The following is a 72,089-nucleotide window of genomic DNA, read 5'->3' on the forward strand; positions in this document are numbered from 1 at the left end:
GATAAAAAAATGTTCAGAGCCGTATCTACGCAAGCGCTGATACAAAATCAACTAAAAAATGGATAAAAGTTGCAACATAGATAATTACTTGAAACACTTACTAACAGCCTTACTTATAAACCTTGTTTAAACAACGCTGTGTCTTTTTTTATAGAATTATAGAATAGGAAGGCGGACGAGCATATGGGCCACCTGATGGTAAGTGGTCGACAACGCCCATAGACATTGGCATTGTAAGAAATGTTAACTATCGCTTACATTACCAATGCGCCACCAACCTTGAAAACTAAGATGTTATGTCCCTTGTGCCTGTAATTACACTGGCTTACTCACCCTTCAAACTGGAACACAACAATAACAAGTACTGCTGTTTTGCGGTAGAATATCTGATGAGTGGGTAGTACCTACCCAGACGAGCTTGCAAAGCTCTACCACCAGTAAATAGTGTCTTCTTTTATCAAATGTCAAATCAATAATGTCAGAAAGAGCGAAATCACAGTTTTACTTATAAATGTTTAAACTAAACAGTCAACATTGATTTATCTCTTTCTGTCATTATTGATTTGAGATTCAAAAGAAGAAGACGTATCATTGCATAAATAATCACTCACTTAAGAACGATTATAAAATGGCTGTCAGGTGCCCAATTCTACTAATCTGTAAAGATTACGATGCGTTCCCGATTCAATTACAATTCAACTTTGATTATTCTATATTTATTCGAATCGGTAACGAACCGATACAATTTTAACATATATTGTTATGTCAAAACCACAATTAATTGTTAACCTTCGTGCCAATAGTCGAAAATTAAATTAAGTAATATGAAAACGCATAAACGGCAACGCTTACGCTTCGATTCGATTGCGATAAAGTGACATTTTGTTAGCAGAATTATCCCCTGTGTTTAACTGAACAACCGTTAAGCAACGTTTTTAAAGCCGAAAGTGATTAGCAGAACACGTTCAATTAAGATACCATTTTTAGCGTAGATAAATTCCAAATTTTATACACAACACGACAATATGCAAATTGATAATCGAAGTTATTGGGTAAATAAGACGGTATCTTGTGTAATTATCAACTTCTAATTAGTACGTACTCGCATCAAAGGTGCAAATAACTTAAGATCATATTACGCTAATTTAAATTTAAAATATATGTTAATCATTATTTAAATATGGAATGCAATGTTCGAACCCTTTTACCCTTTACAGACCGTAATTATACGTTGATACAAAACACGAGTAAAAAAACGAAGGCTTTTTACACGAATGCAGTATATCCTAGCAAATGTTTTTGATTCGAAAGAGTTTGTTTGTTTTTTATCTTTCACGTCTTAATTACTCAAACAATCATTATGAAATTTTAGATTATAGATAAAGGGTACCTAATTCTGGCAAGCCTCCCCTTGAAGCCGCAGACCTATACTAGAATATAATAAAAATATATATATATAATATAATAAAAAATACTTTGTTTTTATTAAAAAAAAAGCTTTTAAAAAATAATATTTAAAAGATTAAAATGTAAAATCGTTACTAATATTATAAATGCGAAAATAAGTTTGTTTGATCGTTACGATTTAACGCTGTAACTTCATTACTGGTCATCACGAAATTTTGCTTAACTTTTTTTCTATATAGAACAAGTAGGCGGACGAGCATATGGGCCACCTGATGGTAAGTGGTCACCAACGCTCATAAACATTGGCATTGTAAGAAATGTTTACCATCGCTTACATCGCCAATGCGCCACCAACCTTGATAACTAAGATGTCTCTTGTGCCTGTAATTACACTGACACACTCAAGCCGCAATATAACACTACCAAGTACTGCTCTTTTGCGGTATAATATCTGATGAGTGGTTGGTACCTACCCAGACGAGCTTGCACAAAGCCCTACCACCAGCAAATTACAACATTGTAAGGGTTACAGCAAAGTGCCTACATAGCTAGAGTTTATGTAAATGTTATATATTATATTTAAGAGGAAAGTACATACTTATATGTATTATTTTAATCTATTTTTTAAAACATTGCATGCAAGGAAAGTTATTAAAGTTCCAGAGACGTTTGGCAAGAGCAGTAAATTATTTACCAAAGAAAAAAGTATTATAAAAGGCACCTCAAGCGATTTCAATTACACGCATGAACTTATTGGAGAACCCTCTGGCTGAGGAGACAGGCGTGCATGTAGCTAGACATGTTAGAAGAAATACGCTTAAGACTATTAGGTTTGACCGTGTATTTATAAAATGCATTTGTAAATGAATTATTATAATAACTTAACAAAATATATTATATAATTAGGAAATTATGAAAGCAAATATTTTAAATATAATTTTTAATTTATTGCAATAACGCATAATTACTTAATGTATGTATAAAACTTTCTTTATCTGTAATATTAAAAAAAAACTTTTAATATTTAAGAGACATAGGAAAAAATATGTATATCATTCACAGCACTTCCCTGGTAATATTGCAAAGTCACACTAAGCTTTTTTTATTTTTAAAATAAATGGACATGGCTATTGAGAAAAACATTTTTATATGATATTCATGTCATTTTATATTGCAGAGATAATAAAATATACAGAGTACATTATTACTTTAGTAACTTTTAACGTTTTAAATAAAAAACTCAATAGAAAAAATCAAGGCTAACAGATAAAAAAAGTATAAATGCACAAAGTCACAATGTTATTTCTAAGGAAACATCCATTTAACGCAGGAATTAAACACTTATGTCTAGATTATTCGACTTGTCTAGACATTTTAAGTGGCCTGTTCCAAAGATCTCACCGCGCAAATGTGGTTTAATGGACGGTGAAAAAGAGCGCGAAAATACCTTCGGTTCGCCTTTTTTACTTTTTTTACGATCAATGATTCAGTATGAATACAGATAAGTAATTCCATTAAGCAACTACAAAAATAAAAGAAGTATTGTAGATATATAGATTAAAAATAAAATATAAAATCTAACAATTTCTCTTTATTTAACAAAGCATTGTTGATAAGTCATTTAAAAGTATTAACAAATTGTTTTTTTTTTATAATACATAGATTTTACACACATTATATATTTAGTGAAAAATAAAAACAAAAGTTTCAACTTTTTAGCTTCGTCGCCACTTAAAAGTTTCGCATCATAATAAATTTAATTCCTTTAACGTCCATTATCTGCACGTAAATTGTCTGTATCTAATTAAAAGTTAGTCACAAGGGATGAGACGCATGAACCAAAGACGCCATCGAATGTACTTATTTTCATCAGAAAACAGTAAATAAAAAATAAAAAAGAGTTTAATTAAAATATACATTGGACGTAGTGACAGTTTTTTTTTACTATTAAGCCTCTGAAAATACGTGAAACAATGATAGAAGACAAATCTATGTAGTGGTGGATTTATTTTCATGTCATGCAAATATAGATATATATATTTTATCTATATCCTCTCTAGAAAAATATGCTTTATACGTTTTATTATATTTTGTAGGAACTGTACATAGTTTATACGATTTTAAAACGATGTACAAATATCTTCGAATCAATAAACAACCTACCGATTGTAGAAATGTAAGGAAAAAAAGAAAAAATAGCGGGAGGTCCCTCATCGTTGATAGGATAAACAATTTTATTATTCCACACGCAAAGCTCCAAGGTTCCGCTCTGACAGGTATTATTTTAATTTCAACTGCTAGTCTTATTTTTTTAATCGCAACAGGTGTCAAGTGTTTTATGCGTCCTGACAACGCGTGCCTGTGAGAAAAATTCTTGCATGCGAATGGTAGACCAAAGACGTATTATAACATCGAATAAGTACTAGTAAATAACTTTTTATTTGGTTTAAATTAACACATGCATTATTGCTTATTATTGTAAGCAATAGGCACGCATTTTAGATCACACTAATCTGTATAATTTTTTGATATACCTAAGTAGTGTGAAGAGGAAGGAAAGTTTCAGAATTAAATATACCAATATTGTATGTAATTACCGATTTTACGCATATAGAAATTAAAATATCTGAATAAAAACGGTATTTTCGTATAACGGATAGAGACGAGCGTTTAAACGACAAGCATTTAATGTAAGTGTTTTTAAAAGCTTTTATTTAACTTGCAAAGAGCGTTTGTTATTTGTTCAAGTCAAACCTTGCAAGCTTAGTTTATTAAATTTTTGTTTATTGTTTTCTGTAACTTGAATTTTTTGTCTTAATTTAGTTTTTTTTTATGCTATAATGTACTAAAATGTTACCTCATTGTTCATGTAGTTATCACCTGTAATTGAGGTAACACTTCTTTCTTTATTTTATCAACTTTGTTCTATCATGTATCTGTGCGTACTTTGTTGGTGATCTAATAAAAAAAATAAAGCAGAATAAGAGCCACTTCCGCTCATCCTACGGAACTCAAATTTTATATGTTGGTTTAGTTCCGAATATGATGCATTTTTATATTAACCATATAGTAATTCTATACCCAGGATTGGCTCCAGCCGATTTCCACAACGGTCAATAATGCAAAAACTAAATTTTGTAAACGTAAAATTGTAATAGCTCGTTATAAGTGCTTCCATAATATACTTAATATTAATATTTTAAGCTGCAGTGCAGTGCATTTTGACTGTGTCCTGACAACGAAACTATTTCGCGGTCTACGTCAGACACGAATTTTTTTATACGCTTTCAATTGTGATAGCTCATTATAAATGCTACCTTAACATAGCTACTGCAGTCACGGCTGGCTCCTGATGAGCGAACTGCTCAACGGTCAACAGACTCGAAATTTTGCATACGTATTTAATTGTGATAGCTCGTTCTAAGTCTGTTAGTTAATAAGATGTCGTTCGCCTTATTGTATAAATCTGTACAATGATCGGAAATATAAAGTCATAAACAATGTTGTAGACTGTTGCAAATTATATGAAAACACTGCTGTACGTAGAATGTTGCAAATTATATTTTGCGTGGCTGGCACAGTACTCAAAATTCAGAGTAGTATTGTCGATCATGCCTTGTCTAATAAGATCAAAGTTCTTGGGTATTGAATAAGTATAAGTTGCCTTTTGTAGAGTCAAGTTATTAGCAGGTCACCGTGGTATGCGTAGAGAATTCCGCATCTACGGCGACGGAAACCTACCGCCAGAGCTCCTCCTGCGCCTGGATCTATTTTCCCACCCAGACGAGGGACGTACCCTCCAAGAATGATTGTATAAATTGTGGTTCCACCACAAATCACGGAACGAGAGATGGAGATGGCCCTCAAACGTCAAGGCCAGAACCACAGCGCCGGATCCAGGGCGTATCTGCGCGATGCTCTAAAATACCTTGTTGGGAGGCTTCGGATCCTGTTCAACGAATGTCTGCGCAGCTGGCAGTTCACGCTGCCTTGGGAGGAGCTAAAATTGGTCCTGTAGCCGATGGAGTAGGTGAGGCCGGGTCTTTTAGAGACTCAGTACGGGTTCAGGGTAGGATTGCGTTGCAAGTTTTAACTTCTTAAACTATTAATATCTATGGATAACAGTGTAATTTACATCATATTATATTAATTATAACTAAATTCTATCATTGTCATTTCTATTTATTTTAGAAAGCCAGACGAGTATTTAACAGGTGGGCCACCTCATGGTAAATGGTCACCGCCGCTCATAAACATTGGCATTAAGTAATATTACCCGACCCTTACATCGTATATATGTAACGAATCTCGGGAACTGAGACTATGTTCCTTGTGCCAGTGTGTCTATAATTAAGCAAGCTCACCCACACTTCAAACCGAAAAAGTGTAAACAATACTTACTGACGCCGTTTGACAGTAGAATAAGTGATGAATGATTGATGCCTATACAACCGGAAGTGCACAAAGCCCTACCGCCAAGTTTTGGGTAACAAAAATATTATTTTCATTTAAATTGCAACGTTTTCATTTTGCCTCTAGCATATCGTAAATATCATGGGCGATGCAATTTCAATACTAGAGCAAAAAAGCAAAATTCCGAACGGACTTTTAATCTTTTTCGCGATAAAAGAACTTTTAAAACACATTAAAGTCATTAGCTTCCTCTTTATTTCAATCGTATTCATAGAAAAATAAAAACAATACAATGATAATTCCACGCATTGATGCAATCCGTGGCAATAACTCACGCCGCGTTCTGTGCTGTCATCGATCGTAATTTTACTATTGTTATTATTTATGCACACGAGTAAACATAAAATCTTCAACATTAAATTTAATATTATAACAAAAAATATATTTTAAATATAGTTTCACGTACCTTATCTTTCGGATAGTATTATTGTATTAATAATGTTTATTTACTTCGTGATAGACGATAATAATTGCTGAGGATTGGTTTAATATTAATTACAAAAAAAAAATAATTGTGTAATTATTATTATCATAACATTTACTTAATGATATTTTGCAAGACGATTAAGTTATCCTTTTTTTTCTTTTCTTTTCCGGCGTGTATCTACCGAAAAATTTTTTGCCAATGTCAGGTATGAAATAGATGACACGTGAATAAGTTATCCTTGCTTAGTTTGATCCGAATATTTTTTTATTTTGACTTACGACACAATATTAGGTATTTATAGATTGAAAGTACCATTTTTAAAATTTTACTAATAAAATTTTCTTATAAAATTCCTTATGCAAAAGTAAATATTATGATTATTATTATATTATATCATTAAATATGTATTTTTTTATTGTACTATCTCTGTAAAAGACATTTGTTAAAATAATAATTTAGTACAATAAATAATAAGTTTGATGTTTAAAACAATCAAGACATTTGTATTACCTACATGTAGTGACATCTCTGGGCATTTTTTAAAATGGTATTCCTCACACAGTTCAAGGTAAGAAACTTTACGATGTAGTAATTTCATTCATGTAAATTTATGCAAAATGACATAACAACATAAATGTAAGAAGCATTCAAATTAATATTAAATAATCCCATTTATTATCAAAGAAATAACAATAAACCCTATTTTTAAACTATAATCAAATAATCAATACAAATATTTGAAGTGTAGAAATAATTCACTCGTCTTTGGCAATTCGTTTGACGGCTGACGTTGAGTGGTGACAGCTGACACGAATAGGCATGAAATGTTGACGTTTCTCTTTATCAATTTACATTTATGTAGCCGCAATTAATGAGTTAATACAAATTACAATACAAAACTGGAAACTATTAGGCTCACATTTTATAAATTAATATTCTAAAAACTGGTTTTCGTGGATAAGATTTCATAAAGGTTGGTATGTAATTTCGCAACATAATTCGTCGTTTCTTTGTGAATAATGTTATTGAAGTGATTCATCAAATAATACCAACAAAATATATCTACGCCTTTATTACTGTTGTTAATAAGTGTATCAGTGGAAGAAAATAAATCTATGTACATTAGCTGTACGAAATTGTTAAAAAATTAACAATTAGGTTTTTAAATATGATCTGATAATTTAAGTAATTATTTTTCAGAGTAACATAAATTTAATTTATTGTCCCTGTGGCTTAAGTTTCAAACATAAGATAGTTTTTATTTTGGTAAGTGGATTTAGAAATAAATATGGCTGAAAGGGAGCCAATCAGTGGATCAAGCCGAGACTATGGGGCAATTGCAGCACCTCCCACAGTTGCCTTCGCCGACTTTAGTCCTACAGAACTATATAACCTCAGTGAAGGCATAGCTGATAATGTGAATACCATTAATAATGGATTGAGAGCATTAGAAAAGATGATGAAACAAATTGGTGGACCTAATGACAGTATTCAGCTCAGAGATAAAATGTAAGTACATTTACCTCACTTTATATATTTTGTTTACAAATATAAATATAAATTTACTTGGTGGTAGGACTTTGTGCAAGCCCATTTGGGGGAGTACCACTTAACACATGTTCTAACACCTTACATCAATACTTAGTATTGTTGTGTTCAAGTTTGAAAGATGAGTGAACTAGTGTAACTAACATAAGGGACACGTCTTAGTTGCAAGAAAATTTTCCAATCTGCCTACCTATTATAATAAAATTTATATATATACTATATATATATATATATATATATACATATTAACTTTATAAAGAAACATTATATAAACCTGTAATTTTTAGCACTTTAGGTTTGATTATTTTTATCTTTCATAACTTTTTTAATATTAATTTGTACAAATTTATTATATATTATTTAATTTTTAATATATTCTCAATACAAGTTTTCTCAAATGATACATAATATTTTCAATTACATACAATTATAATCTATTTAACAATGTATACTTTCCAGCCATGATACTCAACAGAACGTGAACAGCTCTGTATCAGCGACAGCAAGAGATATACAGAGACTAGGTGTGGTTGTTCGTAGAGGAGATAAACCACAGAAGTTACAAGTAGAGAGACTAACACAAGCTTTTAGGGATGCTCTTGCAAAATATTCTTCTGTGCAAAAGGTATATTAAGAATTATTCCACATTTTCTTTTTAGAATAGGATGGCGGACGAGAATATGGGACACCTAAAAGTAAGTGATCACCATCGCCCATAGACATTGGCATTGTAAGAAATGTAAACCTTCGCTTACATCACCAATGCGCCACCAACCTTGGGAACTAAGATACTACTACAACTGCTGTAGTACTGCTGTTTTGCGGTAGAATATCTGATGAGTGGGTGGTACCTACCCAGACGAGCTTGCACAAAGTTGTATTCCCAACAATAAACACAACACGTATGATGATATCATTTTATTATGTAAAGTCTAACAACAATGCTTTTTAAGAAGTTTCTTTTACTTCCAAATTACAGACAGTTCAAGATACTAAATATAATTTAATCTTCAATTTTAATATGCTTTCCTTTAAGTAATTTTATGATCTGGTGCTTGATTATTGCAAAGGACTTTCATTTAGTTTATAAGAATTAAAAATCAAAAAAAGTAATATTTAAGTAGCCACTTTTGAATCTCCATTTTAATTAATTTATAAATAATACAGTTAAACATATACACATTCTACTGTAAAAATTGGCAAGAATTATTAATTATTAAAAATTAATAGTTTTTTTTCTTTTTACTATTGAAATAAATATGTATATAATAATGATATCCTGGGACATTTTTCACTCACGGCCGTCTGATCCCAAATTAAGCTTGTATAGAGCTATGGAAACCAGACAACTCATACACTACATATACTATTTTCTTTTGTAAGCACATACTTATATAGATAATTACACCCAGACTCAGGACAAACAGACATGTTCATGTATACAAATATCTGTCCTGGGTGGTATTGAACCCACGACCTTCCGCGTGAAAGACAAGCATCCACCAAATTTAAATATTAATTAAATTAAATTTATTAAATTATTACTACATACTACATACTGATATTCCATATGAAAATAAAAAAAAAAAACATTTCTCTTTTAATAATCTTAATAATCTTTGATAGAATCAAAATGATAATGGTGATAGCGACAATGTTAAGCTATTGTGTGTTATTGTTATGCTTTGTTTTTGCTTCATTTATCTCATATTACATTTTAAATTTAGAATAAAGTCATATTATATACAATATATAATACATATTATATATAATATTCTTGTAACATTTCAAACTGTATAATTCCTTTGTATATACTTTCTTAACATAGTATTAGGGCGCACAACCATATTAGATATACATATATCACATATTTGTCTATATATACAAAAATACCAACAATATCAGACATATTAGACAGAATATTTTATTTATATTTTTCAATAACCTCGTTAATTTGTAAGCAAAGTAAAAAACTAAATGAATAAAATTAAATTTTCAGCAAGTCTCAGAAAAAATGGCAGCTCATATGCCAACTCAAGGACGTTCTAGGAACGACCCTCAAGCTCTAGAAAGACAGGCCATTGCAGATGATGAAGAAGCCTCACTATTGTCTAATCAGCAGGCTCAGGTAAGAAAAATATAATATGTTCTATGGATTTCACTATAAAAAAATGATCTGAAAAACAACACACAAATCGTCCTCGGTCGTTATAGCCGACCAGCAAGTATTTCATTATATTCAGTAGCTAATAGCCCCCAAACAACGCTCTTATGACGTCAGTTTGATGAGCTATAATTCTCCGCCCCTTCACATAGGAACCTCATCTTTTATTACGATTAATATTATCTGGAAAATAAAAAAATAACGCCTCTTTTTGGGTATATTTATTTCTAAATCTTGTTTATTAGCGACTTACATATTGCGTGACTGTCTCGTTGGTCTAGTGGTTAGATATATAAGGCCGCAGATCCAGAGGTGCTAGGTTCAAAACCCAAGTCGGGCCGATTCTAGTGTGTGTGCACTCCCGTGCCTCCGAAAGCACGTAAAGCCGTTGGTCCTGCGCCTGAATCTTTTCATTCGGATCAGATTTCTTTTCCATCGCATTATGAGAATGACATAATAGAGAGAGAACCTATGCTTGTACACACACTTGCATATACTATATTATATCCTGGCCGCCGTGGCTGAAATCAGGAGTGTGGCAGCATCATTACGAAAGACCGTATTTATTGCCGTATATACATATAATAAATATGTATATAAGCCTGTATATAAAGTTAATAAATTTTCAGGCTCGTCTCGTACAATTCGAAACGAGTATGCTCATAGAGAAGGAAGCTTACATGAATAAGATAGAGGCCGATGTCCTCGACGTCAATCAGATCATGCAGGAACTGGCCGACATGGTGAATGCGCAAGCGCAATCCGTTGGTAAGAATTTGACAATTCACTTATACACATACACTAAAAAATTACATCATCTTACATGATTTATTTAAATTATCCATAAAATTACTTAAACCGTTTGTAAGATACATCTCATATGAATACAATTCATAGCTAACATAAGTTACGGGTGTATCATTTTACTTTTTGTATTATTATAACTATTAGTTTTATATATAATTACTGTAATTTTATCTGGCATAGACCGTTCTAGATCTCGATCTAATCAAAGGTATGGGAGCATCATAATATGATGAGTAATTGTCTACGGGATCATCATATTATGATGCTCCCATAGACACTGACTACTACAAACAATTACTACTTTTTACCTACTAGTTAATCATATTAACAGTTTTATACTCTTTATACATAAGCCTTTTTTTTTTATTGCGTCCCCTCGGATTATAAGTGAGGGAATGGATGGTGTAGCTTTGTTTACTTATATATATATAGGTACACAAATATAATACAATCAAGACGTACATTAAAATTATGAACTGATAGAAGTTCTGTTAGAGATCGCTATAAGCGATAAGACCGCCTTTGCACACCATTTTTTTTATTTTCTTTTTCTTTGATTGTGTCCTACTTTTCTCATTTTATGTATATGTTGTGCAAAAAGTGTTAAATAAATAAATAAGTTTAATCTAGATTAATTCCTGAATATGTGTACACGGTACGCCCATTAAAATATTAATATAATAATATAATATTAATTTTTTCCACACTATAAAACCTTCATCACACTTGACGAGCCGTTGTTATCGAAATTCTTTAACGACTATGATCGCTGAACACAAGATATCTTCCTTCTTCTCAAAGGAGGACCTTAGTCCGGCTGCCTTGTCTGTCTGTATGTGTATTAATAATAATATTACAGATACTGTTGAAAGTCACATTGAAGCTGCGAGCGCCAGCGTTGAAGCGGGAGTCGATGAGTTAGCCAAAGCAGCTGAATACAAACGTAGATATAGAAGGAAAATGATGATCTTCATTTTAATCGGAACTATTCTCGCTATCATATTTATCATATGGGTGGTAAAAGCATTTAAATAATCACATAACCAAATTATATTAATACAACTTGCATATGGCAATCATTATATTTTTTATTATACGCCATATTTTTTTCTGGTCATGTTCTTTCTCCACTAATGAAAAAAAATAAAGAAAACGTTTTTGATTGTGTATATATATATTTAGTAACAAACTCAAACGAAGGTATGATTTAATTCCTTTGTCTAACTTTTAAATTTCATCTTGAAAAAAAAACAATATATATAACAACAATATAAAAGGTAGAAAGGAAGGCTTAAACATTGTTTACTTCGTGTTATGATAATGTTAAGGAACAAAAACTTTTCAGCGAAAACTGATCAAAATTTTCTTACAATGATAATTATTTGGTTTATATTTATAACTTATTGTGTCGATTTACACTCAGATATATTAATACTAGAGAGACAACAATATTTTAAGATGTTCCAGCATTCAAATGTCAAAGTGACATTGGCAAGAATATTAAAATTTTGTCACTACAATGTATTTAAAAAAAAGAATACGATTAATTAGATGTTATATAATCTACATATAATAGATTTTATGCTATAAAATGTTTTTAATTTAGTAAAAGATTTATTGTACCTTAATCGAGAATTACTGATATGTTTATGTGCTCGAGTAGATTTAAAAATAAAATGTAAAAAATGTTTAATTTACAATAATTGTTACTGGTCTATAATATAAAGAGATTGATATAAAAAGGTGTTTAAAAAAGAAGCGAAACAAGCTTTGCAATTAGAATTTTCATTTATATATTTAATTTAAAAAACGAATTTTATATATACGTATACTTATCACTCTTAATTTAAACGAACAAATTTTTTAATAAAAAATAATTTAATTTAAATATTTATTTTTTTAACATTGCGTTCTTGTCTGCTTAGTTTTAAAAACCAATGAAATAAGCATATACTTTCAATATTTTTATTTATAACTTAAAAGTTTTTGATTGTTTATTTTTCAATCAACATCATAAATCTCGATAAATACGTCAGCAATTAATAACAGTTACCTGTGAATAACCATTTTCATTAATAAAATGCTAAGATTCAAAGATATCAAGTTGCTATAAATTAATGCAAACAGCAGTGAGCAAAAAAAGTAGCAACACTTTAATTCGTTCTTCTAAATGTAATTATTGTAACCTTTAATTTATAAAATACAAGTGTTTGCTTAACAACATCAAATTATTATTTTAAAGTGATAAACAGATTGCTTATCATAAAAACCAAAAAAATATATACATTATTAAAAAAAGAAAAAACATTTTGTCCATAATAATTGTTATATTTTTTATATATATCGTCTATTAACCCTTTTTAATATAAAAACTGGCAATAATAAGCATATGGGTTATAACTAATGGTAAAGATTTCAAAACAATCACCAATTTGTTTTTACTTGTATTTGTATTTTTGAAGTAGAATATTGTAATGTAACGTGTATGTCTAAAAAGAAATTTGAAGACTTATGTTCGCTAACGCAGGAGAACAGTGATGCAAAAAAAACAGTATTCGTCTTCAGAGCAGAAATGTATACGAAACAAACTCATCATACTTGCATGCTTTAAAAATCTACTTTTGTCTATGATTATTTTACTATGAAATTGCATGATTTTAAAACACTATACCTTTGTATGTTACTAAAGAAAATCTGAATTCTAAATTTTAATGCAAATGCAAAAAATATGATTGTTTTTATTTAGATAAATAGATAAAATTTCGTTATTCGTTTTTTACGCTTAGCTTTAATTTATAGTTATATAGGTGGTTTAAAAAAAAATAGACATGATAATTTGATGATGAAAATTACTGATATTATTTTTAACTATATTCTAAAAACGTCAATATTATTCATAAGTTTTATTACCAACTTTTGATAATGGTAACAATTTTTTTTTTCTTTTCTGGCAACAACAAAATTTTGGTGTTACAAAATATACTTGGGGTGCTATCTTGATATATGAGTGACAGTTGCCTAAATATGCATGAAGTCAATGTTACCATTATCAAATAGGAAAACACTTAATTTATTTTAATATAAACAGTATTTATTTTGTTATTCTTATTTATTTATTCCATTAAAACAAAATATAGATAAATCGTAATATAAAAACTGTAACCCTTCAAGTATTTACCAATATATATTATAAATAAATCATTCTTCAAAGTTATGTTTTTTTATTTTAGTCTGTTTATTACTAATTAATACTTTTTCATGCCCCGCTTTCGTTGTCATTTTTTTTTTTATATTAACGGTAGGTGAACGTGCAGATGGACCTATTGATGGTAAGTGGTCACCACCGCTCATAGACTTTGGCGCCGGAAGAAATATTAACCATTCCTTACATCACCAATGCGGCACCAACCCCTGTCCCTGTCATGTCATGTCATGTCATGTCATGTCCCTTATTCCAGTAGCAGCCCTGGCTCCTACTGGAATAAGGGATATCCTTCAAACATAACAATACTAAGTATTGCTTATTGACTGTAGAATATGTGATAAGTGAGTGGTGCTGCAAGCCCGTCGTATAATTATAATTTGAATATTTTATCCTCATTAAATATAATCCTAAAACGTGAATCGTAATGTTGTCTTTTCTGTTAATATAAATTAATTCTGTTCATACTTCTCTCATACAACAGTAAAAACTCACAGCATTAAGAGGCGGATATCAAACCCCCTGTGCCCTAAGTTTGCGGAGAAGTGTCACAGGTCAGCACAGTGTAGCACAATGTCTCATCCCACACTGATTTATTAAACGGCTGAGGGGTTGCATCAAGATTTCACTTGGTATTTTTTATATATTTAAGGAGCGATATTTTTTGTAAAAGTTTGGTTCGTTTAAAATAAAGTTTGTGTCGTTTAATATATTGACGTCAATAATTTTTTTTGTGATATATTGCTTCGGAGCAAAAGGAGAACAAGTACAAAAACAGTTAGTATTTTGCATTTTTCTTTAATTTCTAATAGTTAAAAAAATAAAAAAAGAGGAAATGCTACAAATTATGTAAATTATTATATATTTAAGGAGAGATATTTTTTGTAAAAGTTTGGGTCGTTTAAAATTAAAAAACATTAATAAAAATACTGTTTATTTATTTACATTTTATTCCATTAGTATTGAGAGACTGCGTTCATCAAACAGAATATTGTGATAAGAATTAAAAAAATAAATAGACTAATAATACAACTAACCAACCAAGATATTAAGGCATCGGGACAAAGTTTTACTTTCTTTATTTAACAATGTATGAAAATTATTAACTTGTCGCCGTAAACGTAGAGCTACAACGGCTCTGTGATCTTAAGCCTCTACAGCACCTTATATTTTAATAACATTTTTTTATTATTATATATTGAATATGATGAATTATATAACCAAAAGAATTATAGAATTTAAAAAAGTATTTATGTACATTCAATAAAACCTTTTTATTTCGTGATATAAAAATAAAAGATATTTATTTATTTAAACTTCGAATGTGAGATGCAAAATAAACTTAAATATTTCATATATTTTTTATAAAAATATTTCAAAAAACATTTTAGAATTATTATTGTTTTATTTTTTCATGGAATATCCTGGTTGGTTTTACAGTAAATATTAAAACTAAACAATTGATTTCAGAAATCAATTTTACAACTGAAATAAGACAGTCATTACTTAACAGACAATTAATTAAAAAAAATTAACCCACATGGTAACATGAAATTTTGACTCCCACTTATATATTAAAAAGGTTATTGTCGATATAAATCATTTATTGTTATAAAGGAACATCGTACAAAATAATCTTTAAAATTAATGGTTTCTAAATGCCCCTTTCACAGAAATCGTGACCCAGACCCTAGATCAGAGTGGACACGACCTTCAACAATGAAGGAAACGACCGAGAGAGAAATGCCCCTTAATAAACTTAGCATATACGTATTAATGTTTAATGAAAAAAAGTTTTTTTTTCAATATACAACAACTAACCCGACTAAAGAAAATCATTCAGCTTGCATTAAATTCAACATTCTATTGAGATTTGATATTATGTACTAAACATACATATTGCGATTAATAAATTGTAGAAAAGGTAAGACATAAATGCTTATTAATTCTTCGTTTACAAATATATACTCTTCAATAACAATACTTCGACAACAGTTCACTGACTCCCATGAAATTGACTCATAAATATATTCATTGGAGTTATTTACCTATTCATTTGGTCATAGCTCACCACTAGATGGCGTTACACCACAAATTCTATATAAATAGATCAACCGTTGCCGTGACAATTGGGTATGTTTATAAGCAAGACATTTGTCATGTTTTACTAGAACTTTGTGTAGTAGTGTCTAAAAACATCAAACCCCAATATTACGTGATATATTACAAAATGTGTGAGAAATACAAATATACATACATCAGTGTGAAATATTTCATTAAATCTAAACCCTGTTGAATCGGAAGCCTAATGTCAAACTCACTAGCAATCACAATCGTAAAAATAAACAAACTGTATAAGCTCTACAGGTCTTGATTATTATATATTTATTTATACTTCAACACTATTCCATCTAAATATTTAAAGACACATATATTACTTAGTTCAGATAACAGCTTCGCCGAGATTCTAAAAGCTATTTTATTACAAATCCATAGTGAATACCATAGACTATATTTAATGTCACATCAATTCAAGGTCATAGTTGTTTATTTATACTCCTGGAATTGGCTTTACGATTTTTTAAAAGGATCATCGGTTACAATTATTTGAAAACCACTGTGTTACCAGTTGTTTGACAAATAGACTGAAACCACATTGTTAATTTTAAAATAGTCATAAGTCGGGATAGTTTTTCTTGTGTATTAATTTTAATAATATGAGCAATTATTTGACTAAATTTATTGACATGATTTTAGACATGTTTACTAGTATTTTTTACATGTTAGCACATATTCATATATTTGGTTCCATCAAAATGCTCTTTGCTTCATATACAATAGATTATACGAAAAATGGAAAAAATTACAATTACGAAAACTAAATTCGAAATTTAAATTTAAAAATCGAAGCGCTTGTCATACGCGGTCACAATAAATCGCCTTTATGTTATGCTTTTTGTGGTATTAAGAATAATACCATTGTGATAAAAAACATTCATCAATAAAACATTTTTAAAAAAACATTTTTTTTAATAATAGTTACTTTGATATAAGTTAGGTAGAAATTTTGTTTGTTTATTTTGTTTATACTTCGTATACAACCTATTGACATGGACTATACATATTTATATTTTGTGTCTACAAATAATAAAGAGCTATACAATTCAATTTCCTATACATTTTTACATTTTTTAATTTAAAATTTTATTGAAAGAAAAAATCATCTATAATTTTGATTGATTTATATTTTTTATATGTTATTTATTATAATATATATAAACAAATAATATATAACAGTATGATGATATGTAATGGAAAGTATTATTTAAATATATTATGTTTTTCAAAATTGAAAACAAAACATGTTTAATTATTTATCATTAAATATTTTTTTATTTTTATTGTCTCATTAATTCAAAATATACTTTCAATATGGACAAGGTTTAAAAGAGATAGCATATAGAAATTCCTTACGAAAGACAGAGACGGAAATAATTTAAACACTTTCGTTTTGTGATTTATTTTAATTTAAACTGTGTTAATTTTTTTCATTTTTACATACAAATATGCTAGGAATTAACGAATACTTTAATTATTGCTTTTCACAGTATTACTGTATTTGATATAACTGAGGCAGTTTATTTTAACAGTCAAATATATACTTTAATTCTATGAGAATAAGGTATAAAAGAACATTCTCTTTTTTGGAAAATTTTATTCGAATATAAGGATATAGAGAGCCGGTTTTAGTTTGGCGATCCTTTCATTGCTTTATGAACTAACAGTATTAAGAATTCCTTTCAAATTAAACTTATACAATTTATAAAACCATTGAAAAAACTATTATTATAACAATTACACAGTGACAGAAAATTATCATTTTGCATGTACTAAATATAATTTAGATATTATCTCGTTATTATTTTGAGTATTAAAAAAAAAAAATAATCGTCTATAATTTCCATAGATAATATTACAATAGTTCCACCAGAGTTTTATAAATCATTGAATCTATGGAACTCATAATACATTTCAGTCATAACGAACCCAAAAAGCCGTCTCTAATCCCCATTATAACAATTGAAGGCACTAAAACCGGCCCTAAACCAGATATAACCAGTATTTGCCACTACTACCGCAACTTGGCCTGTCTCTGTTGCCACAGCGCGTACTTCGCGCAAGCTGTGTCGATCATTTGGTTCATGTGTCTGGTGAGAGATGTCGCTAGTGGGGTGAGGTCGCGTAGCATTTTTTCCTGAGGATAAAATATCGATTAGTTATAAACGAAATATATTTCACTATAGGCACGCATAAGTTATCCAACTGACAAGAATCAATGCTTTGTATTACCCAACCCATAGGGCACCATCAAAAGTGTTCCGACAATGAAAAATTAAATGAAATTATGAAATGTTGAAATGAGGAACTAAATAATGAATAAGAAAATAGATTTAATCACTATTATTAGTTGTTAATTGAAAATATTGAAACCAATTGTTTTCTAAATAGATTTAGGTTATTGTTGAAAATGTCAATACCATCATTCGCGTCTTTTTCGAGAAAAATTTTGTTATATGCGCGACACATACGACCGATAGGATTATGATATGATATGTTGTTATTGTATGCGTCCAGGGTAAATATTCTAGGGTGTCGGTATTTAAAGTTAGTGTTGTTGATGTTGATGGATCTTAAAAGCAAGGGTGAATCAATAACACCGTGTATTATTTTATGCAAATATACTAAGTTATTGCAATCACGACGCATTTCTAGTGTTTGCAATTTAAAATGACTAAGCCTTCACAAATTCACCGCTAGCCATTGTATTTAATATATTAAGTCCCTTTTCATTGTAATTACACTGGTTCATTCATTCTTGGAACACAGTTATATACTACTCCACCTTAATTACACTAATATAATATAAAAAAAGTCTATCTTTACAAGAATACTAAATAAAAAATAAAAACATGATAGCGCGATACAATCTACACACAGAGCCATCTATGGACAAAACTAAGAACTACGAATATATGTAGACACAGCAATAGATATTATTGCTGTTCAGCGGATTAACTATAATTGATGAAAACGATTTATCTCTCATTTTGTTATATGTATATTGTATGTACGTTTCTACGTCGGCTAAGCACTCCGAAACGTAAAGGAAAAATACGAAACACCAGTGATCCCAAGGTCCTATCCGTTAACTAGTTATAACCTTCCCATAGACAATGTCACCGTATGCAATATTAACATGCCTTACACCGTCAGTGCGCCACAGACGTTAGGAACTAAGATGGTAGATTTATGACAATCAATAAGCAAGTGTAACGCTTCTATATTGATTAAAGATTTTTGACTTTGACTTTGATGTTATATCCCATGTGCCTGTCGTTCACTGGCTCATTCACCCTTCAAACCGTAACACAACAATACTAAGTATAGCCGCTTGGAGATAGAATATGTGTTGAGTGGGTGGTACCTGCATATATAAACAAACATATAAGGTCCCCCAGACCTATTTTGGCCACGGCGGTCAATCTCATGAGAGATTAGCCAAATGCGCAGGACATATTGTAGTGCACAAGTGTGTGCGCACACAGGTGTACTCTCTCCCTAGCTGTCATAATCCGATGGGAAGGCAATCCGACACGACTGGAAAGAGTTCAGGCGCAGGACCAACGTGCTTTCTGAGGCACAGGAATGTACACACTTCCAACTTCCAGACTCAGGGCTGCTATTGAGAATTTTTTGACAGAAAACTTTTTATTGGTCCTACCTGGGAATTAAACCCAGAACCTCCGAGTCAGCGGCCTTATATCTAGCCACTAGAACACCGACGCAATCAAACAAACATACATATATATATACACTCACCTCAAAGGGCCTCAATTTAACATTCCTAAACCTAAGCAAAGCCTCGTAGAACTTCTCCGCCCTCGCAGGCGTGTCCTCGGCGTCGTTGCTGGCTCCTGGCTGCGGGAAGCATCTCCACAGCTCCCGCAGCAGTTCGCCGCCCGAAAGGTATAAACGGTTTAGTTCGCTTTTAACGTCTTGAGGAACTAGTTCTGTAAAGAGAAATATACGTTTGTATGAATTAGTTGAATGAAAGTTACTGAATCGAGGTGCCATAATGTTTCTGCTGTTTAGTCTTGGCACAGGAAGTATTTTTTTTTGCAATATATAACTTTAACTAAATGTAAACAGATTACAGAGGCAGTGTTACTCACTGGTTAAACATATGAAATTGATATCTTTTCAAATGGTTTACAACAAATTAGGAAGAATATTATGGTGGGTAAATTAAATAAATATGATGCTAATCCTTCTCTAAAAAGTATTCGCTATTTTATGAACTATTGCTTGCATCGCCAATGTAAGAACCCTGCTGCGAATGTTACCTTGCCACTACCTTTGCTTCCTCCCTTTCCTCATTTTTACTTCTTCTCATCAACTTTATACCAGTCTTGCCATTCCCACCGATCTAATCAATTATCACTTTTACTTGCTCTTTCACTTCTAATCACTCTTATCATCACCTCTGCATATCTTCACTTCTCACCATATGTATCACCTCCACCCACTCTATCACTTCTCACCATTTTCATCACTTCTATCCACCCACTCTAGCATTTCTCACCATTTTCATCACTTCTAGCCCCTCTATCACTTCTCACCATTTTCATCACTTCTACCCACCCACTCTATCACTTCTCACAATTTTCATCACTTCTACCCCCTCTATCACTTCTCACCATTTTCATCACTTCTACTCACCCACTCTATCACTTCTCACAATTTTCATCACTTCTACCCCCTCTATCACTTCTCACCATTTTCATCACTTCTAACAACTCTACCACTTCTCACCACTTTCATCACTTCTACCCACTCTATCACTTTTCACTACTGTCATTACATCTATCCACTCTACACACTCTCATCACTTCGGCACACTCTCACGCTGTCACCACGTAGTAGAGTAGTGCAGTGTACTCACGCGCCATGCAGGCGGCGTGGTGCTGCCGCATGAGCGCCCCGCCGGGGCTGAGCTCGCCCAGCGCGCCCACGGCGGCGGCCGCGCTCACCCGCACGGGGCGCTGGCACTGCTGCCCGCTCGACCACGCCTGCAACGAACACCACTATCTGTTACCATCGGATATATACAACTTGCGGCCGAATGCTCAAACGTCACTTAAATATTTAAATACAACTCAATTATTTGAGACTTAAAAATTCGCACCCACAAACGTCAATTATGACCATCGCTTAAATTTAAGAGCGACTCAAAATAAGTAGCCTAGTGGACACAAAATAAGTAGACTCAAAGTAAATAGCAATAGTCTTAGTTTCTAAGGTTGGGGATGCAGTCACGGTAGCATGCGAAAGCGATCCTGTGGCGCTCCTCGTTAAGACGGAAAGGGTACCGCTAGTTTTTTCGTGGGTATTCCGATGTTCAGGCCGCATTCGGCGGTGTCCTAGGACCGGTAAGCCCCACATACCCCCTCCCCCACACTGTTCCCGTGGGGGAAACGCGTAACGCATTTATCCAACGCTAAAAAAAAAGAAAAGCTTGGGGGCGCATTGACAATGTAAGAGATTGCTTACAGTGCCAATTTCTATAGGCGGTGGTGATAACTTAACCAAGTCGGCCCATTTGTCTACCTACCTACATTAAGCAAAAAATATATGTATACCTCTACTAAGAATTTAAAAAAAAACACCTTAAAATAAATTATCATTATTGCCCACTCACCTGACAGACAGACGCTAGAGCTGATAATGGGGGTGGGTTGTTTGTGCTTGTACTTGACTGGCTTACTTGCGAGGCAGGACCTAATAAATATCTTTCTACCTATAAAAAATATAAAAATGTTCAAAATTTCTAATTTAAAATATTCCATTACATAATGTAATGTTTTCTATATATTAATATATATATATATAATCAATAATAACACATTCAAAACGAATATAAGTGGAAAATCAAACATAATAAATAGCTGACTGCTGGGCTAAGACATTCTCCCCTCTTAAGAAGTTTAGGAGCTTATGCCACCACACAACTCTGATATGGGAAACTAATTATAATCGCAAATTAAACACATTAATCTTAATCTTTGGTTGTCTTATGTTCTTTAACCATTATTTATTATTATTATTATTTATTAATCAAATATTTATCATTGAGTTCATTGCTCTCTATCAATTTACAAACCTCACCTTTGACAATTTCAACTCCTGCGCATCCTGTCTACTACTTATACTATCAAGATCTTCATAATGTAACTTTTCCATTATTCTCTTTTTTTTATCAACGGGTTCCGTTGGATCTTTATCGCTTGTCGGCCTCTTTTCGACACCATTTGTTTCTTTCATACCGTTTTCGACTTTGTTGTTATTTGTTGTTTTACTACTGTTATTACTACTACTATTACTGGAGTTTGTTTTATGACTAGCTTTGAGCACCTGAAAATAAAAAAATAAAATATTTACTTTTATATAATTTGTTTTGTCAACCCTACTTAATGCTTTGTATATTACTATTCCAAGCCTTTACGTATTGGCTGTATGTTGCAATGTCATTTTATTATTCTTTATGACAACATCAATATGAGTTGCATGTCACCCATTGACAACACTTGCTACTTAATCAACAATAAGAATTAACTTTAATACATAGGATGTTCTTATAATTGTTGATAATTTGTTTACTATTACGTTATACATGACATTATAATCAACTTACCATTTAAATTAATATGTAATTTTAATAAAATACTGCTTAAAAGATCAATATTCACCATTATGGAGTGTTGGTTGAATCGTTTTATCATGCTGCGGTGTATTGATGTGCCGTCCTTTTCTTTCTCACCAGAATCTTCCTCGGGCAGGAGTGGGAGAGGTTCCGTGAATTGAGGTAAATCGACCTTGAAAATATTTCAACCAATTTCAAAGTTTATTTAAATAAAGAATTGTAATATTTATTAGTTTAGATAATTATTATAGCGTTACGACTTTTTACACACACAGAAGTTATTCAAAAATATTTAATTGACAACGTATCTTGGCCTACACGATATCATGATTCTGGGGAAGCAAAGTTTTTAGTAGGCAGAGAAATGGTTTTACTATTATGTGATACTAATTTCCGCCCGCGTGTGTGTGTGTGGGGGGGGGGGGGTTATTTAACCTATATCCTTTTCTGTACCCCTGACAATGTATATAAAAAAAATTCATGATGATCGGTCGTAGTTAAGACGTGAAAGCGTAATCATTTTTTTATTAATTTATAATCTTAGTTAGGACTAGTTTGCAACTGGCATGAGTTGCAATGCGCTTTAAATTTGTACGAAAGCTATTCCCATACGAATTACGCTAAAATCCGCGCTCAAATATATACCGATTGTCATAGCGATCGCTTGAACGGTATAGAAGTTAATATGCTACAGCGCCATCTAGTAGCGAGTTACGACAAAGTGAACAGTATAAGAACCTTCACTATGGAAAAATTCATATTATATATGTTCCAACTTTAGTAACCGGTCCAACAGCGTCGAAGTCTATTAATCTTTAACAGACATACCAACATTCACATTATATATTTCACTATGTCGAAAAAACATCGTCAATATATGACGAAATCGGACTCAAAAATCAATGTAAAATTTTTATTGGACAGATGCAACTGAAATCAAAAATATTATATACACACTAACATCACACGTCGTGGATTCGCCGTGGATAATATCCGAAGATGGCCCATTGGTTAAAACGCGTGAATCTTAACCGATGATCGTGGGTTCAAGCCCGGGCAAGCACCACTGAATATTCATGTGCTGTATTTGTGTTTATAATTTATCTCGTGCTTGATTCTCGTGCTTGGTGAAGGAAAACATCGAGAGGAAACCTGCATGTGTTAATTTCATTGAAATTATGCCACATGTGTATTCTACCAACCCACAATGGAGCAGCATGGTGGAATAAGCTCCAAACCTCAAAAGGGAGAGGAGGCCTTAGCCCAGCAGTGGGACATTAACAGGCTGTTACTGAATATCGGAGTTAATTCGGATTGGTTAATAACAGCGATAGACGACTCCAATAGGAGTAAAGACAATTAAACAACTTTGGCCTTCAATTGACGTGACGTCATTGGTGGAGATCTAATGTAGTCTATCATATATGAATTAGTAATGAATTCGTAAAAAAAATACGTTTTAAATTGTTATCAGAAATTTAAATAAAATTTAAAGTGGATATAACTTATATCCAGTGGAATATATTTTATTAAAATTACGCTTTTGACTTTCACACATATATACGAGCCGATTGGCGTGGTTGGTGGATGCTTGCCTTTCACGCCGAAGGTTATAGGTTCGATTCCCACCCAGGACAGACATTTGTGTGCATAAACATGTCTGTTTGTCCTGAGTCTGGGTGTAATTATCTATATAAGTTTGTATTTACAAATGAAAAGTATGTAGTATATCAGTTGTCTGGTTTCCATAGCACAAGCTTTGTACAAGCTTAATTTGGGATCAGATGACCGTGTGTAAAAATGTCCCAGGATATTATTATTATTATATTCTGCTCTTGAAATATAGTATATTTACTTACTGTTAGATCCAATGTGGTATGTTTCATAGCGGACGCGATAGCTTGATCATCCATTTTGGCACATTCACCGAATAAATCTTTACTGGACGATGATGCTATACGATCTCTGTGAAATAAATAAAAAAACTGAATAAAATTTACCTCGAGCTTTATTATATAGTATATCTAGTAACTAAGAAATGTGGGAAACTGAACTGTCTAATGTAAAAATAAAGGCTGCGTAAAATACAATGTCATTTATGCCTTATAATATGTAATAATTTAATTTTGTTATATGAATATAAACAAAAAAAAATATGTTTTCACATATTCTTTGTATAAAAAAATATATTTAAAAATAAACAAAAAAATATATAAGAAAAAAAAAATCTATGCCTCCAGAGAGATTTGAACTCTCGACCCCTGGTTTACAAGACCAGTGCTCTAACCCCTGAGCTATGGAGGCTCCAGTAGTTGTACCGAAAATGTGAATTTATTTTTAAAAACAACTGTACAACTGTTTTTATATTCATATAAATATTTTAAAAAACCCAAATAATTAATTATCTCCCTAAGTGAAAATAAAAAAGTGAAAAATATTGATCTCCAAAAAAGTTACGTTAACTTAAGATATTTTTGTAGTTTGCAATTAAAATTAACCTTTGAATAAAAAATCCAATCGAGTTATTTCAAATTTTAAGAACATTTTATGTTTTTTTTTTTTTCGCTGATATATAATTAGAAATTTGACTTTTGCTGAAGCAATTTTTAGAGCAAATTTGAAGTGGTACACCTCAACATTCTTATCGATGCCCTGTGATGACAACACACTGATACAAGTTTCACAATGCCATTGACGAGTCAATGCAACTTACTTTGAACATATTACACGAATATATTTTCAACATATATAAGGGAATTATAACAAAAAAAAAATTTAATATATAAAAATACCTGTGAAAATAATGTGATTGAAAAAACTTGGTCCAGAACTCAGCTTCTGTCATTTTATTGGGTACATAGTCTATATGTTTCTTCCTAACAGCAGGATATGTTTTGAATATTGCATCTATGATGTCCTGTGTTAGATTATATTTTAGGCCATTGCATCCGTCTGTCTGCGGTTGTATATCTGCTAAGAATGCTCCGGAGACACCTGTAAAATAACCAAATATGGGACATTATTATCCTATTTTGTTAAAAAAAGGAGGTATCACCAACACAAACTCATGCACACATATAAAAAGAAAGAATAACATGCACATACCATACACATACAAGCAACATAATGGGCATTACACACATTAGCAGTGAATTTATTTATTTATTTTTGAGAAACAGAAAATTTTAGTTTTAATCATATATAATACAATATTGAATTGCATATACCAGTTCAGTTTTCTTTAAAAAAATTTATAACCATATAAAGTATAAAATCTAAATAAATGTTATTTATGAATAATCATTTAAGTAAAATCGCAGTTGTTTTTTTATATGAAATTACGTAATAACATAAATACATCAATATCTTTAGGTACTTTTTATAAGTGAAGCAAGAATGTTGTAATATTGTCGTTACAAGCATATTTAGTTTCTACAAAGAGGACATGAAATGAGTATTTCATATGCATTAACTATGCAGCAGGGATTTTTAATTTTGTCTATTATTTAATATAAACCATTGAGATATATTTCAGAAATGAGATATTTAAAAAAGCATATATTTAGTATATATGTTAAAAGTATAATTATTAATAGAAATACTAATTGACTTTTCACAAAAATTGAATACCTATTTCATACTTGAAGTTGATTTTACTTACCGGCCTCTTGTTTCATATTAGTTGATTCAGTATAATGTTTCAAAGTGGGTGTATTCCAGTATTCCTCACTATTTATTACTTTCGATATCACTAAGTCTTCATATAAATGCTTTAAGGTTGGATGAAGTGACAGCAGTCTATGATAAATAAAACATGAAATATTAGATTCTGGAAATTCAGTTCATTCTATCTAAGTTTGAATATATAATAATAGTATGAAGTATGATTAAATTTATATGAAGTGCCTATATAATATGATATGGGAATAGAAGGCATAGACAAACATATTTGATTTGCAATAAATTTTACCATCTTTATTTAATCATGTGATATGCAATGAATGCTATGATGGATTACAAGTTGGCACTGAATTAGACTCTGGTCATCAGGATATCCAGAAATCTAATTTGAATATGAAAATTTTCCTTACAATTATTTCTAAAAAAAAATTATAATGTTCCTCTGACCAATTTTGGCTAAATTAAATTTACCTAGATTTCATCTCTAATTCTCCATCTATCTGTCTCTTGAATTTAGGTAAGAGGTTTTGAAGTAGCATTTTAACTTGGTCCCTATCTTTCGCCTGAGCATCGGCTCCAGCTGGGTTAACAAAATGAAATGTTGAACATGTTCCGTCATGAAGGACTACTTGCAGCTGCACCTTTGGCTTGCCAGCAGGAGAGATTTTTTGAGCTGCAAAAAGAAAATATAATAATAAATATAATTTCAAAATCAAATTCGGTTACCTTTTATTAACACAATAAAATTTACTATAGTTTCTTACTTGCATACATTAAAAACTATGTTTTATATTCAATATATTTTAGTAAAGAATGATATTATGATCAGACCTTGTATGATCGATCGACAAATCCATAATTTCAAATTAAATTTTATCGAGCTATTTTCTACTTACTTTTAATATCTGCATACTTATGTGATACAGCGACTGTGTCGCGATTTTCCATCATCCAAGCCAATCTTTGATTCATCACATATAAAGTACCATCTCCTTTTTTATACCTAACATGACCCACACTTAATAATACATCTTCTGACGACGTAGTCATTTTGATGATGTGATAAAAGTTTTCTCACAAATAATTTACCAAACAACTTGGAAATGTACTGAGTCCTGTAATGCCTAGGTATAAATCTTCATTTTCTTTAAAATCACTTATTAGCATTGATAAATGCTTTTTTCTACAGATTTCAATTTGTTTCCTATGTCTAAGAATATAAAAACAGTGTTCGGTGTACAAAAATGTTAAATTATTTACGAAATTGTATCTATGAAAAGCACATCGTCAGAAAACCATTTGCGGTTTTGTTTGACGTACTGTCAAATCAGCCCGAAGAAGTGTTCGGTGTTGCTACAAAATTGTAACTAATTACCGTTACATTGAAAAATATTTTGTCAGTTAAGTTATTATTTAATTATTTTTTTAAACGGCTAAAATTAGGGATTCAATTATGTATCGGCTAACCGATTATATTTGTCACAATATCGATAGTTATATCAAGTTATTCGAGGTACTTTTAGTGTACACAAACATATCCCACATACCAAATCAAAAGATTTTCACTTCTAATTATTTTATGATATGATATTTATGCAAGGAGCTTTCTTAAATTTATATATAGTGACAATAATAATCTGCCGGACCGATTTTGGCGCAGTTGGCTAATTTCAAGTGAGACTAACCAACTGCATGGGACATATTATAGTGCGCAAACACAGTGCACCCTCTATTCCCTCACTAAAATAGAACGGCAATCCGACACGACTGGAAAGATTTCAGGCGCAGGACTAACGGCTTAACGTACTTTCCAAGGCACGGGAGTGTGAGTGACACACTTTCAATTTCCAGACTCCGAGCTGCTATTGAAAATTTGCGACAGAATAACCTAATAACTTTTTATTGCTCCGACCCGGAATTTGAATCCAAGAATCTCGGGGTATGGGGCCTTATATCTAGTATCTAGTACTAGACCAACGAAGCAGTCAAAATGACATCCATATCTAAATATTGCATATGTAACTTTCAGAGCTCAGTTTTTAATTCTTTGTTTTTGTTAATAATCTGCAAGAACTCTTGTTCATTGTCATCTTTTTCTTTTACAATTGATCACACTATGTTCTAGAGGCCTTTAGTTCCTGGAGTGTCAGCTGGAATTGTTACTACGCCTGACACGCCTTGGTATTGCGGCTATTTGTTAATAAGAGGTTAAATAAGGGAACTTTTCAAAATTGAATTCGTTACCTGCGTAATGTCAGACGACGAACACAACACTAGAAAAAAACACCATAAGCACTACTTATTAATTAATTACAATTAATTTTAATTATTTTTAAATTGATCGGGTGAAGTAACTCAAACCGCATCTTCATCCGTATGAAATTCATTTGACAAAAGTCCTTGTTCGACTTTTTTATGAAAAAAGATTAAGTGATTGTAAATTATAGATAAACAGTAATTCCATTATTAAGAAGTGGCGAAAATCTTTTGACCGACCGTTTTGGAGACCGTTGGCTTGCAATGCAAAAGTTCGATCTCACGACACAAATTTCTGAAAAGGCTCTGTCTGTTTTAATTAGTAAAAACCCATAAACCTTGAAATCGCTATTTGTTTTCAATTTTATACTTGAAAATACTAACATTTTCAAGTTTTGAATTGAAGGTTTTGCACAGAAACTTTCATCCACGAATGTAATAAAGTGAATTATATTTACACATTAGGATAGGAATTATTAAAAACAATTAAAATCGTCACTTAATAATTTTTGAATATATTTTACAAATTTATTCTTAATTCAACAATTTATTTCTTTAAAGTCAACAAATGTATTTAAACAAATATCTTATTTTGTATTATGTATTAAAACCGTTAAATAATAAGCCAGATATGAGACAGGAATAGGGTAAATAAATATTAACTTGTTGTCTCTAATTACCTTTGCCCCCTTTAATAGCTCATTTACACAGGCGTGCTCTTGATTTGCCTCAGCACCCGGCGATTTGTTCAGGAGTAAATATGGTATCGTATAATTATTTAGTTAACCTTCACGATAAATGATTCACTTAAAATTGTTAAATATTTATTTATCAAAAGAATATAAATCAATAAATCATGAATTTATTCGTTTATATAAAGTTCTAAAGTAGATCTTTATATAAACGAACTTTTTAGATTTTAAATATTATTATAAATAATATTTGATATCTAAAAATATAAACAAAAGTGCATGATATTTTTATGCATGAACGCATCGTTATTAGACCGCCATTTTATTTATTATTGCCTTGCAACACCTAACATTGACAACCCAAAATGCAATCATGGCGCACGGGGCACTGTGTTTGTAGAATGCTGAGAAGTTTTTACGTAAACACTTCGCTATTTTGCATTGTAATCCTTAAAACTGTTATAATAAATTACCCGTGACTTTTGAATATTGTAGCAAAGCATACATGTGTGTTCTAAACTTGAAGTTTCCACCTGTTTGCGATATCGTCTCTGTACTACTAGACACTTGCAGGTATGAAAATCATGAGATTTGCTGTTTTAGCTATCCCGTCGTATGTACAGATATCGGGACGTAAAGTGGATCTGTTTATTGTGGTCAGCAAATTGCACATACTTTATTTGAACGTTGTTTTGCCGTATTCATTTATATACTCATTTGTTCCAGATAAATTTGTTGGTGTCATAATGTCAGAGGCGTACGCCCGTGAGATATTACGAAGGAATGTTGCGCAAATATGTCAAACTATAGGATGGAATGGTATAAACTCAACTCCACTCGATATTCTAGTTCATGTTCTGGAAAAATACATTTGCACATTGGGAACACAAGCCAACAGATACGCCGAACAATTCAATAGGACTGAACCAAATTTACATGACTTAGGGTTAGTGTTTCGTGATCTTCATATCCAATTACCAGACCTAGCAGAGTATACTCGCAGTGTACCACCTGTACCGCCACCTGTCAAAACAGAAAAGTTTCCCAAACCAAAAGAGTCTAATTTAAATTTTTTGAAGCCTGGCAGTCATGAGGTTGTTACAAGGCCTATGCATGTCCATGAACACTTACCTCCTATGTACCCTGAAAAAGAACGGGATACACCAGTTGTTGCAGGTACTGTTGAAATCCGTCAAAATGGCATTGACCACATTGACAGTAATGCAACATGTACAAGTCCCGAAATATCAGTCACAGATAGTCCAGAGAAGCCGAAAGACATATTTAAAAGACCAATTGATCCAGTCTCATTACCAAATAGTAAAAGGCCGAGGTTACGATTGGAAGAAGAAGAAAGAACTAGGGAAATTAGTAGTGTCATGATGACAATGTCTGGTTTTCTTTCCCCAGCAAGGGAAGGTAAACTGCCTGAAGCTCGACCTCCCACAATTGTTTCTGAGAAACATCACGACAAACACAAAGCAAACTCTCACCACTCCAATGCATCGAAAGTACCTATATTAGAAAAAGGCGATAAAAAATCTAAGAAAAATAAATTATTGAATGGTAAGATAATGAAAAGTAAACGAAAAGATAAAAGTCATAAGGGTGAAAGTAGTAAATCTAGGGATAGTAATAAATTGGAGAGGTTTCCACCAGGATATCCAATTAAAACTAAAGATGTACATCCAACTCATCATAATCATGTTACAATGCCAGCGCCAAGGCCATTGCCACAACCAGCAAAGCCTTCCATGCCACCACCACCATCAGTACCAACATCTGTTATTTCAGAACCTTTAAGGCCTGTTATCAAACAAGAACCTGTAGATTCACCTTCACCTGCACCTCGATCTTCAACTATTCTTGGTGAGGATGCAATACCTGTTCCAAGAAAAATACCTATTTCAAAATCTCCACTTGTATCTAATTCTTTACCTGTAAATAAACATTCAACTTCCACAAATTCACTAATTCCAGAAGTAGAAATAAAGAAAGAAGTTATTGAGGAAGAAGAAAAGTTGGCTTCACAGCCAGATAGATCAAAAATAAATATATTTAAAAGAATATCGAACAAATCTAAAGAAGATAAGAGTATTTCAGAGGTTGTCCCTGACAAACTGTTAACACAATCTGATCCAATGATCTCAAGATTGCATAATTCAGCTCCTGTAAGTGAAAACATTAGAGTAAAGAGTGAAGAATTCATTATGAACAATAACAATAGTCCTGTAGATTTGTCAAAAGAAATAGATATAAGATCACATGAAATCATAAATATTGATGATGACTCAATGGACACACACCCTATTCCACAGTCTAGAGCCCTGCCTACCGAATCTAGACCAGCTGGCTTATCGATCAATAAGTCGCTACAATTACCATATTCCAAAGAAGTAGCTAGTGTCAGTCCAAAAATGAAAAAAGAAAAGAAACATAAAGACAAAAAAGAGAAAGCAGCAAAATTAGAAGCAAAACTTAAGAAACAGCAACAACAGTTAGCTTTTGAAATGGTACAAATGGCTGAGAAAAAGAAGATGAAATTGACAAACGAAAAGTCACCTAAATCAAGTAGGCCAAAGAATGAATCAAAACTACCACAAATGCCACCTGGATTTCCATTCTTTCCTACAATACCACCAGGACGCTTAATGCCAGGTCCAGGTTTAATTCCCGGGAGTGACTTTCTTGCAGGCCTAGCGAATAATCCAGCATTAAGAGGTTTACAATCACCAAATTTATTAAGTAATCCATTTGCTTTGGGAGCAGGAGGCCCAGGACTTATTCCAGGTCCTAGTTTTTTACCTGGTGGTCTTGGTCCTGGTAATTTAAATCATCTAATGCCAATGGGTAATTTCCCTCATACATCTCGGTCGTCATCAGTGAAAATACCACCGATGCTTCGACGCCCTAGTTTGGAAGTCATACCTGTCGATAACGAAGAGGAAAGACTGATGCGCAAGTCACCTATGATGGGTCGTGATAAAGATCGTCATGATAAGCACAAATCACCAACCATTCCAAATATTTTGCAGAAACCAAAATCAAAATCTAGCAAAGATCATAAATCAAGTATATATAAAATGCCTCCTGTACAACCTGATATAACAATTGAGCTTAATCCTCCTAAAGTTGAACAAGTTCGACACGAACCGCCAAGAGAACCTCACCAACCAGCACGATTGCCGTCGCCGGACCCAGAGGAACCCGCGCCAAATCCTGAACCTGACCCAATTCCTGATCCGCAACCTGTTAAAGTTATAGCTCCTGTTATTTCTCAATCAAGAGAAATTGATAATTTAGAAAAGAAAAAGGATAAATCACATAAAAAAGAGAAACGTGACAAAGATGGTGTGAAAATTAAAAAGAAAAAAGATAAAAAGGATAAAAATAAGGACAAGTCTGAAAAGAAAAAAGAAAAAGAGGACCGACAAGAAATAAAAGATAAGATAAAGAAAGAAAAAAAGGATAAAAAGAAAGAAAAAGCAGTAGATGGTTTGGTACCTAAATTAACTCTTAAAATTGGTTCTTCCAACTCGAATTCGCCTATGCCTCCTAGTTCGCCTGATATATTTAAGTTAAATATAAAGCCCGTTGTAAAAAAAGAAGAAAGTTCATCTCCCATAAAGGATGAAGCTGTATCCCGCGAACATAGTCGGTCTCCAGAGTTAGCTCAAATTTCCGCGCTGGTAACAAGACCGCCAAAACAAAAACATTCTAAGCATAATCACATAGCTGAGTCGGAACCGCAATCATCTTCACCTCCGCTTGCTTCGCCACCAAGAAAAAATCGTCCACCTTCAAGTCATTCAAAGTACAAGAGAATACTTTTCAAGCCTATAGCAAAGAAAGGACTCGGCGATAGCTATGAAGACGAATCTGCGTCTATATCAGAGGAGCCAGCGGCAATGGCTCCTGCTCAGGCGTCTGCGCCTGCGCCTGCCTCAGCGCCGACTCCTACGCCTACGCCTTTAGATAAACCTAGTGGACCATTGCCAACACCTTATTATGTGGATGAACAAGGTAACAAAATTTGGGTTTGTCCTGCTTGTGGTAGACCGGACAATGGCTCACCTATGATAGGTTGTGATGGGTGCGACGGTTGGTATCATTGGATTTGTGTAGGCATTACGGAAGAACCAGGAGCAACGGAAGACTGGTTCTGTAAGTCATGTCGTGCTAAGCGTGCCGCTTTGGTATTGGCCGGTGTTGCCTCCGGCAAGAAGCGAGGCCGGAAACCAAAAGGAGAAAAAATCAGAGACTGTCATTGACTGTCGGACTTTTTGTTGTTACTGAGATTAGTTTTAATTAATCCGTTCGATAGACGTGAATAAATGGATTGCGAATATTGTTAATGGATTATTGTTGAATGATATCATGCAGATACGTTTCATCATTTATAATGTTATATCATAGGCTAGAATTAAGGATAGATAATAATTGAATATTGACATAAAATGTTGAACATAAAATAGTATAGGTACATGTATTAATTACCATAATTTTAATTATTTTGTTAAATTTCTTATTTCTCGTTCGCTCGGTTAGATCAAGTTTAATGAGAATGCGGGCGTGTTGTACACATCTCGCATGTAAACATAGAGGTAATATAAGATTCTTTTTATATTGTACAAAAAACTGAATTTACTTAAGAAATTGGTGATGTATAAAGTAATGTAGTGAATATTTAAATAAACAGAAAGAAGGCTGGATGTAAGTTCAGCCAATATTTGAATATTTTCATATTATAATTTTAATATAACCCTGTTTTTTTTTGTTGAATTTGTTCCTTCTAAACTATGTACAGGGCTAGCACAATCTCGCATTACCCTCTTGCTCTAAGCGGATCATCAAAATCTCGCGCATTTGAATCTACAATAGCGCGAAGGTGCTCGTCCTAACTCGATAATTTACATGAAGACGGGAGGTAAATGTAAATTTTTTGATTTCAGCCAGTGGCCAATTAAATATATTGGTACTCGAAAATGTAGTAAATTATTTGAATCCTTCATGCAAAACAAAAACTACCATTTAGCAGATTTTATTTATTTTATAAAACAATTGCATTGCATACAAAAAGCTGTTATCGGTCGGAGAAATGCAATAAGTATGTACTGATTAAATATTAATGTTTATTTTCGTATTTTTTTTTTTATTAATAACAAACGTCTTTTATTCTTTTAAAAGTTATTTTTTATAACATACTGCATTAAGCCAAATATAAATTTGTTCATTCTTTATTTAAACAAAAAGCCTTAAATCTTAAGGTAATTTATTTATTTCACATAAACTGACTAAAAACTCAACAATCTATGTACTACATAAAATAGCTTAATTTTTACTAGGGCTTGTTCCTGATGGTATGCTGTCTGGCGGTGGTGTGGAGGGTTGCTTCTCTTTATTCCAATCTTTTAACCCTTCAGGCAAAGTTGTGTCTTCATCCAGTGAACCAGTACCTTCAACAAATTCTTCGTAAGTACTCTTTTCTGGGAATGGTCTAGGACCTAAGAGTTCAATCATGTCGTCCCTGCTTAAAATTTCTTGTTTCAATAGCCTTTCAGCAACTCTCTCTATATTTGCTTTATGTTTTGTCAACAATTCGGTGGTATGTTTGTGTGCAGTATTTATTAAATCTCTCACTTCTGAATCAATCAACTCTGCGGTTTTTTCTGAATATGGTTTATCAATGACCATTTCGCCAGGTTGTGGCATTTCAAATGAAACATTACCTACTTTAGCATTCATACCATAATGTACTATTTGGGCGTATGCGCTTTGGGTTATTTTTTTAAGGTCGTCTTGGGCGCCTGTTGTAATTCTACCGAAGAAAATCTCTTCGCTGACTCTTCCACCAAGAGTCATGCACATTCTATCAAAAAGTTGTTCCTTGCTATACAAATACTGTTCCTTTGGTAGATATTGTGCATACCCAAGTCCTTTGCCTCTTGGGATAATCGACACTTTTAACAATGGATCTGCATGTTGTAAGTACCATCCTGCAACAGCATGTCCTGCCTCATGATAAGCAACTATTTTTCTTTCATCGGGTTGCAGTACATTCGATTTCTTTTCCATACCTGCCACTACTCTTTCTATAGCTTGTTCAAAGTTCTTCATTGTAATGTCATTAGCTAACTCTCTCGCAGCTATAAGTGCTGCTTCATTGCATACATTAGCTATGTCTGCACCCGTGAATCCTATAAATAGAAATGATTACAAATTAGAACAAGTGGAGAAAAAAAAAAAAAGCCGAGATGGCCCTGTGGTAAGAATGCGTGAATCTTAACCGATGATCGTGGGTTCAAACCCGGGCAAGCACCACTGAATTTTTATGTGCTTAATTTGTGATTATAATTCATCTCGTGCTTTACGGTGAAGGAAAACATCGTGAGGAAACCTGCATGTGTCTAATTTCACTGAAATTCTGCCACATGTGAATTCTACCAACCCGCATTGGAGCAGCGTGGTGGAATAAGCTCCAAACCTTCTCCTCAAAAAAGAGGAGAGGAGGCCTTTAGCCCAGCAGTGGGACATTCACAGGCTGTTACGGTACAAATTAGAACAAAAAAACATATTTATATTATTGTTTTGGATTTATATACATATATCAAATAAATTAGGGAATAAATTATTGAAAGTTATTTATACATTTTTTTAATATACATATAGTATAATACAGTAGTAGTAATATAGTGTTTTTAACCGGATTTTACTTATTAGAATATTATTGAAATTCTATTTTTAAAAGTTTTCTCAAGTGAAGACATGGTCATAAGCACCTAGACAACAATGTAGTATTATTTAGGTGGCCCTTTAGTTAGTCTGCTTAACTGGTTAATTGAGTACTGATTACTAGCTTCGTTTTTAAAGGGTCAGCTAGTCTATCAGCACAATGGACACAATATCTTCTGTATATATATATATCTAAATTACTTAATTATCAAGCTTGGTGGTGCATTGGGGACATAAAGGATGTTTAATATTACTTATAGTGCCAATGACATCAGGTTGCCCATTTGCAAGATGAACTACTTATTTGAAATTTAAAAAAATATATACAATAAACATAGGCTAATGTTATGGCTAGTACCAAAAATAAATAACTAATAAAGTAATTTTTTTAGCTAAGAAGATTTTTAATATTTGAATCTATACTAAATAGATTTTTTCATTATAATGTAAGTTGTGTCATATCTATCGACTAAAAATTTTTTAGTAACCAACCTGGAGTTAATGCAGCCATTTTACGAGCCAAGTTATCTTTATTTATTGTGGTCTTTAAAGGTGACAGGTGGACTTTGAAAATTGATGCTCTGCCTTTAATATCTGGTGCTGGTACAAAGATCTGTCTATCAAATCTACCCGGTCTTAACAAGGCTTTATCTAAAATGTCAACCCTGTTAGTAGCAGCCAAAACTACAACATTTATTGTTGTATTAAAGCCATCCATCTCAACAAGTAGTTGATTTAATGTATTTTCCTGTTCAGAATGACCACCAAAGCTTCGGCCACCCCTCTTTCTGCCCACAGCATCTATTTCATCAATAAAGAGAATGCATGGTGCATGTTTACGGGCCATAGAGAACATGTCCCTAACTCTCGATGGACCCACTCCAACAAACATTTCCAAAAACTCAGAACCTGATACTGTGATAAAAGGAACATTTGCTTCTCCCGCTGTAGCTTTAGCCAGTAAAGTTTTTCCGGTACCAGGAGGGCCAGTAAGTAAAGCTCCTTTAGGAATTTTTGCTCCTAAGTCAATGTATTGTTGTGGATTTTTCAAGAAATTAACAAATTCCATTATCTCTATTTTAGCTTCTTCACACCCAGCTACATCTTGGAATTTTACACCAATATCTGTGGGATTTATAAGTTTTGCAGTTGACTCCATCACCCCCCCAAAGAGACCACCACCCTTTCGGCCACCTCTGCCCATCATGTCCGCTGATCTCCTCATCATATAGATTAAAAAACCAATTATCAGTAAGGTTGGCAACATTCCAGTTAAGCTTGCTGCTTCAACCTCAGTCTTGTAGATAACAGGAACAAAGTTAGGTGGCTCAATACTCATTTCAATTTGTGCGTTTTCTAAATTTCTTTCAAATGAATCAACACTTCCAATTGCAAACCAGATAACCTTTCCTTCAAGAGCAGAACCTTGTAATCTTACTCGAACCCATTTCTTATTTATAACTTCTAATTTTTCGACAAGTCCCTTATTAAGATATAAATTAACAAAGTCGCGCCAGCTTATTTCTCTGTATCGTAGTTCAAAGTAAGCTATGGATGCTAGTAAAGTAACAATTCCCATAGCGCCAAACATCATCCATTTTTCTCTATCTGGGCCTTCATAACCACTACGACCAGGACCTCTTCCACCTCCTGAAGAGCCTGAGAACATATTCATGTTCCATTTATCTTGAGGTGAGCTCGATTTAGGGCTAGGCGGTGTACTTTTCGACGGTGCGGGTGATGCATCTGTTTCAGGCTTTTTTGCTTGTTTTTGGCTACCCTCGGGTTGAAAATATTTTTCAAATCCTTTGGGAGGCTTTTTGCAAAATTCGTACCATTGATTCAATACAGAATCAAGAGCCGGAACACCAATGGGTTGAAATTTATGTCCATTGAAATGTAGTTTCGATAGTTGTGTTTGCGTAAGCCTGAGACCCTTCCACATACTGTTGTTACGGTATTTATTATTTACAATAATTATTTTATTGAAATATTTTGCAATAAGTTGGATTATTATGTCACAAAAATTGTCAGAAACTACATAAGTCTCCACAAAACATGGTTAAAAATATCTGTCAATACTGGTAAGATTAGTGTTGCACATTGCACAAGAAAAATGATTATCTCGTCAGTCATACATAATGTCAAAAATGTTTTGTTATCTGTATTAATTTTTACTCCATAGGAACTAAGTTTTTATGTTTTTAACTGTTTTTTTTTTATTTTTATGCAGAGATTATATATTATCACTTTATTTAGTTATGTAGCCTGCAAACTTTTTGATATTATTAACTTTAAAAAGTTCCTATTAAACTAAAATATTTTAATAAAAAATAAATAAGCAGCTAATAAATCAAACATGGTTTCATAATCAAATTTATACAACATATGAAATAGTCATATAAAATATAATTTAGTATTTTAGGTACATAATAACCGGTATTTATTAATATTAAATTTACGTAAAATTTCTATCTATACAAATAAATAATATTTGTGTCCATCTTAAAATGTTGTGTCCATCTTAAAAATAATCAACTAAATAATCTCTTTTTAAGTTAATATGGCTATTTGTGAAATACCAGCCATTTTAATAATTTATAATTTAAAGGATATATATATTAATATAGATTTTAAAAGATTTTCCCCAAATGCTGAATTCCACGCTAACAAAGGCGTGGGTTTTGCCTGTAAAAAATAAAAATGAATAAAGTCAAAAAATGAAAGAGTTTTTAATTTTTTTACTACAACCAAAAAAGAAATATCAAATTAAAAAATTATAAAATTATCGAATCATTTATGGCAATTATCAATATGCAATACATTAAACATCTGAATTGAAATTATATAGAATATAACGTGGACATAAACACAAACGTACTGAAGTACTGATTAAAACGTAGTGATTATGTACTCTGTGGTACTGATTCCAATATCTTTGGTGGACATCTGTCCAAGTAAATAAAAGAATTAGATTTTCTCTTTACCGTTGGTATAATAAGAAAAAACAATGCTGTAACAAACGTCTTTTAAACTAACATTAATTTTGTGACAACAGTTTTATAGTGCAAAGTGTTTTAAAGCTGTTTTAATTTGTTATAAGTTATGGATCAAGAGAAACCAGGATCCAGTGTAAATCATGGAAAACGAACTCGACCTTTGTTATTGCAACCAAGTCCCAAGATTGCGAGAATTTCAGCCTATGCAAGCTCAACGTCTAGTTCTGTGCTTAAAAATTCAAAAAAATTAGGTCCTAATTCGCCTAGGAAGGCTAAATTGTCTTATAACAAGAGTGACGTACCAGCATTAGGGACACCTGTTCCCGATTATCACGTTCGTAAGGCTGGTCCTTATTTGTTGGGCCCTAAATTAGGGCCTAGTCCTGTTAAGAGCATAGTTCAGTGCTTAGCACGTAAAGAAAAGACTGATGACTATTACCAAATAAAAATTTTGACTCTTCGTAATGAAGGGCAAGTAGAAACGCAAGATGATAGACAAGGGAAGATGCTTTTACACACGGAGTATTCATTATTATCACTTTTAAAGGATCAGGATGGTGTTATTCATCACCATGGGTTATTTAAGGTATGATGAATATAGTTCATTTCTTCAATGATAGTAGTTGTATTTTGTCATTGTATTTAAGTATGGAAATAAATTATGAAATAAATTTGTATATTTCAATATATTTTTTTAATTATATACATTTTATTTCATAGTAAACTTTAATTTTCAGGACCATGCTCTAGATGAAGTACCAAATCCTAGTGGGCCGGGATTTATTTACACGGGTCGTGTTCGACAAAGACTTTTTTTAGTATTAGACAGTGTTAATGCACATCAGTTTAGTGAGAAAGGCAGTGAACTTATTAATCTTCAACAGTATGTTACGAAAGTGAAAAAAGTACCGGAGAAAGAAGCCATATTAATATTCTATGATATTGTCAGGGTTGTAGCTAATTTGCATAAGGTAAATATTAATATTACTAAATACCAGCTTTGGTATAATATAGCATAGTTATGGAATGTAAAAGTAACAGCACGTAAATGTCCTCATGCTGGACAAAAGCTTACATAAGGTTATTTGAGCTTATTCTGCTTTTTTGTTTCAAGTGTCATCAGTATCATCAGATTGTATGTTTTCTCACAATGTTTACTTTCATCGCTGAGCAAGATATTAATAATAAATGCATAAAGTTGAAATGTACATACATATATTATTGAATATATTTTTGTACATATTGTGTTGATTATATATATGGGATTTTCAATGTCCCCAAAGTTGTAATTGGTGCTTTGGAAGTTAAATTAAAGTGGTTATAACTAGTCAAGTGGAATGGAGTGTTGTATTATAGAAAAAGGTAAATTAATCAAGAACTGCTTGTAGTGGCAGAACTATTAACAAATTGCTTGGAATACTCTGATTGGAATAGGGTATAGATTATTCCAGATCTCTCAACCAATGATATCACTTCAATTCAAAGTCAAAGCTTTTACTCTACTACTAATTATTCTTCAAGTGATTGGAATAGTTAACATTTTTTGTTAATGCTTACATATTTAATCAGTGGACTACCACTCTTGTACCACTCTTCAACTACACATATAAAGATACTATATAATAATAATAATAATAATGAATAGACTGATTTCGGCCACGGAGGCCAATTTCAAGAGAGATTAGCCAAATGCCCAGGAGATATTATATTGCACAAGTGTACGCGCAAACACAGGTGCACTCACTATTCAATAACTCTCATAATCCAATAGGACAGCAATCCAATTTGACCGGAAAGAGTTCAGGTGCAGGACCAACGGCTTTACATGCTTTCTGAGGCATGGGAGTGTACACACTTCCAACTTCCACTGGGCTGCTATTGAGAATTTTTTGACAGATAACTTTTTATTGTCCCGACCTGGGAGTTGAATCCAGGACCTTTGAGTCTATAGCCTTACATATAGCAACTACAACAAAGAGGCAGTCTAAGATGCTATATATGTCCCAATTGAAATGTAAGATATTAATGAAATTATTTAATTTTTCAGAGAAACATCGTGCACAGAGACTTAAAACTTGGCAATATAGTGTTGAATCAGCGAACAGGGCGAGTTGTTATAACAAATTTCTGTCTCGGAACACATTTAGGAAGTGACAGAGACCTTCTGAAAGATCAAAGAGGTAAGACTTTGAGGATCAAGAATTATAATAAAAAAAAAACAATAAATTTAAAATTGAATTAGCTTCTAATGGTCACAAATTCGATCTTCATAATGAATATTTGTGTAGGATATAATATGGAAAGTGAAGAACAAAATTTTAACATACACTGTGTTTTAACATAATATAGTATATTTTTACTAAGTAAATAATCATTATACACACCCAAGCTTAGTTGGCCAGACTGAAGATGCTTCTTTTTTAATTTGACCGATCACCATAAAATTGGCACATAATTATAAGTACTTACAATGCAAGATGGTACTGCAGTACATCAACTTCTATAACCTTTATTCGAACATCTGCTGAATTCTGATAGTAAAGTGTATAATATCATTTCATTCCAGGTTCCCCAGCATACATATCACCAGATGTTTTGCTGTGTAAGCCGTACCTTGGTAAACCGTCTGACATGTGGGCTCTAGGCGTGGTCCTTTACACTATGCTATATGGCCAATTTCCATTCTGCGATACAAGTCTGGCTCAGTTATTTAGTCGTATACAAGCTGCGAATTATAATATACCACCGTAAGTAAACTACCCTATAACTATACTATAGATAAAAACTTTATCCTCCATTTAAGTAAATCTTGTGTAAGGAGCGGGAATTATTAGTCTCAAGGTCAGCATCAAATTTGCATCTTCCACATCACTAGATCCAATAATTATAAATTACCTAGATGTTAAATTACCCATTATAATATACATAACATATAAATGTTCAAAGACAATACAGTGCAGCGTCTCTCTCTTTTTTTTGTCAACTGATTTTCCTATTTTTGTTTGTTTGTTTAAAAAAATTAACATGGAATAATAATGTAATATGTTTCCCTGCAATGTTCAATTATTATTATTCACAAATTTTAACCAATAAGAGAACTTTGGTAGAAATAAATGTACATTATCATAATTTTTTTAAGGGATGGCAACTCTGTGCAAGTTTCTGACAACACTGTATTTTTAATTCAAAGGCTGCTTGTCAAAGATCCTAAACACAGATTATTAGCAGATCAGGTAATTTATATTATAATTTTAATATGACCTCTTTTATTTTAAATAGGCAGGCAGACTGTAAAACGAGTTATACATGTAGACATTGCATCCGAAAGAAATATTAATCATTATTTACATCGTCAATGCGTCATCAACCATAGGAATATATAGTCTGCCGTCAAAAAGCAGTATGGTTCTGTTTTAGTTTACAGGTTGAGTTAGCAAGTGTAACTACAGGCACAAGGAACATACCATCTTAGTTCTCAAGGTTGATCGCCGATTTGAAATGTAAGGAACGGTCAATATTTCTTCTTAAAGCGCCAATGTCAATGGGCAGTGGTGACCACTCACGATCCGGTGTTGGCGATCATTTTATATAAAAAAAGCTCGACTGCATTTTGAATATGTACGCAAGGTACAATCGTGACCTCGTGACATCCGCTACAAGTTTTATTTCTATTTATTTTCATAAGGATAACGTTTATATATTGATACTAAAATAGATATGTATATACTTTGTAGGTTCTAGACCAATTATCAAGTATAATAGCGAGCTATGTAATCATACCGAATCCACCTGAAGATCTACAAGTTGTACCTGACATTCCACTGGATGAAGAGAGAGAGAAACCGACGAATGGTGGATCGAGTGAAATAGATAGAAAACCATTCCTAACATTACCGGATAGTGGGGAGAGAACGCCTAATTCCAATGTAAGTTATTAAATAAATCTATTTATATTATTAGCCTTATTAAAAAAAAATGTGTAGTGATTTATCTCTGTCAATAATAACTCGACATTATTAGACGAGCCGGTTGTCGTGGTTGGTGGATACTTGCCTTTCACGCCGAAAGTTGCGGGTTCGATTACCACCCAGGACAGTTATTTGTGTGCATGAACATGTCAATCTGTCCTGAGTCCGTGTGTAATTATCTATATAATTATGTATTTACAAAAGAAAAATAGTATATGTAGTATATCAGTTGTCTGGTTTCCTTAGTACAAGCTCTGTACAAGCTTGGTTTGGGATCAGACGACCCTGTGTGAAAAATGTCCCAGGATATTATTATTATTTGAAGGAAGAAGACAGAGTAATATGTATTATATTATGTTACTATTCTGTGCATCCTTGTTGGTTGAGTAGCTAGCTTTTTTTTTTTTTTTTATAGAATAGGAAGGTGGACGAGCATATGGGCAACCTGATGGTAAGTGGTCACCAAACGCCCTTAGACATTGGCATTCTAAGAAATGTCAACCATCGCTTATAGCCAATGCGCCACCAACCTTGGGAACTAAGATTTTATGTCCCTTGTGCCTGTAATTACACTGGCTCACTCAATCTTCAAACCGGAACACAACAATATCAAGTATTGCTGTTTTGCGGTAGAATATCTGATGAGTGGGTGGTACCTACCCAGACGAGCTTGCACAAAGCCCTACCACCAGTAAAAGTAACTAATAAGAGCAGAATTTAACTTGGTGGTAGGGCTTTGTGCAAGCCTGTAGCTACTGTCCACTCAACAGTTATTCAACAGCCGCGAAAAATACGTTCGTTTTATGTCTGAAGTGCTTGCGTTCGGTTTGGATTTAATATGTCCTATGCAGTTGACTAGTTTAGTTGCCTTTGATAATGACCCCGGGATGACATCATGACTATACTAATTCCACTAAACACTGCATTCATTTTTCACAATTCTCAAACAAATTATCAGCTTATTTTAATACGTTAAAGTACTTTTTTTTAATAATAACATAATGTTCAGGTATGCATTGGATTTTGACGGATTTCGAGAGTATTGTATCTAAAAATGTTTTTCAGGATGAGCTTGGAGTATTCTGCGTACCCCTACCAGACTTCTTAGCTCTTAACTTTCCATCACCGACCAGAGTGACGCAGAGCAGTATACTCGTCCATCCGACGGCACCGGTCGAATCTACCAATCAGACCCAACGGCAAATAACCGTGCAGAGAATAGGTCGAGACGCAAGACCGTTACTTCCATGCGAAATAGCAAGATACCAGCACATGTTCACGCCGAATCAACGTCCAGAAGCTTCTAGAAGATCCGAAGTCCAGAACTTTGTCCCGGAAACGAGGAGTGATCGTCCGGAAAGTTCTAGATTAAGAACGTTAGCGCAGAGGATACCTAGGTTAAACGCTGTAGCGTCAACGTCTAATCCGGATTTCAGAGTTATACCCTGGTCTGAGAGATCCAGACTACAAATGGATAGATTAGACCAGGATTATGTTTTAAGATTGCCAGTTCTAGATATTTCTAGAATGCCCAGTAATAGAATTATGAATCCAGCTCCGATACATACAGTGAATCCTGAAGCGGTTGTAAATAATCCGAGGCCGCCTGCGGATAATTCAGAACTTGAATATAATTGAAATTTTAATATGCGATCACAATATACATGTAAGTTTCAAATTTAGTGTATTCGATGCGCTAATTCTGCTGTAATGGTATAGATTTTATTTTAAAATTAAAAAAAAATAAGTATGCCTTGGGAACATTATGAAATGGTATTAATATAGTATTTTATAAGAAATTACATCTGCATAAATATTGTCGAACTTTTAAAATATTGTCGCAATGTTCGAATATTAATTTAATATAATTGTCGAAGGATACTGAAATAATTTTGTAATCTATATTTTGTATGAAATACTAGTAAAACTAGGTACATCGACTTGTCTGCGTGTATGTTACCTGATAATTTTAAGTACCGTTGGCTTATGAAAAATTTAGTCAGATTGTTAATTGTTGATGAACGGCGCATATTGTTCTTATCATAACGGGCCAATTTGAGTTGTGTTATAATCACATTAACCGAACCTCATGTTTTCTTACTAATATTATAAATAAGAAAGTGAGTTTGTTTATTTAATTTAAGAACTCAACCGATTATGATTAAATTTTGCGTACACGTTATCAGTGTTACAATAAAGGACATTGAGTATGTGACACCTTGACATGTGGGCGAGGTCTCCCCCCCCGTCTCTTGTGGGCGTGGCCCTGGACGGAATATATACACATTTCATTATAAATTTAATGTTATGTTTAAAATTTTACGACGATTTATAATTTTTCTAAATTGATTATAAACTAATGGGTGATAAATTTCACGGTGACGTATATACCATTTGTCATGGCGGTCGGTTTAAACGATATAGATGTTGAAATATTACAACGCCATCTAGCGGCAAGTTGTAACAGAGCGACAGTATAAAGCCTAATAAAAAATATATAAATAATGTAAAACTATTATTTACAGCATATGAGTAAGTTGCAATTGTCGATAAGAGAAAAAAATTCCCTGCAGCTTCTTAAAGTTTTAATATCGGATTATTGTGTCATATAATAATATTACGTATTTTTATTTACGATGTACCGAATTATTAGTTAAGAAAAGCAGTTCAATCTGTTATCACTTTTTATTGTATCTGTAAACAAAAAAAAATAGTTCTTTGTCCTACAATATTCGTGTAAACAATATTGTAAAAAAATTTAGTACGTTTAAAGCCTTTTATAGAAAAATATAATTCAAACCAAATAAAATAAAATTTCTGAAAAGATAGATTGCCACATTAAAATAAAATTTTGTCTTTCCTGAGATAAATTATATCATAACTAGCTGGTATATTATCTTAAGTTAAAGGCTTGATGTCGACCGATAGGGGGATTAAATTTAGCGTTTTGATATTTGATATTGTTAACGATTTTATTATCTGTGAACATCAATGTGGACCAAAATAAAACCGTTTTTTTTAATAGATTTTATCTTAAGATATATGATTTATTTGGGAGTACGTATCTTATACGAGGTTCCTCGTGTAACCGGTTGGTTTTATAAGTTCTCGCGTCACATACTTGATGTTTTTTAGAGGGACGCTTTTGATTTTCATAGACAATTCTACCTTTTGTTCATTATTTATTTCTTGAATATTGTTGTTATTGGACGATAATCTTTGGTGTCAGTTTGTCCAATCAGTGCTATGTGTGATGGCTAACCTACAGCCAAGAATAATGTTAGGCATGGATTTTACTTAATATCGGATTAATTCGATTTTTTTATTAATAGTCATTTGTAACTTATAACTGATGTATGGTAATCGTATAAAGACGTGAACATAAAGAATGTAGTCCAAGTTATTGCCTTTCTTGTTTTATATATCGAACAAATATAGCCTGGAGCTTGAAACTTATCAGTGTTACACTATGCCTCGGACAGCACATAAAGACATCCTGCGTCTGCTATCTCTGCATTTTTATGGGATCGCCAAACTATAGAACTATGAAGATGCACTTATCGCAACTTTTGCGCGGGAGTCCCCGTCTAAAATGGCCGCCGTATTACCCGGGAAATTAAAGGGTTGCCAATAATAAAATTAAACAAACTATATTAAAATATTATTTTAATTTAGTGTACATGTTTAATATTGAATACAATTTATATTTTTGTAATAGTAGCTTAATAATACGGATAATTATTTTACCTCTTAGTTATAAATAGTTGAATGAGTTTTAATGATTTTTTACCATTATTGTAAAACTTGGATGAACAATGTTATACAGTAATAGTAATATAAATGAGATAATTTGAAAAAAAAAAGTAATAATATTAGTTTGTTTGCACACGTATGTAATATTACAATATTTAATTACAATTTTTTTTGGACATTAAAATAATTTGACGATATGAAAAAAATACCTTGCATATTAATTATATTTAAAGAATACACTTTTAAATATCGTTTTAAAAATCAGCCATACTCAACCAGTTTTTATAGGGCCACAAACACGTGTCAGTCATGGTGTCGCGAGCCGCAAACAAATAATATTCAGATAATGATTCCTTAGGTTTCGGGATTGTTACAAATTGAATCGAGCAACTATGAATGGATCGCGTATATTTTAGCTTTTTTTTTTAATAATTTCCCAACGTTTCAAACACTTTGCAGTATCCGTTGTCAAAAGCAGTTGTTTAATTCAAATTATATACGTGTTCATAAAAAATATTTGAAATTTAAGATAGTTGAAAATAAAGTACCAGGTGGGCCAACCACAAAAGACCGCAGGTTGAGTAAAGTTGGTTTAGATTTATATTGTTCAACCTCCATGGTTCTTTTTATTACGGAATACAAAAAAAAAAAAAAATGATTAGTCTAAACTTATACAGTGCGAGAAATACATAGTAGCAAACGACTCGCTCGAATCGATCACAAGTAACGCAATCCTTCAAATAAAATCATTTTTTTTTCTCAAAATCAATTCTTCAACTAATTAATGATAAACTTATTATGTAATTTGAGCGTGATAATTGGTTAACACATCTGAATTTCTATTGACCCTAAATTATTTTAAAAAGTGAATATTATTATTATTATCAAATAAACAAAAGCCATTTTCTGTATCTATGTGAAAATTTTTATAGGTTTACAAAATTGAGTAATCAAATTGGTTTTCAATTTTTATATATTACATATTTATAAAATTGATTACTTAAAGCTGTCGTCCATTATTGTAATTATAATTATTTTAAGAACAAAATATAAGATAATATAATTTTGTCTTTAATTAATTAACGTATCGGTGTGAAAATATTTTCTTAAGTAGATATTTTAATTAAGTGTCAAAACATTTTCAATATATATTTCCCGCCAATTTTTAATTGACAATTGAATCGAATTCATGTTTTACATTATTTTGTAAGTTCTGTTGTTTATTTTTATATGTAATGAACTGATTTTTAGATAACCACTTCGAATTTTTTTGTTACGCATAAATGTCGATCTTTTAAAGTATTATAAGTAGACAATTTTGTTATTTGTTAGATACATCGTGGTATGTAGACTAATAAAAATGTATTTTAAAAATGAAAATTTTATTTCCCCGAGTCACCCCTAAAGTTCTGGTTTTTTATAAAGGCAACTCAATCGATTGCCTGATGCAGAGTACTAATAGTCATAAGTAAAGCAATATAAATCGTAGTTAAAGCTCATTTTGTTTTAAATTAAGTCACACTATTGATTAATTTTTTTTTTTATTATTACAGATAATTATTTTTATCACTGAAGTCGCGTGAATGCGTCAAAGTTCATTTGCGTGAGTTTTGTTATAATGTCGTTGATATTTAACAAACGCAATAATTGTATAATTTTTTTTTTTAGATTTTGATATGATCGAGTAAGAAAGGATTATAATAACTAATAACTAAATCTGACCGTCTCTATTTATATTACTTATTTGGATCTCTAACGTTACAACTGTTGGAGATATATCCAACTCATGCCTTATATTTAATTAAATATGTACTATCAATTATAGGAGAGCACATAATTTCTGAACCAAAATAACAGGCTTTAAAATTTTACAACTAATAATATAATAATTTAACAACTAATATTAGCGAAGAAGTCATTATTGATATGCTCGAGCCTTACACGATCAAGGTATCTAAGCCTTATAAAAATACTAAAAAGAAAGAACAAGGAGAAATATATATAATCTATTTAATCTCTTAGGTCTACTGGTTATAGTATTTAAATACATTAACTTAAAAGTAATCTTTTTTATAATAACTTTATAACATATATATTTGGTGCAACTTTATATATAACCATTATAAATATCCGACTTTAATTAGTATTATTTTGAATGGCATCGTTGATTTTTATGACTTTAATTTATCATCAATAACATTGGCGGAGAAGAAAAACATCGTGAGCTGCAATTCTGTTACCAGTTTTTCAAACAATTCGGCTGTAGCGGCTTATTCAAGTAATCTCCAGACTACCTCCTTTAGAATAGGTGAAGCTTTTGTAGGACATTTGCAAACTTTATTACCAATATATTTATTTATAATCATAGTAACATATAAAACTTGGAAAAATCCGGCATGGCCTAGTGTTTAGAATGCGTGAATCTTAACCGATGGTCGTGGGTTCAAACCCAGGCAAGCACCACTGATTTTTTCATGTGCTTAATTTGTATTTATAATTTATTTCGTGACACATGCAGGTTGCATTTCACTGAAATTCTGCCTCATGTGTATTCCACCAACCCAGCAGTGGGATATTCACATGTTGTTACTTTACTTTACTACCATAATTTCTAAGAAAGTGTTTTAAGCAACAAACACATTACAAAAATAAAAAAAAATCGTTATAATAAAATAGAATACAAGATATAAGACTCCTCAGCATAAATCATACAATGTATTCGCGACTATGTATTTTTCTTTTCACGGTAAAAAGAAACCTGCTAAACGTTAAATTGTATATTCCCGAAGGCGAGACGGGCGTATAATTTTTCAGTGTCTAACCCAGCGCACGTCAGACTTAACCCTCGCTTAAATGGAAACTAATTTTAATATTAATATTTCGTCTGATTCTATAATACTACGGACATTAAGCGTTGTTTTCATTTTTGTTGAAAGATTTTACTAATTTCATTATTAAATCTTTATATAAACGACCGCCCTTTGACGTCCCCCTAGTGATATAAATGTAATTTTACATATTGCTTATTCCAATTAGAGGAACAATACCAAAAGATAATAAATAATTTTGACATTGACTTGACGCGATATCATTGGTCGAGATTTTGAATAATCTATACTATAGTACCTAAAGTCATTATTTGCAAAAACGCCATTTTGAATGACGGTGACATTATTAATGACACTAATTGTTTGTTTAATGCGTTCAATTGTGTTATATGGATTTTTAAGACAATTTAGTGAGTAAATTACATCAGTTTCTATGATTCGGTGTTCTATTTTTACAAAGATCAATTAGAGGTTTTTATTAAATCGATGCTTAATATGTAATAATCAAATCGCATGGAATATGTAAATTTAAGGTGTTTTTATTTTTACTTTGATTGATGAAATACTTTTTTTTTCTTAAATGAATAGGCTAGGGCTTGACTGTTATCACATCTAATGGAAAGTGAGATACAGTCTAAGATGGAGCGCGCTTGCCTAGACTACGGCTAGGCACTCAAACTACGGCTGCATTCTCTTTAATAGCTATATCAATTTGTAATTTTTCATGTCTATGGGAATTCTGCCACATGTGTGTCCACCAAACCGCATTGGAGCAGCGTGATGGAATAAGTTCCAAACCTTCTTCTCAAAAAAAAGATGCCTATTCACGCTAGACTTGAAGATACCCATATTGTAGGTGGTGGGGAAAACAAAGGTCAGGAGAGTATTCCAGACCTTAACGGTGCGTATCAGAAACGAGGAAGCAAATCGTTTCATACGTGTCTTAAATACGTCAACTACGTACGGGTGCAGATCTTTTCGATACCTCGCAGTTCTGTGGTAAAAAGGTGATGGGGGAACCAAATTAAATAATTCCTGAGCACACTCTCCGAAATATATCTTGTAGAATACCGACAGATATTATAATATAATAATACATATAAACACACACACACACACACACACACACACACACACACACACACACACACACACTCAAACTACGGCTGCATTCTCTTTAATAGCTATATCAATTTGTAATTTTTCATGTCTATGGGAATTCTGCCACATGTGTGTCCACCAAACCGCATTGGAGCAGCATGATGGAATAAGTTCCAAACCTTCTTCTCAAAAAAAGTAGAGGAGGTCTTAGCCCAGTTGTGGGACTGTCCCACAGTCCCACTGCTAGGCTAAGACCCCATGATCGACATATCTAATAAGTAAAATTACTCATTTCCGAATGATTAAATTTCCAATATTTAACAGCAAGATATAAATGGTATCGACAGTAAAACAATCATAAAATGCCGATTCAGCGGATCGTAAATTTAAAAATTCCCGAACGAAGGACTACGTTCTATTCAAGAGGTTTTATGTGTCCCACCAGAGAAGGAAGCTATTCTCTTGTTTATTTTATAGCTTTCTTACTTATAGGTAAATGAAGCAAATTCAGATGGAAGTAGGTGTGGATAAAAACGATAAAGCCGATTTTTATTATTTTTAACGTTTTTTATCGTTAATGAACTAGCGACTGAAATTTACTTCGTTTTTTTTTTAAATATTCTTAATCTTAAATTTCCATGTCGCATATTTTGTGTCTGTAATAAAGATACTTTATATTATAATTATAAATAATTTCTCAAAATTAAAATGTAATGATTTATTTGTTTTCATTATATAAAAAATCTTGATGACGTCATGATGGCAGATTATTTTTAAATCAGTAATACACAATATATCATAGCATTATGTTAAGGTAAACAAGATTTTTTTGCAAAGCCAATCAGATGAGATAAAGGTTCCCAATAAAAGCCTGTGCCCTGAAGCTGAAGGTAGGATTATTTTTTATTTACCGTCGCATATCATACGGATTCTTATGCGAGCATTGTTATTCGTTTTCCATCGTTAGGGCGCTTCCAATAGACGGAACATGACGTAGAACGTTAAATATTATTTTAACATAACATCATTTATATTATTTATATATTTGTTTTTTTTTTATTTACAGTACATTTTGGAAGTATCATATTCTTATTAAATCACTTATTATTTTTAGCCATTCGTCTTTTTTTCAAAATGCAGCCATTTACTGTTGTATATTATATTCGACACATATTTATACTATATAAGTGGTCAATATCATGATAACCTTCTCCTCAAGAAAGGGAGAGGAGGCCTTAGCCCAGCAGTGGGACATTAACAGGCTGTTACTGATAAGTGGTCGACCTATAAAACAATTTGATTTGATTTCTATGTAGGTTAAATATATCTGTTAAAGAATCCTTCTCAGAATCAAGTTATTATACGTAATAATAATAACTCACACCCGATATATAATAAATGTATAAGATAGACTTAAAACTCATACATACTTATATATTTTTTCCAATTTATATTTAATATAGGAAAATGATACATTTTGTAGTGCTCGTTTACTTTCTATCGTCGAACACCAGTTATTCGGATACCGTATTAGCATATTAGGCGGCGCCCGAGGCGACAGTGCCACTGCATACACCCGGCTTTTGTCAGCAAAATCGTTGCACAGGGTGATTTTTTATACTTTTTTCAGAGAGTACTATCAAAACCGATATTTATACGGACTTAGAAAGGACGTTAGAACGCTATATAATAGATAAATGTGAATCTATTTTTATCGTATATTCTATGTATATAACTTTTGAACTTTTGTTCAAAATTATTATTTGAACTTTTTAAGTATTTGAGTATTTTTTTAAGTATTTGAACTGTTGTTCTTATTCTATGCGTTAACGCATCATTAATATGATTGAGTTGAAACTTTGTATACTTAGTTTTCGACTAAAGATTTATGGTATAGCTTAGTAGTAGGTATAGTTTGATATTTCGATACGGCAAATCCAGGGCACCTTCCAGCCAGGCCTATAACACGAATCTTTGTATATATGTTTGTCCTTCAGAATAATCGTTTGCCGTTTTATAAGTTGGTACGTACGTACAACTGATTTTTGTTATTTTATTTCGACCATTTAATCATCTAGATTAAGGATTGTTTTTCTTTGACGAACAATAAGTAATGCATCTATTGAATACAGAAGTTGAAGTGCAAACTTTACAACGAATCTATAATTCAGAGTACAATTTATTGCACATTTCAAAAGCATGTTATGGATTCGTTTTTATGCAGCTAGTATTCTTTTATAAATAATAATACTCTTACTAATACAAGCACTTGTACAAAAAAAATATGTTTTTAATTTTAAGTGTGCGTAAGAAATGCAATAAAAGACATCCTATATAAATGTACTTCACGTATGAAAGATTACGGCAGCGCAAGGCGGGGCAGATATATCATTTGACGTCATCAAGTCATAAATTATTTACGCTGTTCTTACTATACCTGTTTCCGCTTATTATTTGCGCTATAAAGCTAAAGTATTATGCAATATCATCAAGATTTTGCTTTCAATTATATTTCTGTTAGCAATATTCCGTGAAAAGATAAAAAGTTACATTTTGATGTATGTGATTGTGAAAACGTAGAGCGTTGGCTACATGTTCGTAGACCTTCTACGTGAATAGCTACGCTAGTCGTGTAGAACATAATGATAAAATGAATTTTATTATTTTTATTAAAACGAACAGTATTTATAACACATTGAGTTTACTACACAAGAGAATATTCACTGATCAGTAAAGTTTTCACATTTTAAAGAAACATTAATGAGCAGGTACATACAATTTAAATAGAAAAGATATATAAGATAAAATTATAATCATAAATTTAATAATTTGATTAATAGCATAAAAGTACATAAAAGCAAATAATAATTAAATAGTATAAATTATATATAACATTAATATTAATTATAAAAAAAGTTGTTCAATTAAATAAACTGGAATAACAACTAGCTTGTACTTTTGAATTCAGTGTATTTCTAGGCACAAGGGACATATTCTACAGTCAAGCAGCGATACTTAGTATTGTTGTGTTCCAATTTGAAGGGTGTGTGAGCCAGTCTAAGGATATTAAATCTTAGTTTACAAGGTTGGTGGTGCATTGGCATTATAACTAATAGTTAATATTTCTTACTGCGGTAATATCAGCCGGGCCACTTGTCAGACTGACAACCTGATACAATAAAAATATAAGGAATGACTGCTGGTGACCACTTACCATATTTGCCCATACACTTTCCAGTTTAAAACAAAATAAGTAGATATAATTTTCAATAGCATCTATTACATACATCGTTATTTAAATAAACTGATGACGTCATTCATATCAGATAACAAGACGAGAAATAACTATTAATAATATTAAATATAAGTTGAAGATGTGTTCTTTAAAACAATTATAGCGTATATTGTATTTAAATCTATAGACGCACTCAAGATAAAGTTTCGTGGTTTTTGTAGTGCCGTCATTTAATTGTTATTTGGTTTTTTATATTGTTAAATAAATAAGAACGCGTGAATCTTAACCGATGATCGTGGGTTCAAACCCGGGCAAGCACCACTGAATTTTCATGTGCTTAATTTGTGATTATAATTCATCTCGTGCTTTACGGTGAAGGAAAACATCGTGAGGAAACCTGCATGTGTCTAATTTCACTGAAATTCTGTCACATGTGAATTCTACAAACCCGCATTGGAGCAGCGTGGTGGAATAAGCTCCAAACCTTCTCCTCAAAAAGAGGAGAGGAGGCCTTTAGCCCAGCAGTGGGATATTCACAGGCTGTTACGGATTACGAAAATAAATAAAATAAATAAATATATAAATATGAAATATTATTTATAAAACAAATCACGTTAAACGCAAGGAAGATAGTATGTAATGGTCATGTAAGATAAAACTATTACATTGAGATGGACAATAAAAGTAACATTATAGTGAGTTATTGTGTTACCTTCGACTCGGGGTCGAGTTTATCAATAATATTTATTGACCTGCTATATAATGCTGAACCGATTTTATTCGACAAAGAAGAGAAAGAATGTAATTTAATTATCCTTTTTTATATGTGCCTAGATGTTGCCGTGAACGATTATATTTTATTCTTATGTTTTTGAACTAAATACATTTATATTCAAATAAAACTATGAATATAAATGTATTTAGTTCAAAAACATTATAGTAGTTAGTTACATAAAAAATCTCTTTAGAGTAGAGGGGCATCACGCAGTGAACTTCATTACAATAACATTCAAGTTACAATTGTATGTTTTCACCGGTTTGAGAACTTATTCAAGTAAATAATATATAAATATATATATATTACTGTTTCTTAACAAAATATAACAGCACAAAACTTAAATATTTATTTGATTTATTAAAAACGTTCACATCTAAAACAAAAATAAATACAGTAATCATCTACAAGATATCATCATAATAAAATATCAGATGAAAATATAAAATGAACGTGAAATATTGCCGCGATGAAATAATATAATTTAGAAAGATACAGTTTTGAAATATTGACTGTCATTTGTTTGGCGCAAATACGTCCATGATTAAATTCGTAGTGGGTTATTTGGATGTGGTATCTTTGGTCAGTAATATAAGAACGTATGATACATTTTTTTACTTATAATCGTTGCTTATCTGGTAATTAGCGAAAAAATGTTGTGTCTTCTTCTTTCGAATATAAAATCAATTATGACAGAAATAGAAAAATCAGTTTAACTAAACAGTCGTTAAGCAACGTTTATAAGTAATAATAATAATATCCTGGGATATTTTTCACACACGGCTAAGCTTAATTTGGGATCAGATGGATCCCAAATTAAGCTTGTACAGAGTTTGTACTATGGAAACCAGACAACTGATAGAACTTATAGAGATAATTACATTCAGACTCAGGACAAACAGACATGTTTATGCACACAACTATCTGTCCTGAGTGGGAATCGAACCCACATCCTTCGGTGTGAAAGGCAAGCATCCACTAACCACGCCAACCGTTAAGTAAGGCAGTAAATAATGGATTATGTCCTCCTGACCGGAATTTGGCTACGACGCGACGACCATTTTTATCTGATATTAGCCAGGTGTAGATATTTATAGAGCTCAAGTGTGAGTGCGCAAAGACAGGTGCACCTGTAATCTGTAATCTAATTATTTCCTAAGTCTCACAATCTGTTGCAATCTGGCTCAATCGGGTATAGTTCAGGCGCACGACTAACTTCAGGCTTCATATGAAATTGTTATCACTGCCAACTTCTGTTACTTAGAATTTCTTCACAATACTCAATAAATTTTAATTGGTTCGCCTCGAGGATGAAACCCAGGAACTCAAAGTCTGCAGCCTTACGAACTAGCAACTACACCAACTATACACCAAAACTAAATAATATATAGATTGTATAATATATGATATTGTTGTATGAATTTATGCTTTAAGACTAATGACTAAATCAAAGTAATTAAATATTTTTTAATGGTGTGAGCTTGACAAGTAAGGATAACAATAAAATTTCATAATTTAAAGATTAGTGTACACGCTACATTTGTAAGTTGATTTGAACCACAGTGAGAATTTAAACTATTACTTACGATTACTTCTAATTATATAAATGATTAACCTATTATAAAAAGATGAAAGTGATTTACGACAGTTTAGAATAGAAAGACGTTTGTTAGACGAAATAGACAGGTTAAATTAATAGAAAAAAAGCAATAACGGTTTTCTGTTCGTTGTTCAATGTAACAATTGAATTGAATTGTGTGTGCAAATGTGATGATACGCATTAGGCCTTCATTCTGTAACGTCGGAAGGGGATAGATAGCTGTCATTTGTTTTAGCTTTGTCCCACTGTTTCATACGTCTATAATGTTTATATTCTAGCATCCTTGTCAAATGCAATGTATTGAAATTGTTTTTAGAATTGAAAAATATCAATTGTGTTATTTTATAGTGTACATTTTGATTTTCTTTTGTTTCTTTGGTTTGTTTGTTTGTTTGAAATAAATTGGTTTTGTTTTTATTTAATTAAAAATCAATACATAATTATTTAAATCAATCAAAAATGATTTGCATTTAAAAATAAATATTTATTCAAAATATTTACACACAAAGTGTACAAACTGGGCAGAGATCATATTATAATGCTAAGATTATTTACATTTATATAATATAATTAATGCACGTGGTGGTTTAAAGAGAGTTCTACAGCTAGTATGAGTTTATACTTATACTTAAGTTACTTTATAGTAAAATAGTTATATATATTTACTTTTCGTACTCATATCAAGTTACAGGTTTCATTATTAATTTGTATTTATTTTTTAATAATTTTGGAAATCACATCTTCGTAATTGGTTGAATTTTCTTTTTTAACTATTTGCAAATAGATACCAGAATATTACGCTGTTTGCCGTAAGTTATGAAATTTTATGCCTCCACTATAATATAGTTATTTGACGGTAGAATAATTAAGTTAAGTAATAGTTAAGTGAGCGTAAGGCGAACTGTCTAATTTCACTGAAATCTGCCACATGTGTATTCCACCAACCCGCATTGGAGCAGCGTGGTGGAATAAGTCCCAATACCTTCTCCTCAAAAAGAGAAGAGCCTTTAGCCCAGCAGTGGGACATTCACAGGCTGTTACGGTAAGGCGAACTTAATAAAGATCTTGTAAAAATAGTATGTATATATAAGACTATATTTCTATTTATTTATATTAGGAAGGCTAACGAGCAAACGAGCCCCATGATGAGAATCACTTATATTCCATCCCATCCATTTGCAATTATGAACTATTATAACTCCATTAATCGTAAACAGGAAACCAACCATCGTACTTGGTGGTAGGGCTTTGTGCAAGCCCGTCGGGTAGGCACTCACTCTTATGTATTATTAGATATTCTACCACTGAACAGCAATATTTAGTATTGTTACGTTCCGCTTTGAAGGGTAAGTGAACCAGTATAACTACACGCAAGAAGATAATATCTTCGTTCTCAAAGTTGGTGGCGCATTGGTGATGTGAGGATCTTACATCGACAATGTCTAGCCGGTGGTGACCACTTAACATCCACCAGGTGACCCATTATCACGTCCGCCTACCGATAACATAAAAAAATATTCATAACGTTACATCCTTTATGGCTCACTCGCGCTTTAAACAAAATACAGTCATGTAAAATATTGCTTTTTACTGCTGGTTGTTCGCGTCACCATATGGTTGAATAATATCTGTAGGCTTGTTGGCAATCAAAGTTGGAAATTAATATAAAAATTAAAATACATATTAGGATTTTAAAATAGAATATCGGGGGTCGTACGTCATCTTTCTAATAATTGATAACATTACATTTTCCTATTAAAATTTAAATCATAAAGATTGTAATCTTAGCATTATAATTTAATTTAAATTAAGAAAAAAAGTTATTTGAATAAACAATTTTATAACAATAAAATTTCCCTCAGTCGGTTTCTTTTGACCTATAAAACAAATGTATTTAACCTGATTTCTGCTCTTATTCAAACTAATGTAATTTGTATCACAAGCAACAAACATATTATTCGTAATAATAACAAACAAATCACATGATATGTCATATTAAATTCCCTTCAATTTGTAGTTAGGAATCCTCAATCCACTATTCTTGTTTAACAAGCATTACGCAAATTGTGACCGCGGGCGATATCCATTTGACTTTGAACTACTGTTTGTGAAGGGTAACGTTACTAAAAGTAAAATTCCTCTATTTGATCATCCAGTGAATATATTGATATAGTAAATTTACTCAATCGTTTCATATTGGTTGACATTTAAAATAAAGATGGTAATTATGACAAATTTTTTTTTAATTTTTTTTTTATTATGACATTTATATCTGTACAGAGTTTTGTCCAATATGTAATGAAAAAAAAAAATTATGAATCAAATAAAATACGATTATAAAATGAATATACCTATATCATAAAATGAAAACGTCAAAAGTTAGAATATACAATAATAATGACCAATCAAATGAATTAATTCATTATTTATGGGCACTTTTGAGCCGTCATTTTAAAGTATCGAATTAAATGTTAAGAAGAATCGGAAAAAAATACAGGAGTTACAGTTTTTCGCCCTTTTAATTACAGAATAAATAAAATACCATTAAATTAAAACTGGTCCACACTTATGGTGACCCAAGAGCTGGCGCTGATTAAGCCCAAAGGCTGAGTCTAGCGGTGCAGAGGCAATAGTGCTAGTAAGTTGGGTACAATGCCATAAAATTTTGTTTTTTTTTTTTAATTTTATATACTATAAAAATTACTATACATAGCTTAAAAATAAATGAATAAAAACCATTTGTAATATCGTGTTTGGAAATCAACAAATACTAAACTCCACGCTTTCTAATCATTTATACAATCTCGTGTTGAGTAATATGTCTTTTTTATAAAAGTAGTAAGAAACAAATACCGTGCTCCAGGATGGATTTAATGACTTCGCAAAGTCGGAAATATTGGCATGACTTTGGTTAATATACTGGTACCTATCGTTAGGCGTGCATTGCTGGTACATACAAGAATCAAGCAAAATTATTTAAACTAAAAATTGAAATGAATCCATTTTTATAAAAAATCAATTTGCTCAATATATTAATTTATTAAATTAATTAGCAATCAGAAAATCTAACGACATAGACAAATTTAAGTTGTATTATACAATATCGGCCTTCACAAAATGAAATGAATGTAATGCTCGTGAAAGCGGGGTTGCAGTTAAATGGAAAGGAAAAAGTTTAATAAAACATTTCACACACAATATCTTTATTTTGTAAGCATGTAAATAGACAATGTTAAATGGGACTATATAAACTAATACGGTTTATCTCTTCCTCTCTTGTTATTTTACATCAAACTAGTGAATTGAGCGGTCACGATTATATACGTAACGCATAAGCTGAGAAATTTCAAAGTCAGAGAGGACTTTAACGGAAACATCCGGAAAATGCTGTACTTCAATGGACGACATTTCATGTAGTCTAGGGCCTGAGTAATCTCCAGAAACAAGAGCTCATCTTAAACAAAATAAAGTATCTGTATTAACAAGATAGTTAATTAATTTGTTTTAAATTGCGACTGTATTCTATTTTGTATTGATTAGCGCTTTAGCTGCGGCTCGCGGTCATAATTCAAAATTAATAAATACCAGTTCCCATACATCTTTTTTCAAAAATGAAGGATTTTCATACCAACCTAGTCCCCCTAAATCCCTACTCTAGGGATTAAATTTGCAAAAATAGTTCGTTAGTGCTAGCCTTAACTGTGTAACAAGAACCCATTCAAAAGTAAGTAAATTTTATTTTTATTATATATTCTTTGAGTAGGTATAACAGCGAAATTTCAACATATCGTGCATTCATCGGTAAAAAACGATAGGGAAACCGCAAGTAAAAATTTATAATAATACTATTGACCATAACGTGTTTTTATACCACTAGATTTAATAATATAAATCTAAAATTTGTATGTTGTATTAAAGTACAAAATATTATAATTTTAATTCTTAAAAAACGGAAAAAATAGTAAAATAATACCTGTGCATATAAGCGAATTTGATATTAATATGTCTTTAATATTTTCAACTTCATTCGATGTCATTTCGAATAAAACTACCGGTAGACAATTTATAAAAACGGTGTAGAAGCCGATGTAGGCCGATAGATAAAATTCATGCTGCAAATGAGCCTGGAATATAATAGAAATAAATATATAATCCATATTAACTTAATAATATAAGTAGACAAAGTTTGGAAAGTATATTTTATATATATTATTATTATATTTAGAAAAAGATAAGTACAAGTTGACGAAAAAAAAAATGTGACATCAAAATAGGTACATCGAGTTATTAAATTATAACTAAATAATTTACATTCGTTACCTTTGACACAATAATCGCCTTCATAGTTTTGTATGCATATGTCACCGTTTTTGGCAAACCAATTAACAACATGAGAAACATCTGAAAAGAAAAACATTTAAAAAAAAAATTACCTATCGCGAACAAAGTTATAAAAAGGTAGAAAATAAAAATGCTTATACCCAACTTTCTATTTCGAAATCAATATCCTCAATGAAATCTAATATGTAATCGTAAACAATAAGGCATGTTTTTATATTTTGAATTTTCGCCTTGTTCCGCTCTCTTCCTACAGTATTGATAGTCATTTGTTTGAAGTCAATTTTCGTTCTGAGTGATTTCATTACTTGATATATTATGTCAAATACGATAATTTTAGACAGATAACCAATAAAGAGAGTTACGTATGTGACAATTGTAAACCATATACGTATATCGTTTGAAGAGAATGGCGAATGTTCTAGAATATAAATCAAACGAAATGTAAACAGTAATAATAACAGTAAGTATACATAGTAAGTTACATTGATGCGTCTCAAATTTAACAATTCGTGAGTTCTTTCAATAAATACGCAAGCAATGTTGAAATAGTTTCCTTTCAATAAAGTCGACAGTAATAAATTCATAAACAAATCAAACATTGAAAATGTGTAAGTCGATTTTAAATTGAAAGGATTCAAATAAAATTTTGTATAAATAAAAAGTAAAAGACACATGAGCGTTAAACAGTACAAGCGTAAAATTAAATTCTTGATTCTAGAACATCCTGGATTGTAGTAATGGCCAAAAATTAGGCGAAGTTTCATAATATTCTTAAACACTGTCAACGATTTCATTTCGACAAAATGAATTCTAAACATAAATAAATAATAATAATATTAATATCTCGTAACACGATGTTTTTATTGTAATGTTAAAGGATAACTGCGTCTGAAACCTCTTATATTAATGACAATAATATAAAGTAATATTTACTCACGTTGATGCCTAATATTACAAAGTAAATTAGTTTCATATGTACGATGAATACATTAATGTATTGTTGTTTTGTCATTGTGACTTTTCATAAATAAAAATATGAGCTGTTGTGGACTTTTGATGTAAAACATTTATTGTCACTCACTCGTCTGCCGTGATGGCAAACTTGACGTTCTTTTATGGCGTCAAAATATAGTTAATAATAATAATAGTAATAAATCCATCTCATCTTCTTATACAATCACCTAGACGCTACTCGCTCTTGGCTACGGCCCGTGTATTTAGGTTTTTGTTACCTCATACGAGAGAAAATGTAAAATAAAAATATAACAATAATAATAATAATGCAAATATATTTATTTCATTAACGACACTATATGTTTTATTAATTTTTAAATTAAATGCGTCCCGTGATGTTTTTTTTTATTTTCTGTATACTTCGTTAGAATATATAAGGTATTCACGCTTCTCTGTCACTCTCCCTGCTCCAGCTTAAACATTTAAAAAAAATTAAATCTTGACATCCATGTATGTGCCAACACTTTTGACAAGGCAACCTAATACTGTTGAATAAGGAGTTAAAATAACCTTTCATTTCATAAAAAAATTAATTAAATAACTGATGAGGGTATATTAATAACGCCTGTTCACCTGTTCACCTGGCAAATTCATAGTTGTGCTAAAGAGAAAGTAGAGAACCTAAATTTTTTTCCAATTCCCTGTGTAAAATTCTCTCGACTAATGTTTTTTTTTTTTTACAATTAATAGGCCAGCGTTTGACCGTTGACTTGTCTGATGTTAAGCATCGACACGGTCTAAGATGTAGCACGCTTGCCTATAAGAAACCTGTTTACTCGGATTTGAAGACACCAACATTGTACCTACCAGGAAATACAGACTCAGGCAAAGCATTCCACAGTTTCGCAGTGCGAATGATGAATGTAGATTCAAAGCGCTTCGTACGTAGGCGGGGAATTTCCACTGTGTACCTAGGGCGCTTGATCGTTTATCAATAACAAATCGGGGTAGTTGATCAAAAAAAGGAAATTAGAGTTAATATTAATTAATAGTTTTGGTCCGTGATTTAGCTACACAATTGCGATTTATCAATGTACATATTATCTTACATATAAGCTTTGTCATCATCAAATAACAAATCAGGTGAATGTATATTGAAAGAACTAGATTATTCTCAGAAATAAAACGAGATTTCAATAAAATTAATGTATTATTTGCAATAATTGTATTATAAATTAGGGCGCTATGCTCGTCAGATAATTTTAAAGTGAATCCCTTTCCCGCCGTAAAGAGTATCTGTCATTGTTTTTGCTTACAGATTAAAAATGTAGAATATTATTGTTTAATATGAAAAATGACAGATACCCTTCAACAATATTTAATTAATGTACGTATTACGTTTAATATTACATATTACAATTTTATTGACTCTTATAATATTTCTGAAATCGTATCTCGTACTATAAGACTGTTCCGACAAAATATAATTGATAGTATACAATAGAAGCAGCCCATACAAAAAAGTTTTTAGAAAAATAATAATATTACATAATTACCAATAATATATTTATGTAATAAACAGCACCATCAGATGAAATATGTACCACTTTAACCTCAAATTGGCACGGTATTTGATCCCGCTACCTTTTGTTTAATTAAAGCTCCTCCCATTGAACTACAGCCCGAGGCGAGGTTTTAACAAGCCTCGTCAAATTACGTGATGGATAGAGGACTTTAATTACATATATATAGGTTAATCTTGTGTGTATTAATCGTTATTATAATAATATATGAAAATTTATGTAAAATTTATCTTCAAATGTTATGACCGATTTTTTTTTGATAATAGTAAATATCTCTTGGTGTAAAATGCGCAATACGGTGTACACCGAGTGTGAAATTTACCGAATTTACTCATACATAAAAATATAAAGAACCGAGATAGCTTAGTAGGTTGGAATTCTGTCTTATAATCGAAGAATGTGGGTTCAAATGGGTTATGATAAATATGAAATTTGGAAGTAACGTTAATTATATTTCATTAAAAGTAAATTTTGTGTAGTAAATATAGCGTATATAGCTTAATAATTTGAAATAACTCCTAAATAATAAACGACAACATTGATTTTATTTCTGCTGTATACTTACGAGTACCTATGCGTCCTTAAATATTTTGTTCGGGTTTTATATTTGCCTGCAATTTATTTACACGAGAAATGCTACAAATTTATTATTATAAATAAAATTTTATTCGATAATGTTTAAGAACAATAAATGGCAGTAACATCATTCTCCGTTCCTGTACTTCTGAAGCGTCATAAAAGTAATATAACGTCATGAATAGATGCGTTGTGCAATCGAGCGAGAAATTTGCGCTTTACGATTGGATCACTCAATCGCATTTATGGCCAGTTAATCCTTTTATATACGTGTTTATATAGGAATAGTTATATGAGATTTTTCATTCCTATTTACAACTACTCGCCCCAACTTCTTCCGGGTTGAACAATTATATTTTCACGTCCTTAATGACGCCTTATAGGAAGGAAGTTGATTCATTGAGTTACATTATTCCAATTTTCGTAGTGATCTGCCTTTTTTAAATACAGGCTATATTGCTCGCTAAGTAGATTTTAAATTTGTCCAACAAACAAACACACAAAAAAATCAAATCTTTTCTTTTTATAGTATTAGTAAAGATATAGACAAAGTATTATTCGAAAGTGTTTTATCTATGTGTAAGTCTACGATAAAATAAACTAATAGAATAAAGAAATGCAAACTCTCCTTTACTGGTAAAAAAAGGTTAAAAGTAACTAAATCGTTTTAAAAATTCCGCATTTAAAATTGCACCTGCGTCCGCCATTTTGTTTATCCTTTTCTACCATCTTGTTTGCAGTAGACGTTTGTTGACGGATTACCTCTAGCTGGTTTTAATTTAGGATGTAATAAAACATCCCTCTGAACTCAAATTGTTATGAGAGTTATTAGCTAATGGATGCAATTATAAAGAACGGGATTATATTTTAATTAGTGCGCTGTTGTTCTTTGTTAATTTTTATTCATCTTGTACATTCTGTATAATCTGCTTCTACGGTGTTGTGTTGCCAGTGTAAATTGAAAAGCTAAATTTTGAAACAATTAAGTTTTAATTAAATATTATTTTCATTGCTTTTATATTAATGGAAAATAAATAGTTTTGTAAGAAACTCTTAGTATTATCTTTCCAGGCTTAATTTATTTGTTTATTGGTGCTCCAACAGCGTGATGGCTGTAAATGAATTACTACAGACAAAACAATATTACAATAAGGTCAAAAAACCCTTCCTGACCTTATTATAATATTGATTTGTCCAATGATTGCCCCAATTTTATATAGAATTAACAGAAAAAGTAAAAATGTTTATTATACTATATAAACAAAGTCTAAAAAGTAAAAATGAGATATAAATAAATAAGGTAGTAAAAAGGTATTCAATTGAATGTTGCAAGCAAGTGATTTTTGTATATATGTGTTGTTTGCGTGTATATGAAAAATTGAATATACTGTATGGGTGTGTATAACATTATGTATTTTTAAAATGAAGTTTTGGATAGTTGGGATATTAAATAATCAATGGTTCAAAATGTATGAACGCTTTCATTATAAATTATATAAGTAAAAAGTATCTTAATGTAAGGTTGTCTGGAAGAGATCACTACTTGAGTGATAAGACCGCCCTTTGCATGCATCATGTTGAGGTCCGCAATTATGTTTATATTGCATGGCTTTTCTTGAGCTTTTGTTTTCTTTTTCTTTTTTTTTTACTTGTAAGTGTACAATAAAATTGCTTAATAATAACAATAGTAAAATATATTATAGATAATAAATCACTACTTCATAGTGTGAACATTCATGAAGAGTGCTACTAAAAGAAAAGCCACATTAAAGCAATAGAAGGAACTAAATCATTTTATAAACTTCCGACTCAGTGTTTTCTCGCCATTTTTAATCTGAAATCACATTAAACTTGATACTTTGTTTCAAATTGCATTTTCTGGAGCGTCTTATAAAAAGTTATACATAATGCATGCCTCGCCTGCAGCTGGCTTTGTGAACGATACTACTATGAAACTAAGATTTGAATTAATACAAAATTTTATTAAATATTAAACATTAAATTATTGAATTTTTTAAATTATAAAATCGTCCACACCATAGTATGTGACCATCAACGCTCATAGATATGGTAATGTAAGAAATATTAACAATTATTTACATTGTCAATCCACGGACCTTGGGAACTAAGATGTTTTGTCTATAGTTACACTGGCTCACTCACCCTTTAAACACTACGATACTAAGTATTGTTTGCTGCTATTAAATTTATGTGATGTGTGGGTGGTACCTATCTGGACGAGCTTGCACAAGTTTTCTATTCTATTTTATCTAGTGCTCTATTTTATTTTTAAATAAATATTTTTAAAGATATAAGTGTCGAGTTTCAAGTGAGATCTAATAGTTAGTGATGGGCAGAACAAAGATAACCAGACCTCCAGCGTGGTTGAAATACAACCGACTTATCGGGTTAAAACGTTTCTCGATTTCATAGCAGAGCTCGGAGTATGACGTTTTGAATTATCTTTTAAGAAACTGGAAATAATGTATTATTGTACTTGACTATGATGCTTAAATGCAAATTGAAATTAAAAATTATATGAAGCTTAATTTCATATTTATAATATATATGTATATATTTATAAATATACATATTTGTAATTGGAGGGATAGGTTTATAAGTAGGTATAAATTGTATAATGTGGCTTTTCTTTTTGTAGAATTCTTCATAGATATTGACATTTAATGGTGGTAGGGCTTTGTGCAAGCTCGTCTGGTACTACCCACTATTAGATATTCTACCGTAAAACAGCAGTACTCGGTATTCTTGTGTTCCGATTCGAAGGGTAATTACAGGCACAAAGTATATAACATCTTAGTTCCCAAGGTTGGTGGCGCATTGGCTATGTAAGCGATTATTAACATTTCTTACAATGCGAATGTCTATGGGCGTTGGTGACCACTTACCATCAGGTAGCCCATATGGGCGCAGAAGGTAAAAAAACACCATAATTAGTAATTTATTTTACGTATTTTACCTATATAATATATAAATTAGATATATTTTGTACGGCTGCAATTTAATAATAAAGAAAGTGCGAAGTGCGTTTAACAAGTGCAGGTAATTTCAAATGCCAAATTGCCAATGTCCAAATGGTAGTGTTATAGCCAGTTATTCGACCGCTCGTTTCGTAGCAAACAATTGGTTCCTGGTGGAACAATGCACGTTATATTATATACCATGAGGTCGTTGACCTTTTATATACGATATTTTGATCTCGCAAAAATGAAATAAAAAATTGTAAAAAAAAATACCACATTCCCATTTATAAAAAAAGTTGGTATATGTTAGTTCTCGTTATTGCTCGCATGTTTATAACGTCATTATGTCTAAACTACTAAAGATGTTTTAATGAAATATCACTTAGATACTATATATAGTCTAGAAAATTGTTAAAATATGAATATAAATTACTACGGGAAAATAAAACACGGGTCGTACGGGACGTCACGGGAATAAGCTAGTGATAGTTATATTTTATAACAACTGCATATCGTGTTATCTAAGCTTAGCGTCTCCGTTTTTCGTTTGTCCACCGTTGTGTGCGCAATAAATCCATTTCAAATTAAAACAAAAAGACATTTAATGTTTGAATTTCGAATTGGAAATTCATTCTCTGAAAGATTTTCATTGTTTCGTTCATTCGATTTTGCTTGAAATTCCAATGGAATTTATTGTTTAAAATCAAACAAAATTATTGGTTTCAGTGATATTAACAATCAGTTTTTAAATTATTAGCAAAGTCAGATAAGTATTTAACGGTCATTGGTTGTCTATCACGTCATCACCTGTTTTTAACCAATGACAATGCTGTACGGTAAAACTCCAATGAGTTTGCACTAGACATGATTTTTATGTGTTTTAACTTTTGTTGAATAAATAATAAAATAGCCATGCCATTTTAAAATCCAATATATGCTACATAGATGAATATAACAGTACCGAAGGGGACTTTGAATATACCTAAGGCTATGTAATCTAAAGGTATCGTCTAGTAATATCAGATTCACAATATTAATTAAACTACAAACTACCGGTCAAATGACCGCGAGGCGTAATTACAGCACGTGTGACAGTTGCGTGTTGTCTCCCTGACAGTTTGTGGACTCTATAGGAATATTGCCGATTGGTATTAGACACTAATGATCCATAGATTTGATATAAAATCAATGTTTGACAAATAATATACATTTTTTATAATAATATTTTAATATTAATAAATTTATTAATATTATTCTGTTGCTGTATTTGTTGTGCAGCTTTTCTGACAGTTTTATTTTTTTCTTAAATCGATGATTCTTTGGGAGCGTTGAGTAAATATTTCGAGACCGAATTGAAATTATGAAAAACTTATTTTACATAACTTACCGCGTAGTGATTGGTTGTTTGCGCAAATATTTTATCGAATAATAAGTTATGTCAGTTCACCTATTTTAAATAATAATAAAAAAAAAGCAAATGTAAGGTTTTTCAGACAGTGAAAATTTACAGTAACTTTGATATAACAAATATATAATAAATAATCCATATACCTATTAAACGCAAACGATATGACACAACAAAAGACATATCAGAGATATCCCAAATACAATTTCACGGTCAACTTGTCACATTCTTTTATAACGAACGATCTCTTACAGATTTTTGTAAGCCGCAGGCAATTAGTGATCACGACTTGTCAAGCCATGCGGTAAATTAATAGAAGGGAGTATTTTGTTTAATGTTCTCTCTATTATGATCGTTTTTAGGGTCAAAAGATTAAACTACGAATCGGCACTATGTGAATTCGTAATATGACCGGCGAGGCTCTCTGCCGTAGTTCAGGTAAACATATTTACAACATCTACGAATAAATTTACCAGTTTTTGCCATGGGATCATACATTATTGCATCGCATTTTTGTGCTAGGGTTAATAAATTGGACGAAACCCTCAAGATCACCTTAGTATTACAGCACATATCTCAGTGATTTTTATTGACATATTGTGAAACTTGAAATATGCACTGCTATGTTCAATAAATATTTAAGATAAATTTATAATATTGTTGTGTACTTTTCTGTACACAATTTGGAAATCTACAAATAGGTATCTCGTTTTTTGTCGCTGGGAGGTTGTTCGACCCCGATTTTTTTCTAGGGATATAATAACATACTAAGCTATATCTAAGAAATACGCGTTACATAGATATACTAAATAGTCTTAAATGATGCCCGTCCTGGTACTACGAACTAATTTAATATGAAAGTTACATATCAATCGAAGAACCAACAGACAAACAAGACTTACCTTTCTAATTGTATTGCTGAATTGTTGGAAAATAAATATAATAATGTCGCATGAAAATTAAGAGCTTTTACTTTTTGTAAGGAATAAATAAAGATTTTACTATTATTATTCATTTAATTATTTACTTATTTTAACAGACAAATATCTATTTTACAGACTCGTATCACATTCAGTCTAGATATAGTATATCAAGATTTTCTGGCCAAGTCTCAAATAGCAGCACTAAAGTCACCTTACGTCGAAAATGATTTATGACCTGCTGCTTGCTACGGCGAGATAACCGGTTTGACATTTAACCAGAATAGACAGATTAGAAATGATATATGTGTACTGTGATTTATATTTAGGTATCAAATAGCAAGCGACGTATATACAGTTTTCAACTACTCAATTTGTGTTCAAAAGTCAACCTGTACTGTACAGAAAATATTGCGAGGAAAATTGAATTGATTGAATGTTTTGGTATTCCAAATTTATATTAATAAATGAGTAGACGATTTTTTGTAATGCCTAACTTAAAAAGCGACTAAACCAATATACAAAAAGCTTATACCAGAATATGCAGCGCGTTTCGGACAAGGTTTTATTATATATTTAATATTATATACCATTTTAAATTTGTACTATTGACTTGATAAACATGATTTTCATGTTCTGTATTGATAAAAGATTAAAAACTCCATACCTTATCTTTGACAAGTTTTCAGACTTCTTAATGAAATATAAACATAAAAAAATTCAACTTTCAACAGAATAGTTAATATGATTCACTAATCATATTAACAAATAAACTTACGTCATAAGATTAAGGTAACATTAGACATACATATTGCTTGTTAGAAGATTATTTCCTCTATTGTTGGAGTAGCAAATAGTGCTATACAATTAGTGCTTAGCTAGCAGATTTGCCCTCGTCATAATCAAAAATCCAGTTAAACGGAATAAAAAGGTCATTTCATCTGTGATAAAGCGCGCAACAAATATTCAAAACACATGAACATTATGTATGTATTAACTATTTTATATAGAAAAAACTGATTGCAGAAAGCAATAAGACCGCCTTTGCTTACTCATTGTGCTATTCCCTAATGAATTTTGTAATATTTATATATAGAACTTATATGCAATAACGTGGTTATCGTTATTTATATTTGACGGGCCGGTTGGCGTGGTTGATAGATACTTGCCTTTCAGCGAAGGTTGTGGGTTCGATTCCCACCCAGAACAGACATTTGTGTGCATGAAAATGTCTGTTTGTCCTGAGTCTGGGTGTAATTATCTATATAAGTATGTATTCACAAAAGAAAAGTAGTAAACGTAGTATATCAGTTGTCTGGTTTGAATAGCACAAGCTTTGCTTAGTTTGGTATCAGATGGCCGTGCGTGAATAATGTCCCAGGATATTATTATTATTTCCTTGTTATGTCTGTTTAATTTTATAATACATACACATTCCACTAATTTCAGACTAAAATGAACTTAATTTTATGCAAGTGAAGATTTTATAAATAGCCTGAATCACAGCTGTCAATGAGAAATTCGCGATTATCTTACGCAATAAAGAACTAAATCCACCGTCTCATGAGAAGATTATCAACCCTAAAACGCTGTTAATCACCTGTACATTAGTTCCTCAATAGTGCAGCCCGAGACTAACTTTATTTCGGTCCATTCGACCCTTCAAATCCCAGTTTAATGACCAGCCTTTATTGTGTTGTTTCATAAATGTTGAAGTATTTGACACTAAACGTATTAAGTTACATAAGACAAGTGAAATATTTAGATTACGTAGCAATTTAAAATACATATATTGACCAATTAACATTATATATTGCGCAGCTAAATAATCATACATGAAAACGTATGATTATTTAGTACGTATATAAATAAAAATAAGGTTTTATTTTGAATTTTATAACGGTAACAAACAGCAAACTATTATAATATTTTTTTTTTTTATATTTATTATATTTAATTTATTATCATGAATATTATTATATAAATTTAGCATACAGAAGTGAAACTAATTTTTATATAAGTAGAACATCAAATCATACAAATTATATAAAATATTACTCTTAAAAAATAAATAACACAATTGAATACATTTAACAAATCAGAAGTCACGTCAATCCCGAATTAATTACTTTAACTTTCTGTCCACCGACAAAATGGCGGTTTGAATTAGCGCGAATTTATACAACATTTTTGTATGGATGAAAGAATTTCCTAACTAAGCATTGATATTTAAAATAACAAAATCAGAAAAAAAAAGAAAAACAAATAAATATCTTGAAAAAATTTAATTGCGTTGTAACTTCAATTTCAATGGCCGTAACAAGAGCACCTCACCTAGTGGTCTCGTATAATTTTCACATACGTCTGTCTGTCTGAAATATCGCTATATTTACATACGTCCCTTTGTTTGACGCGTAATTACTATGTTCCGGTCTATTCCGCCCCCTAATATATCGAGCTGGATTTGTCTATTAACGGACTCAATTAAACATTAGGTGTAATCCGTAGGTACATACTCCTTAGGAAAAATCTTCTATGAGAAATGTTTGACATTTAATTAACTAACATGTATATTATTGTTTTATTTCACGAATTTTCAACCTTATTCAATATTTGTGCTAAGACGATATTTGTTGAAATGCATTTTATCTTAAATATATGTAAAACATATCAAACTTAAAGAAACAAAAGCGTTTTGTCTACGCAGGATAATAGTTTGGGCTATGAAAATTTCCATCTTTTTTTTTGCTAGGGTAACAGCAAAGATAATTGAGTACAAAAATTATATACATATAAGGTAATTTCAGCAAGTATTATCATTTAGATTTTTTTTTTGTTTAAATAGCTCATATTTTTAACAATCACGCTACAATTTTTAGAATGTAATAACCTTAAACAATAAATAAAGAGAAAATGAATT

The 72,089-nt window shown here is 31.6% G+C and overlaps 5 protein-coding genes and 1 non-coding gene across 8 annotated transcripts; 3 read left to right on the plus strand and 3 right to left on the minus strand.

The window, feature by feature from the left end:
* Positions 1-7,130: 7,130 nt before the first annotated feature.
* Positions 7,131-14,002, plus strand: LOC126776396 (syntaxin-12). 2 transcript variants are annotated; one of them, XM_050498890.1, is made up of 6 exons: positions 7,131-7,280; positions 7,508-7,816; positions 8,315-8,480; positions 9,855-9,983; positions 10,649-10,787; positions 11,686-14,002. In XM_050498890.1, exons 2-6 carry the CDS (start codon positions 7,596-7,598, stop codon positions 11,859-11,861), a joined length of 831 nt encoding a protein of 276 aa, XP_050354847.1. In that variant the 5' UTR covers positions 7,131-7,280; positions 7,508-7,595; the 3' UTR covers positions 11,862-14,002. The 2 variants fall into 2 exon arrangements, with proteins under 2 accessions (XP_050354847.1, XP_050354848.1); XM_050498891.1 differs by having other exon boundaries at positions 7,148-7,284.
* A 3,441-nt stretch (positions 14,003-17,443) lies between these two features.
* LOC126776338 (general transcription factor IIH subunit 1) lies at positions 17,444-27,769 on the minus strand. Its single transcript, XM_050498793.1, has 11 exons — positions 27,367-27,769; positions 26,942-27,143; positions 26,451-26,587; positions 25,582-25,783; positions 24,649-24,754; positions 22,836-22,961; positions 22,255-22,500; positions 21,788-21,886; positions 21,032-21,158; positions 19,909-20,099; positions 17,444-18,283 (listed from the first exon to the last, which is right to left on the minus strand). Exons 1-11 carry the CDS (start codon positions 27,518-27,520, stop codon positions 18,161-18,163), a joined length of 1,713 nt encoding a protein of 570 aa, XP_050354750.1. The 5' UTR covers positions 27,521-27,769; the 3' UTR covers positions 17,444-18,160.
* Positions 25,021-25,093, minus strand: Trnat-ugu (transfer RNA threonine (anticodon UGU)). Its single transcript has one exon. It is a non-coding gene; the product is annotated as a tRNA-Thr (tRNA).
* Positions 27,770-29,791: 2,022 nt separating the features above from the next.
* On the plus strand, positions 29,792-34,553 carry LOC126776309 (transcription initiation factor TFIID subunit 3). The gene is made up of 2 exons (XM_050498723.1): positions 29,792-29,991; positions 30,145-34,553. Exon 2 carries the CDS (start codon positions 30,165-30,167, stop codon positions 33,687-33,689), a length of 3,525 nt encoding a protein of 1,174 aa, XP_050354680.1. The 5' UTR covers positions 29,792-29,991; positions 30,145-30,164; the 3' UTR covers positions 33,690-34,553.
* Positions 34,554-34,678: 125 nt separating this feature from the next.
* Positions 34,679-38,259, minus strand: LOC126776322 (AFG3-like protein 2). Its single transcript, XM_050498762.1, has 2 exons — positions 36,643-38,259; positions 34,679-35,615 (listed from the first exon to the last, which is right to left on the minus strand). Exons 1-2 carry the CDS (start codon positions 38,093-38,095, stop codon positions 34,750-34,752), a joined length of 2,319 nt encoding a protein of 772 aa, XP_050354719.1. The 5' UTR covers positions 38,096-38,259; the 3' UTR covers positions 34,679-34,749.
* An 833-nt stretch (positions 38,260-39,092) lies between these two features.
* On the plus strand, positions 39,093-47,786 carry LOC126776332 (serine/threonine-protein kinase 40-like). 2 transcript variants are annotated; one of them, XR_007669943.1, is made up of 8 exons: positions 39,093-39,735; positions 39,887-40,120; positions 41,197-41,329; positions 41,716-41,896; positions 42,289-42,382; positions 42,884-43,075; positions 44,183-45,522; positions 45,587-47,786. XR_007669943.1 is itself a non-coding variant. In XM_050498787.1 (7 exons), exons 1-7 carry the CDS (start codon positions 39,256-39,258, stop codon positions 44,753-44,755), a joined length of 1,887 nt encoding a protein of 628 aa, XP_050354744.1. In that variant the 5' UTR covers positions 39,093-39,255; the 3' UTR covers positions 44,756-47,786. The 2 variants fall into 2 exon arrangements, 1 of the variants encoding a protein (XP_050354744.1); XM_050498787.1 differs by having other exon boundaries at positions 44,183-47,786.
* The last annotated feature ends 24,303 nt before the right edge of the window (positions 47,787-72,089 follow it).

Source organism: Nymphalis io, chromosome 20 (assembly GCF_905147045.1).
Source record: "Nymphalis io chromosome 20, ilAglIoxx1.1, whole genome shotgun sequence".
Taxonomy (NCBI): domain Eukaryota; kingdom Metazoa; phylum Arthropoda; class Insecta; order Lepidoptera; family Nymphalidae; genus Nymphalis; species Nymphalis io.

Excerpts from the sequence above, each read along its gene's own strand:
- LOC126776396 (XM_050498890.1), top strand. The coding sequence starts at position 7,596 with ATGGCTGAAAGGGAGCCAATCAGTGGATCAAGCCGAGACTATGGGGCA. Across the intron at positions 7,817-8,314 it reads ATTCAGCTCAGAGATAAAAT|CCATGATACTCAACAGAACG; the intron begins GTAAGTACATTT and ends TATACTTTCCAG. Across the intron at positions 10,788-11,685 it reads TGCGCAAGCGCAATCCGTTG|ATACTGTTGAAAGTCACATT; the intron begins GTAAGAATTTGA and ends ATAATATTACAG.
- LOC126776338 (XM_050498793.1), bottom strand. The coding sequence starts at position 27,520 with ATGACTACGTCGTCAGAAGATGTATTATTAAGTGTGGGTCATGTTAGG. Across the intron at positions 24,755-25,581 it reads CAATCACATTATTTTCACAG|AGATCGTATAGCATCATCGT; the intron begins GTATTTTTATAT and ends TTTATTTCACAG. Across the intron at positions 18,284-19,908 it reads TTAAATTGAGGCCCTTTGAG|GAAAAAATGCTACGCGACCT; the intron begins GTGAGTGTATAT and ends TTTTATCCTCAG.
- LOC126776309 (XM_050498723.1), top strand. The coding sequence starts at position 30,165 with ATGTCAGAGGCGTACGCCCGTGAGATATTACGAAGGAATGTTGCGCAA.
- LOC126776322 (XM_050498762.1), bottom strand. The coding sequence starts at position 38,095 with ATGTGGAAGGGTCTCAGGCTTACGCAAACACAACTATCGAAACTACAT. Across the intron at positions 35,616-36,642 it reads AATGGCTGCATTAACTCCAG|GATTCACGGGTGCAGACATA; the intron begins GTTGGTTACTAA and ends TTCTATTTATAG.
- LOC126776332 (XM_050498787.1), top strand. The coding sequence starts at position 39,256 with ATGGATCAAGAGAAACCAGGATCCAGTGTAAATCATGGAAAACGAACT. Across the intron at positions 42,383-42,883 it reads ACAGATTATTAGCAGATCAG|GTTCTAGACCAATTATCAAG; the intron begins GTAATTTATATT and ends TATACTTTGTAG. Across the intron at positions 43,076-44,182 it reads AGAGAACGCCTAATTCCAAT|GATGAGCTTGGAGTATTCTG; the intron begins GTAAGTTATTAA and ends AATGTTTTTCAG.